This window comes from Calonectris borealis, chromosome 1, assembly GCF_964195595.1.
Source record: "Calonectris borealis chromosome 1, bCalBor7.hap1.2, whole genome shotgun sequence".
Lineage (NCBI taxonomy): Eukaryota > Metazoa > Chordata > Aves > Procellariiformes > Procellariidae > Calonectris > Calonectris borealis.
The window spans coordinates 143,711,203-143,782,305 of record NC_134312.1 but is presented as its reverse complement, the minus strand read 5'-3'; the positions used below and the strand labels follow the sequence as shown (position 1 = coordinate 143,782,305).

The window sequence follows — 71,103 nt, the reverse complement described above, 5'->3', positions numbered from 1 at the left end:
CACTGCAGCAGTTTTGCGGATAAGAATCACATTAGCTGTGTAAAAGCTGCTGACCCTTGTTGGCTAGATTTCTGTCCTTGAAGAGAGAGGCATGGCCCGGCAGGCGGTCTGTCCCATCTCTCTGAAATAGCTGTGCTGGAATAAAATGAAATCTCTTTCTAGAAGTGCCTGTGTCTCCCAAGTTGACAAGATTAACCCAGACACCTAGATTTTAGACCGTTTAATTTACATGAGCTGAACCCCATCCTTTGTGACTTACTCCAGAAAGGCAAGTCTTAACTCATGGGTATTTTAAAGAGTTAAACTCATTACTGCCGTTGCTGAGTATATATTCAGCATGTAGCCTCCCAAAACCAGCCTTGGTACACTCAGTATATGAAACTAAGTTATTTTAGTGAAGTTTAGATGAAACCTGATAACAGATGAGTATAAAAGTGATTTTCTTCCCTCCCCTCCCCCGCCATTTCTCATAAAGAGATATAACTATTTCATTTCTGTGGGTGTACAGGTTAGAATAATTGAAAACATGAGTCCGAGTTAGTGCCGGTTGGTGCAACTGATGCTCTAGCAGATTAAGTTTAAGGTATTGCTAGCTATGCATACAGATCTTTCAAATTAAATGTGGAAGAATTAGAACATGGGACCAGAAAGTGACACAGTATTTTTATTCCTTAACACTTTTACCTGGAGGTCCTACTGCCAGTCTCATGCATCTAGAAATCCTAAATGTGAGAAATACTAAGAGATTGTTTTAAAAATCAGATTATTTCTTAAATACTTGCTTTATGGGTTGTCATTCACTGATACTCATATCTTCAAACCTTTTTATGCAAATATGGGGATGAAAAACTTTCTCTTAAGAGCAAAACAAGGGGAAGAAGAAAGTTCAAATTATAATTAAGAGGAACGATTAATGCAATTAAAAAAGGATCTGAGGTGATCTGGAGTTGAACCTAAACCAGTTCCATTTATCCACAAAAAATTTCCCTCCAGGGAAAAGAGAGAAATCCAGCATCATCAGCCATTTCAAATACGACCAGGTGGAAGAATCCCAGGCAGCTGCACTGACACAGGAGGAGTCACACTGCTGGAGCAAGATGTAGGTGAATCCTTCTCTGGAGGATATTGTTGCAGCTGCAGCATGGAGATATAGGCTGCTAGCTAAATGTTTCCAGATCAACAGTAAAAGCCAAAAGAAAGGCGAGCATTTATTAAATGTAAAATGACATTTTAAAAAGTAGTTTGGAATGTCAAACTTGTGGAAACTAGGAGATAATAGCATGAAAATCACTCTCCCTCTGCACAAACATTATGAGAAAGTTTGCTCTTTAACTACATAACCATATTCCCCCTTTTCCCTTGTGCATCTGCCTCAGTCGGAGGGTGGCTATTGCTAGGTTACCTCGGCTTTACTTGCCTGTATGGATGTAAAGGACTACTAATGCCAATCATGCATGCTATAAAACGAGGTTTTGTTGATACTGCCCATCAAAGCAGGAGCTGGGTTTATGCACTCCCAGCCCCACAATCCCATTTCTTTTGTATCTGCACGTTAGCCTAGCCACAGTTCTGGCTCAGTATTTATAGATAACCAGACTCAAACATTTGCAAGGGGATGAGCCTGGAGTACATTTGACCTCACCTGTGTGCTGTCCTTCTGTAATCCAGAAAAGGGAGGGACACTGGGATAAAGGCTTGGGGACTCAGCTACGCCTGTGCCTGACCATGGGCTGGGGTGTGGGTGCATCTGGGCTCAAGCGCAAGTCCAACTGTAGACAAAATGCAAAAAAACTTGTCCAGCAATTGCCATCACGCATGTAGGATTTGGAAGCTGTAGTGCTGTGTAGCTACCCACCAGGTGGTGCCATGCAAGCACAAGAGTTACCATCACTGGTTTACAGTGGTACCTCCAGCAAGGACCTTGTGCTTCTCCAAACTCTGTAGAAATCCGAGTTATTCCACATATAAGCACACTTTTTTTGTAGTAGTAGAAATCAATCCTAGGAGATAATTATTGCAACTGTGTTGCTACCCTGCTCTTTGGAGCTGTATTCTATTTTTCAAGAAACAATATAAAGTAAACATGAAGTTAAGAACAAGAAAGAAATTATTGATATAATCATACATTTTTTTACACTATCTCCATTGACTTTTCTTTCCCTCAGTGTTGAAGAGCATGTATTCATCCCTAAGATAAAAGTTTCAGCTGATGTTTCAGTGTTGAAAAGATTGTGCTTATCAGCAATGAGGAGGAAAAATAGTGTTATAATAATGAAAAAGTTTTGGGTTTTCGTCAGCAGATATCAAGACTGACAGCACACAGCTTGGGATGGAAATATGTATATCTGCTGTCCTAGAGTGGGAGGTGAGCTCTGACATCCAGTAATACTCTCTCTTTCTTCCACTTGTCCCCACAATTATTCTTACTAGCATGCCCTTTCCCCTAGACATAACTTAACAATATTTTTTAGACAGTAAAAAACTGAAAAGAAGGTTATCTTCAACCCTTGGCCTTCCATCTCCTTCCTGAACTCCCTAAGAAGGACAGTTTACTCATCTATACCGAGCATTTGACTTCCTTTTGTCCCTTTTCCATTTGACTCATTCCTGCCAAGGTATCTACTGTCTGACTTCCCCTTCTGCATAGAGCTCATCCGCAGGGCTGAGGAGCCACAAGCAGCATGAAAATCTGGCACTTTTAGAGGCAGGAGATAAATAATGCAGATGATAGGCGGAAGGTGAGAAGGGATTCTCCATACATCCCATTTTTGGGGGGCTCTTTGGGCTGTTTGATGCTTTGATGCAAGTGAGAGGAAGAGAGTTGGGAAAAAAAATTGCTGAGACCTGATAGCTTTGCTCAGATAGCGCTGAAGTATAATTCAAAGAGCTTAAAGAAAATTATATGAAAAATCTTAAAGTCCAAGAAGCAATGGCCCACAATACAGTTATCAAAGTTCAGTACTGTCCAATGAACAACCTCAAAGTGGGTCAATCCTGTTCACAAACGCTACAAGGAGTTGGAACTCATGCAAGGCATTGAGATAACATGAATATAGCCATTTCAAAGTAGAATCCTAAAATGCCCAGCTGAGGGGTGACGGAGTTTCCAGATGTTGGAAGCAAGACACCTGCACCTGCCTCAGAGCTCCTGGGACACGCTCCCAAGCCTGGGGCTCAGCACAGATGCCTCGGCTTCACGTCAGAGGACATCCTTGGATGGAGGTGCCTGAGACTTGAGGACAGAGGGGCAAGCGCCCTCGTCTCAGACGGAGAGCTGCCTCGGGTTGATAGGGGTCGTAGCAAGAGGGACAGTGCTGAGTCAGTTTTGGATAACCGAGGCAGAGGCAATGGCACCTGCTGAAAACCCCCATTGTTCATTTCCAGGGAATTGCTGCCGAGACAGGGCAGAAAGAACATGTTTAATGCCATGGCTTTGATGTATGACTGAAATGGCAAGTTTCTGACCCCCAAATGGAGGGTTGTAACTGAAAGCTCATTCCCATATTACTGTTCTTGTGACAGTAATAAAGCATCTGAAACACCTCTGAAGAAAGGGACTTTTTTGCTCTGACTCAGACCAGGTGCCAGAATTCTTTTCATCTTAATGCTGTGGCTTCATGCTGATTTGATGCTGAACTTTAACCTCATAAATACAACACAAGGCAAAAAATAACGTTTGTATTTCCTTTTGCTAGGCGTTCCTCACCAGTAAGGACCATGACTGGTTTTTCAGCTGTTTCACAAACAGATTTTGAAAAATGGACTTTGCATCACCTGCACGAGAAGGCAGGAAAAAAGGAAGCACTGAATTGCAAATTATTCATCGTTTTCCTTTTCCCTTCCTTGTGTTTTAGCAATGGGGACCTTGACCTTTACAGCTAGCTCATGGCTCGTCTATAAATTACAGCCAGGACCTTGATTTACTACCAAATCAGTTCAACATCCAACAGTTAAAAACTTCAAGCCAGCCTTTATCTCTGAGCAGCTTCACTGGCACCAGTTTCAAGCCATTTCAAGCAAGGGCACATAACAATTTGACTAGCTCAACGTTCAATCAATTTAAGGCAGGACTTATTTCCTACCATGTACATAGAAAAGGTAGTTTCCACCGCACATACATACATGAGGCAATAGAAAGCCAAGTCTACTGGCTTTCATTTTATGGCATGGCTGGGTCACATTCTCAATCCATAAATGAAACTGCACTTACACTGTCAACAAAGCTCTGTTTTCTCCCCGTAGGATCTCACCAGAAACCAGACACTGTTAATTTTTATTTTGTTGTGCCTATCTGAAGCTAAACCCATCTTCCTGTGAGGAATTGCCAAAAGTAAAAGCCATTTAAAGGGAGTCAGCCAGACTATATAGACCAGCTCCTTGACCCCTTAAAGACATTTATATTGAGATGGTTTTGGCGAGGCAGCTGTACAGAAGCTTTAGTCCCTACACTTGCCTGTGAATGGTGAGGTAGTGATAAATAAATAAAAAAGCTCCTGTGATGAGAAGTGGAAAAGCTCTACATTGTTCAGATTAAATCTTTTACCTGTGTGTAACTTGAGCCACATCACTGCCTGGAAAGACACTTTAATATCTAAAACAAGTGATATGAAGCTCATTTGCATGCTTATGTCAGTAATATCCTTAGCAATATTTTTAGTGCACTGAAGTATCAAGCAGCACATTGAAACTTCATATTGAAATACAAATAAGCCCCATTGTTATCAACTAACGTTTCTGTTATGGTCTAACCACTGCCTGTAGAGAGATATTTCAAAATTGTCTGCCTTTATCCCCTCCTGAGAGCAGTAAGTCCATACAACACTACAAAAAGTTATTACCTTTGTGGTTGTATGAAGTAAATGCAAACAAGGGTGATGTTCTCAACGTTCGAGGCTTTTACCTGCTCCAATCTATCCTGCCTCATTAAAGCTGTAGACTCCTCTCTCCTCTACTGTGAAAGTCTTTTTTTTACATTCTGTTCTGAAAAGTTCAGCCACAGCCACAAGAGAACAATGTGCTTCCTGAAAAAGACTTGTGCAGAAATCAACTTTTTTTGTTCTAAGGAACAAAATGGTGAGCGGCAGAGACAGCCTCCTTCCAGAGATGATCAGAAAGAGTTCTGAGGTTCCTGGGAAGTTTGGGCGCTTTCAAGATTTGGGTTTGGTCTGAGTCAGAACAAAACTATACACACACAGACTTTTTTTGGTTTTTTTAAATTTCTCACAAACCAAAGATTCCAAGAAATTATGATGTTTCCTCAGATGAAGCACATCTTGGGTGCTGCTCCTGTTCCAGGAGGTTGATGTTTCTGAAAGTTTCATGTTTATTTGGTGCAGCAAACCCTCAAGGATTTTACTGAGCTACTGAGTATGCCCATTGCCTGCTGCACAAGCAAATACATTGAAGCCTCCGCTCCCAGCATGGGCTCCTCAGGCCCCTGCCAGACCTTAAAGCTCTTTCACGCTGCTGGCCCCATGCTCCAGGACCCTGAGAGCCCCGGTTGGGACCCAGCAACTTTGTTGATAATGCAATATGTTTCCAGAAAACACTTTAGGTAAAACAGCAGCATTTCTCAGTGATACTCTGCTGTCGAGCCCCCGTTCTCCAAGGCCCCGAGTGCATCCCCCGGCCCTGCCGCCCTTCCCCGCTCCTCGGGGCCGGGCTGCCCCTGCTCAGGCCCGCCCTGCTGCAGCCCGGCCGGGTAACCTGGGCTCACACCGCTGGGAAAGAGCCGGGGCGGAAAGAGCTGGGAGTTTCACTGGGGCAGCTTCACATCTCCCATTTTCTTGGGAACTGCATTTGTGACCCGATCCTCAGCCTTGGGCCTCGCCTGAGCTGCACTGCAGCCTGTGCCCACCCTCGTACCTGCTGACCATCACCTCCTGCGCCCCGCTGGACTTCGCACCTGCCCCACCACTGCGGCCTTGCCGGGCGGTGGCGGGGCTCTGGGCTGGCACCGGTCACCGTCCCCATCCCATCCCTGCTCCCTCGCTGGGTGCTGCTGGATGGACCCCGGTAGGGGAGGGCAGGGCCCTGCTGGCCTCACGGCCACCCTTGGCTCCTGGCTCGCACCCGAGGGGCAGCCCGCCCTCACAGCCCCTGTGACATCCTTACGGGACAGTGAAAGCAAAAAGGGGGCTCTTCTGCTCACTTCTCAGCTGCTCTAATTTGTGTACATACTTGGTTTTACAGGCTTCAGTAATTTGCTAAATAAAAGTCAGGGCACAAAACTGAGAAAAAAATCAGAATACAGCTACTATGTATGTGTGCGTGAAGATGCAAGCGCTTGATCAAAAGAGCACAACTGAACAGAAAAGGAAGTATTTTGGAGATTTCTCATTAAGAGTTATCCTTTCAGTAGAGAGGTACAGGCATCAGGCTATGACATTAAACTCCCTGGCTATGGCATCATATCAAACAGAAATGGAGAGGACAAGCTATAAGACTTCAGGCTCTGCTTTAATCTTTTAATGGGACTTTCTACAGAAGATATCAATTCCTTTACATAACATGTCATCCTTCTCAACAAAGTCATACAGAAACTGGTGAAAACCACTGTACTTTTCCAGTGGCTCCCTGTGGTTTATCCTAAGCAGTCAAGTAATTGCCCTATGAGGAAAACAGTGGAGGGAAGACAGAAACCAGACTTTTTCACACTAACTGTTCCACAGGAAAAAAAAAACACCAAACAAACCACTTCTGTAATAATAGCCTTTCTCTGTGGAAAGAACCTTTTGACTCACTATAATTGATTGGCTTTACCTGAAATACTTGAAAAGCTCTATATATTGCCAACCTGAGCATTCATAAGCTCTGAACACAGTAAGGGAGCATGAATTCGATGACATCTTTGCCAGCCTGGCACAAATGTGCAGACACGCACAGTGTCTAAAGTCACCGATGTCTGTCCAGGACAGTGAAAGCTTTCTGCAGAAAAGTCCATTTTCTCCCCATGTTTACCAGCTGGCCACGGTGCATCAACACCAGGTCACCTTCCTCTGCTCCACTGTCCCTCCAGCGTCCACATCTCACCCACCTTCCTTCACTCTCACCACACCAGTTTCACTTCCCCTCTTGGCACTCGTTGAATGCACGTGCATGCAGACGGACAAGAACAGTCCCTCTCCCTGCAGCAAACCCACGAAACACAAGTCAAATAAACTGAGCAGCTATCTGACTTTCGTTTTTTGTTGTTACGCAGTCCCCATCCTACTCACTTCTGCTGTTGGGGGCACCTCACCCGCATTTTGCACTAGCAAGTTTTTGGAAAGGGATGCCGAGTAAAATGTTTCTTATGAGGCCTAATGACTTCAGAAAGCAAAATCTGACTTGGGCTCTTAAATTACGTAAGCAGTTCTGAAAACTTCAGTCTTTTCCTGAGATGGATATGTGTATGTAAAGTACTTGGCATCATAAAACATGAGTGGAAATACACAACTGAGCAAGAGCTAAATACATAGTTAGCTAAAGAAATTAACTAGATCAGGAGTTATAACACTGAAACCCTGTTTTCAGAAAAGAACTGTTGCCTTAAACAGGGAAGTTTTTCACACCTTTATTTAACCATGGTCAGGCCTGAATTCCATACAGATATTTTCAATAAAATGTGACTTGTTATAGTACTCAGTTCAACAGAGTTTTACATAATTATACGATTAATATAGCAAAATAAAATCACATCACTTATAATCCACGGGACTTTGGGGAATTTATAAATTAAATATTCGTCTGGGGGGTTTTACTCTTCTGGAATTTGTCTCACTGACAGAGAATGTAAAGATAGACCAAAACCTGGATTTAGTCTTATGTAACTCAAAATACAATATAAGAAATAGCAATTACAGTTTCACAAAACAAATAGGGCTGGACGGGGTCTTATTTCTTCATATCCTTTCCCTATGGCAGAATCAGTTCAATTTCTGACATAAAATGTTTATCTAACATTGTCTTAGAAAGAATGATGGGGAGTATAATTTCCTCAGGCAATTTGTTCAAGTGCCACCTTTAAATTAGAAAAAAGAAAAAATCTTCCAGATGTGACTCTTCTTTACTCAGTCTGGAGCCTGGGACTCCTGTTTTACCCACCCTGAACACAGAGAATGAGCTCCTTCCTAAATAAGCCCTCCAAACAGTCTCCTTCTCCAGGCTAAACAAACTCAATCTCTTCAAACTACACAGACTGAACAAATATTACCACAAATCAAACACTCCTGTCAGTCAAACCATGAAGAGAGTTACTTCTGCTCCTAATGACTTTATAAATTCTTAATAAATAAATTATTTTCTTACCTGATTTTTTAACACACATTGACTTTCTTCAGTCTTTTCTCACTGAATGCATTTCTGCTGTAGGCTGCCAATAAAAACATGTGTTATACTGTAACACCTACTTCCTTTTTTCATTTCTTTTAATCACTGACAAAGCTATTTTAGAATATTTGCTAAAAGGACACATGTTTTTTCCCCAATTCAAAAATCTATTCTTGGAAGATGCACTCATTACTCATGGAGCACTGTATGTCTGTTTCACTCACCTTGCATCACAAATGCTGGAGTCACCGCCAGAGGTATTTTTCCAGAACGGACTTACGGTTTTGCAGCACTGACATTCCAATGTATATCCACCTTCTCTTTAAAGCAAGGAAAGCTGCAAAGAATTTCTTAAAATATTAAGTGGAATCCAAGTAGAAGATGAACACAGGTATGAGGGAAGCAATGTGTTTGTCTCCATGTTACCAGCCTGATCTGTCTCTGTCATTCACCCATAAGATTAATTTTCCATAGTGGAAAGAATAGGTAACCTGTTTTAATAGTGCTACTTATTTGAGATTAGCCACATGAGGATGTCCTAAACTGTACTGAGACTCATGCTCTGCAGCTGGTCAGACAGATGTCCAGTGCAAGGTGGCTCCAATATGACACAGAGTAGTGGTCTCCAAACTTCTTTGATTATGCACCCCTAACCGTAAAAAAATTTTTAAGCACACACGCCCCATATATGTATGTTTATTTATAAATAAGTTATAAACATGTACTACTGTATTAATATATTATGTACATTATAAAACCTACAAAAAATAGAAATTAAAAAGGATGAGATAAAGTTGAAATAAACACTATTTAAAAAACACATATTTTTATTTCATTTATTAATGGTACAAAAATATTTTCTTTCTGCACCCCAGTGGATTGTCTTGCACACTCCTTGGGGTGTGTGCACCCTGCTTTGGAGAAAACTGACATAGACATCGTATTAGGTAATGCCAATAGTGGCTACAGGATCCTTAGCAGACCTCTGTTGTCCCTGTAAAATCCATGCCTATGCTAAGGCTTCTTCCTAAAAAACAGCTTTTCCATTTTTTTTCCTCTTTCGTTAAACCAGAGAACTTGTCTGCCTTAACAGTAGTGCCCCATGCTAATCACATCAGTTAAGAATCACTCCTGACTGGTGCAAACATCTGAGATTGGGAACAGGATGTCCTCTTCAAGGTCTAGCTGGGATGCTGAAAGAAATTACTACCTCAGCTATCCATTTGCTCCTTAGCAGACTGATCATTTAACATGAACTCCTCTAAGAGAATATATATTAAGCAGTAGAAGATAGCATCAAAATAGATTGGGGTAGTAACATACATAGCAGCTTTCACAGCATTAGTAAAAACGAAAAAAATTACGTACGTCCAGCTTGGCTTTGTTCATGCTAATAGGAAATACAACAACCTGAAAGCATCAGAGGTGAGAAGGTTCAGAAGTGAGAAGTAAGCTGGGGCTTTCCAAGAAGTAGAAGTCAGAAAATGTGATGATTAAAACCAGTAGATATTCAGAGTTCTTTATATAGAATAAAAAGCTCTATGTTAGTTTTAGGTGTATTACTCCTGGTAACAGTTAGGAATACTTGGTAAAAATAGTGGTAATAATAATAATTTGCCCTAATTAATACAATTCTGATTTAGTAAAAGAGGTGCTTTGCTTGGAGATATGCCCCTCTTTTTCTTTGGGCTGGTGCCTATGCTACAGTGCCCATGTGTCGTGGTTTAACCCCAGTCGGCAACCAAGCACCACACAGCTGCTCGCTCACCTGTCCCCCCGCCCCAGTGGGATGGGGGAGAGAATCTGAAGAGCAAAAGTAAGAAAACTCACAGGTTGAGATAAGAACAGCTTAATAACTGAAATAAAACAAAATAAAATAAAATAAAATAAAATAAAATAAAATAATAATAAAAAATTGTAATGAAAAGGAAAACAACAAAAGAGAGTAACAAAACCCAGGAAAAACAAGTGATGCAACCGCTCACCACCCGCCGACCAATGCCCAACAAGTCCCCCAGCAGCAATCGCTGTCCCCTGACTGACTCCCACCAGCTTATATACTGAGCATGACATCATATAATATGGAATATCGCTGTCCCCCGACTGACTCCCACCAGCTTATATACTGAGCATGACATCATATAATATGGAATATCGCTGTCCCCCGACTGACTCCCACCAGCTTATATACTGAGCATGACATCATATAATATGGAATATCCCGTTGCCAGTTTGAGTCAGCTGTCCTGGCTGTACCCCCTCCCAGCTTCTTGAGCACCTGGCAGAGCATGGGAAGCTGAAAAGTTCTTGACTTAGTGTAAGCACTACTTAGCAACAACTAAAGCATCAGTGTTATCAACATTATCCTCACACTAAATCCAAAACACAGCACTATACCAGCTACTAGGAAGAAAATTAACTCTATCCCAGCCAAAACCAGGACAGTATCCACCCCTTATACACCATCTACGTCATGCCCAGGTCCTACACTGTCCAATACATTCCAATTAATCACCACCACTTTTCCTGTCTTTTGAGATATACACACAGATATCATTCCCTTAGGCTATGGGCCATCCCTCTAAAATGTCCATTGAGTTCATTTAGTCCATGACTTTGGGCTCCATCTGTCATAACAGTCCTTCAGGTCAGGAGAGATGGTGTGTGGTGTTGGATTGTTGCATGCTGAAGGCAGTTCTGGTTCCAATACTGCTGCACTTTGTTCAGTTTCATCAAAGTTCATTCTTCACTAATCTCGGTGGTTCTTACTGTAATACCATTGATACGGCATATAGCAACCATAGAAGTGATGACACACAGTATTATATAGCAATTAACATCATACAATTCAGTTCATTGGCTGTTTTCACCCAAAATCAAATCCCCTTGAGGTACACATCAGACTTCCCCATCCTTTTGCATTACCCACCAAGTGCACCCAGATCCTTGAGCAAAAGCAATCCCACATCTGGATTTTCCTTTGCCTGAGGCAGGAGTGACCCAGACTGTCTTCCCCAGCATATTTTTTATGTGCACTACAGGGACTTTATCCCCCTCTACAGTACATAAAGTTTTGACTGGGGAGGGACAGCTTGATTGGCAGATCCCCTAGTGTTGACTAACCGGGTAGCCTTTGCTAAATGTATATATCAACACTTGAACGTCCCACCACCCATTGCTCTCAGTGTAGTCTTTAGCTGTCCAGAGGCTGGTGCATGGTAGGGGATGTGATATAGCCACTCAATGCCATGCTCTTTGGCCCAGGTGTCTATAAGGGTGTTTCGGAAATGAGTCCCGTTGTCTGACTCAATTCTTTCTGGAGTGCCATGTCACCATAAGTCTTGCTTTTCAAGGCCCAGGATGGTGTTCTGGGCAGTGGCATGGGACATGGGATCTGTTTCCAGCCATCCTGTGGTTGCTTCCACCATGGCGAGCACATAGCGCTTGCCGTGGTGGGTTTGTGGGAGTGTGATATAATCAATCCGCCAAGCCTCCCCATATTTATATTACAACCATCATCCTCCGTACCAGAGAGGCTTTAACCGCTGGCTTGTTTGACTGCTGCGCATGTTTCACATTCATGGGTAACCTGTGCAATAGCGTCCATGGTCAAGTCCACCCCTCGATCATGAGCCCATCTATATGTTGCATCTCTTCCTTGATGGCCTGAGGTGTCACGGGCCCACCGAGCTATAAATTATTCATCCTTATGTTGCCAGTCCAGATCCACCTGAGCCACTTCAATCTTAGCAGCCTGATCCACCTGCTGGTTGTTTTGATGTTCTTCAGTGGCCCGATTCTTGGGTACGTGAGCATCTACGTGATGTGCTTTTACAACCAGGTTCTCTAGCCGGGCAGCAATTCTTGCCACGATGCGGCAGCCCGGATGGGTTTACCTCTGCGCTGCCAGTTGTTCTGCTTCCACTGCTGCAACCACCCCCACAGGGCATTTGCCACCATCCCTGAGTCAGTATAAAGATAAAGCACTGGCCACTTTTCTCAGCCAGCAATGTCTAAAGCCAGCTGGATGGCCTTTACTTCAGCAAATTGGCTCGAATCACCTTCTCCTTCTGCAGTTTCTACAACTTGTCATATAGGACTCCATACAGCTTTCCATGTCTGATGCTTTCCCACAAGGCGACAGGACCCATCAGTGAACAGGGCATATTGCTTCTCATTTTGGTTCTCTGAGGAGAAAAGGTAAAGAGTGTCATTATTAATAATTTCCGAGAGATGGCGCCCGAGGTACAGAGATGACAAATACAAATACCAAATTAGTAGCAAATTTTTACCAGTAATATTATTGTATCATAAGCCGATGTTACACAGTACAGCAAAATTATAATCCTGACCCATCTCCCAGAAGTGATAAACAGCAGTGCAGGGAATGCATACTGCAAGTAAGGATTTACGTAATACAACCATGCAAACAAATAAAACAATATTGTGACCAGTGACTATTAGACTAATACAATGAATGCTTATAACAAATTTATTTTAACATGCTCTGGTCAGATCTGTCATTATCTCAACTCTTCGAGCCCCAACTTGGGTGTTAAAAAGGACTGTCATGGTTTAACCCCAGTCAGCAACTAAGCACCACGCAGCTGCTCGCTCACCCTCCCCTCACTCCAGTGGGATGGGAGAGAGAATCTGAAGAGCAAAAGTAAGAAAACTCATGGGTTGAGATAAGAACAGCTTAATAATTGAAATAAAATATAATAATAATAATAATAATAATTGTAATGAAAAGGAAAACAACAAGAGAGAGAGGAACAAAACCCAGGAAAAACAAGTGATGCAACCACTCACCACCTGCTGACCAACGCCCAGTGAGTCGCCGAGCAGCGATCACTGTCCCCCGACCAACTCCCCCCAGCTTATATACTGAGCATGATGTCATACAGTATGGAATACCCCTCTGGCCAGTTTGGGTCAGCTGTCCTGGCTGTGCCCCCTCCCAGCTTCTTGTGCACCTGGCAGAGCATGGGAAGCTGAAAAGTCCTTGACTATTGTAAGCACTGCTTAGCAACAACTAAAACATCAGTGTGTTATCAACATTATTCTCACACTAAATCCAAAACACAGCACTATACCAGCTATTAGGAAGAAAATCCCAGCCACAACCAGGACACCATGCCTAGCACTCCTCAAGACCCTCTTTGAAGTTTAGTCTCTTCAGTTTAAGTTACATTTGATTTTTCCTCTATTAGGCTGTTCTCCTGTTAGTGATCTTTAAGGTGAAACTTCAGTTTTGAATATTAATATTTGCTTTCTTGCTTGGTCATTATCTATATAAGCTAAATTTTATACCATTGTTATCTATGAATTCTTTGTGTATTGCCTGTATTTCATTACTCTTCACTTTCTTGTTTTATCATAAGTCACACACAGCTCTTTTCACCTGTTGCTGTGAAAGCCTAGTTACTCTGGGGCACACTGCTTGAACTCTTGTGGGTTTTAGATTACAAATGGAGGTCAAGAAAGAGAACAATACACTCTATGTACAGAAGCCTTCCTAAAAGACACTGCTCTATATGAGCAATTTTCTTTGCTTTGGTGCAACATCAAAATTTGCAGCCAGTTTCCTGCACAGAGAAGTGGTGAGAGGGAGATGGAGGAAGAGCAGGTAAGTTTTGTCTTTCTGCTGTTTCTCAGATCTACTTTAAACTAGTGTGCAATTTAAAGTGATTCTGAATCTGGCAGCAGTGCAGAACCCAAAGTCACGTACAGAAGCATTGACCTCAATTGCTCCATATATAGTTTAGTGCACTTCTTGTGTCAAGAGTTACAAATGACCTCTTGCAGTGCTGGTTGCAGCAGACTAAAATATGGCATTTGCCCCCAGCTCCTGTGTAGTTAAATAAGTTGGGCTGTGCATGAGGGCAGCGGAGGTGTAAACAAATACTGATTTTTCCTGCCTCTGCTTGAGGTATTTAATCTCCAGCAGAGGAGCCAAACAGATAAGTGCCGCTGATAACACCTTAAACTGAGGTACCGACTTCTGCTTGACTCTGGCTGGGGAATTAGTTACCATCTGCCCACTGCCAGCCAGCAGCTAGAGGGAAGGAGAAGGCATGGGGCAAGACTCCCCATTACCACAGATAAAATCAATTGGGTCAGCTAGGCTGGAGCTGGCTGACTGGCATTTGCCTTCTGCATGGGAGAGCACTCATAGGAACTGCTTCACTGACAGATCAGCAGTTGTCTTTGACCAGCATCACTGAATTCAGCAGAGGATGCCTGCACACAGTCTAAAATAAAATACCTGAAAAAGAGATTAAGCCGATGTGAAAATAATTGAAAAACACTGTGTATGCAAATGAAAATTTCCCCAAGTACTTCTTACAAGTAGCGTCACATGGACTTAGGCCTCGGCATCACACAGGCTGTAGAATATCACCCACTGATTCATGCATTGAGGTCAGTAACTGCTGGCTGAGCAACAGACCTTTGAGAAAGGCACTCACAAGAAATTTTGCATACTGGGCAATTTAGGTGCTAAAACCAATTTCCCTTATCTTTTAAACTCATCACTGAGTAAACACTACCACATTTCTGGTGCCCAGAGCCTCGACTGAAAGGTAGAGCTTGCTAGAAACCAAACATTTCAGGTTCATAACTGTGAACAGTTGCTTCTATGTTAAGAATATTCTGTTTTAAATACGTTGTAAAAAATGCGCCCTGACAATTTTGGTTGTGGGCTTGTTTCCCTTCCGGCTGAGATGGGAAATGAGCTTGGGCTGAGATGGGAAATGAGCTTAGGCTTCCCACCTCACCCAAGGGAGCCTATGAATTGTGAGGGTCCTGTGATCCTCCCACCGGAAGGATCCTGAAGATAAAAGCAACTGATTGATCCTTGGGAGAGAGAGCTTCAGCACTTGCCTCCTGCAGAGAGCTGAGATGAAGACCCAAAATCCATACCTGAGTTCAGTTTTGACTAATTTAGGCTCCTTCCAACTGGCTTTTTAGAACCTCATCTAAGGTGTTTGACTCCCTCCATGCACTGTATGCAGGTGTGCCTATATGGAGCAACGGCTTCACACTTGAAATATAAGCATCACTGTGCTTAATTCCTTTAGCTGGAAAGGCTTTATACAGAAGTTTTGACAGGGAGGGAAATTCGATTTCAGTCTCTTGGACAAGCATTTCAACTATCAAATTGCTTTCTTTTGTGTACTGTGGAGAGTTACGATCAGCTGTCATGCACTTGGACTTGGCAGGCCTCGAGAGTTTATTCTTACAAGGATGCTGCTTTACTCTCAAACTGATGTGCCATATCTCTAAACTCCCTGTTTTAGTAAGAACATGCAAGAATGTCAGTGAAAGACAAGCAGAGCACAAAAAGGGAGTGCTGAGCTGAGAGTCAGGGCAACTGCAAACGTTTGCCTAAAACTTTATACTTTCCCACAAGCTTGTGATCAGCAGAACTTGCTTAAAAAGAGTCATGGTCCCTGATAAATTGATTGAGATTACAGGAACAACATGCATCTTTGTAAAGAAAAATGGGGTAGCCCAGCTCTGTAGGGAAGAATGATAAAGTTGTAGATAATCACCGATGTAGAATTTAAATTCTTCAAGTCCTCTTACAGTACCATAATGCACAACATACAATGAGCCATGTATGTGTAAAATATTTAAACACATAAAAAGAAGGAAAGAAACATGAAAAAATCCAGCCCTTAGCTCAATAATCAAAGGCTTTCTAAAAGAGGTAACTAGTGCTCTGGAACACTAGCAAGCTTGTGAAGCCAGAGAAATATCACTAAAATCCAGTGGAGATACCAATTTATTATACCACCTATGTTTACCAGCAAAGGGTACAGTGGGCAATTGAAGCTACAGACAAAAAGTTCTTAGGCTTTGCAGCTTTGCCCAGACAGATTTATTTCCTACAGTGTCTTTTAAACAAAACAATCTGGCTGTTATCATGACTTCCCCTTTTTATAGGTCAAAGGATCTTGCAATCATGACATTTTCCCTTTCTAAATCATGTCCTGTTGTGCTGGTTTTGGTTGGGGTAGAGTTAATTTTCTTCACAGTAGCTAGTATGGGGCTATGTTTTGGATTTGTGCTGGAAACAGTGTTGATAACACAGGGATGTTTTCGTCACTGCTGAGCAGTGCTTACACAGAGCCAAGGCCTTTTCTGCCTCTCACCCCACCCCACCAGCGAGGAGGCTGGGGGTGCACAAGGAGTTGGGAGGGGACACAGCCAGGACAGCTGACCCCAACTGACCAAAGGGATATTCCATACCATATGACGTCATGCTCAGCATACAAACTAGGGGGAAAGCTGGCCAGGGGGAAAGCTGGCTAGGGGACCACTGCTTGGGGACAGGTTGGCCATCGGTCGGTGGGTCGTGAGCAATTGTTTTCATTTGCATCACTTGTCTTTCTTGGGTTTTATTTTTCTCTTTTTGTTATTTTCTTTTTCATTACAATTTTTATTATATTATTATTATTATTATTATTAATTATTTTATTAAATTATTGAACTGTTCTTATCTCAACCCACGAGTTTTCTCACTTTTACTCTTCTGATTCTCTCCCCCATCCCACCGGGGATGGGGGGAGTGAGCAAGCAGATGGGTAGTGTTTAGTTGCTGGCTGGGATTAAACCACACCACCTATGACTCATAATTAGGTCCCCTTGTGCTAACTTACATAACTTTTCTCTTCCTTTGGTGCCAAGCTTGCTTCATGTGGTTATTTCATACCAAGTTAGAAGAGAGACAACAATTAGACTGTAGCATATGTAGATGAAAATACACTGTTAAGTTAGAATTCATTACTTATTTTATAATTAAAATTACTTGATAAGAATCCTTTTATTCTCTCCCCACTTGCAGAACACTGTCACTTTATCCTTCAAACGGGACTGTCATTATATCAGAGATTATTACTGCCCAAAGATACAAAATATAAGGCAACCTATAATAACTTCCTTCTCCTTCTGGCTCCTCTTCCCATCATGACAATAATATTACTGCAAACAGAATAAGAAAGTGCAGGTTAAATAGAAAACTAATGAAAAAAGTTTTATTCCATTCAGTCGTTGTAGAATCACAAGTTAGGAAAAATAGCTCACCCACAGTGATGCTGTGGGTCTTGCAGCCAGAATACTGGAAACTCCCAGGATTTATGTGACTATCTAGACATTGGCAGAACAAGTAAATCCTAAACAGAGATGTTGTGTCAGATTTTCCTGTGGTACAGGTCAAGACAAACTACACTATACCTGAAGCTGATGTCACTAGAACAGAGTTATTAGCCTTATTTCTCCTTACTTTCACATTTTCTGCCACTTCCTGATAACACATAATTTCTTACTCAAGTTAGTTTTTACAGCACTCACATCTTTCTTCATAGTTCTGTCCCAGAATAAAGATGGCTAGCAATTAATGATTGATAGGCTTCAATATATTACTGACTACTGCAGGAATTGTTGCTTGGGCATGCAACGGCTGATTTCTCATGCTCTATCATACAAATCTTGCAGAAATGCCTTCATTTATTTGTCACAGGGATCAGGATTTTTTTAAAATGTTAGATACCCATTTTATTCTTCATTTTCATTACACACTTCAAAGTAAGCTGCAAAATGAAAATACATGCCTCTGCCTAGCATCTTTCAGGTCTGCTCTTGGTTGATAAAGTAAGAAACAGTGCTCAGATAGGCAAGTATTTTGCCCAAAGTCACGTGAGAATCAATTGCAAAACAAGGAACAGAATCAAAGCTGCTGCTTTAACCATAGAAATGAGCAATTTAGAAAAACCCAAACTACAGTTTCTGTGTTGTTTGGACTTGTTACAGAAAGCCCTAAGTGAAACTGATTTGAATCAGCAACAGTAGTGCAGAAGAAATTGAAAGGAAGAGCCTTTAAAAGATCTCCACAAAGAAACAACTTGTACTATGGGTACTAAGGACCACTGTACTTATATGCTACATAGCCTACAATATGCTTTTTAAGCATATCAGTGATGGCTTTTACACTAGGTTTGGAATACGAGTCTTCACTGAACATTGGCCACAGAAAGAACGAAAGAAATTTGAAAACATGGAAAGGTAGGCTTTTCTTCTTGCAGAAAATTATGTTGCCTGATGTTACAGAAGGAATACTACAACTGTTAAAAATCAAACAAACAAAAAAAAACCAACCCAAGAAACAGATTATAACTACTAACTATATTTTAGCCATTGGGATTTAGTAGCATGGCTAAGAACTATTTTACATACAGAGGTTTGGTAGAATAGTATCTATACCTTGCAGAATCATTTGCCATTTTCTGTAAATGTCCTTCCATGATGCATGGGTGCCAGTGTCTTACTTTGAAATCGTTCAAAAACGCCACAAACTGACTTAGAATGAAGAGCCTGCAGTTCTTTCCTTTTGCAGTTGAGGTGGCCAATGTTAACTCAGACCTCACAGACACGCAGAGCCCTCACTGTCCTGTAGCACTTGAGCAGGGCCAGGTTGGGGACAGGTTCCAACCGTTGAGTGATCATCAGACAAGACAAAGTGACAAACCAAATCTGAGATAAATCCACAAAGTCCTCTCTCCATCCGTCTGTTTATCTCTGGGTGTTACAAAGTAGTTTTGCACTGGGTGGAGGCCCATGACATCCTTCTAAAATGTGGCTGTGAACTGCTCTGCAAGAGGCCACAGCATCAGATAAAAGTGTTGTAGGAAGAATCAGACAGTTCACAGTAACTTCTTGGGGGGGGTGGGGAGGGTGAAGTGACCCACCTTGGTGAAATAGGATGACTCCCTGCAAGAGGTACAGATCTGCTATGGAATCCATCGACACACAAGCTACCGAGGACAGCTGGGACTGGGGAGGGGCTGCAAGAAACACTGTGGTGTTTGAGGAGGCTGTTTGGTACAAGCACTGAGTCACAGGCCCAGATGAACTTGGCCACATCTGTCCATACTATGGGCCACCAGCAAGTCTGGCTAATTAGGTGCTGTGTCTTCCAGCAGCTCCCATGTCCAGCTGCAAGTTGATCACAGTATCATTGTTCGCAGAGGTCCCATGGGGATGTTCTTCCAGGCTGATGGAGGCTGTGCCAGGTGCAGGTTACTCAACAGTCTGGTGAACTGTTACAGTGAGCTCATCCTCTGCTGTAAATGCAGTCAAGCATCCCAGAAAAGAGAGAAGGGTTGCACATAGGAGGTGTGCCTCTGAATCCAGGTCCTCCTTCATGACAAGGCATCTACCTTGCCTTTCTGTATGTGAAAGTGAAGGGGAAGTGTGAAAAAGAGAAAGCCCAGCAGGCAAGGTGGAGGCAGGGAGAGGCACTTCACCCTTTCCCAGCATTCCAGGTTCTGGCAGATGGTCAGCACCACTATGAATCCTTCTCCTTCTTTGAGAAGATGCCACCACTCCTCATCAGCAGCTTTGACCACCAGATAGTTACACTGGCACTTTAGAAAACTGCCGAATCCTGTTTTAACTTACCTCTTATGTGGAATCACCTATATGTGGGAAATATACCAAAGATCCTAATGAGAGCTGAAGAGAAAGTAGTCTATGAATTTGTTATCACAAATAAGCATTTAGCAGAGTCATTGCTTCATGCTGTTATCAATAAACAGAAGGCTCAGAAGACATCTTCAGCTCCCAATTTTCATCCAGTTCTCTGTAAAGCTTAAATAGAAGATTACCAGCAGTTGTGAAAATCACCAAACTGTCCACCTTTTCTGTCTCAGCTTATTTTGAGAACACTTTCCATAATCTTTATTTATCTCAAATGCAAGGCTTGAGCCAGCTGTCAGGGAACAGCAAGACTGGGGTTTCTCCATGACGCAGGTGTCTGCAGCACTGATGGGACAGCACCATCACCACTCAGGGCACTGTCCCACAGCACCCAAGCAGGGCCAGGCTGGTGAGAGGGACAGGCTCCTCACATGACTGCCTGGTGATCAGCATACAGGGCGAGGTGCCAAGTCCAGTCCAAGGTCAATCCAGGAATCCAGTCAGCGAGTCAGAACTACCTACACCGTGGCTCAGATGGGGCCCTTGGGCAGAGGATCCACCAGTGGAGGACCCAGGTGATGCTGGTCAGGGCAGTTAAGGCCTGCTGGCACACTCCAGGCCCTTGAAAAAGACATCTGAATTTCGAAAATTCCTGTGTAAGGTTTTTTGTTTGATAGCCAAAGCTGTATCACATTTCTTTAGAGTCTTCACAGCAGCCTTTTATATAGACAGCATTGCTGATGGTTTCTCATGAGAAAATACAACTATTACACAGACCAAAAAATGTAGAAGCAGCTTTGCCCTAAATTGAATCTCCCAGTTCTCCTATAACTCTTGATTGAGTTTATCCTAACCCCTGTAAATTGCTTACAAAGAGACAACTTGCACAGAGACTGGCACTTCTACGTATTGTCACTCACAAATCCCGATTCCCCTCCCGCAAAACAGGTGGGAACGTGCCTTCCCCAAAACTCTGTCTGCTCTCAGTGTATGTAGCCTCAGTTATCACTTATTTCTTCCCCTGATTCAATGGGAAGACCTGGAACAGGGAGGTGCATGAGGATCTTATATCTTCTCATATCTTGGTGGCAGATTGAACTCTCATGCTACTTTGAGCATGGTCCAGTGTAGATCCACACTTCCAGCATCACATTTACCAGCCTGATCTGGCAGTTGCTAAAATCAAGGGAAGTGGAGATAGGAAACTGTATCACAGGATAAATGTCCTGAATTAACCCACAATTAGAAGACTGCTGCTGAAATGTGTGGTCTTAACTCGTTCCAGGAGCATGATGGAGGCTTTTCAGGTGTAGGCAATTTAGGCTGCCTGATATCCACTGAGATGTGTTCAAGCAACAGTACCTGAGTATCTGCTGCGTTTGCGGTTGTTCAACAACCTAATCTTTTAGGGAGTTCTTAGTCTCCGGCTCGAAGTTGATTAGCCATATGTGGTACCTACATAACTTAAGAGTTTTGTTCTGACTACCAAGGCTTTTTTCATATCTAAACGCTTCAGAAGTGGTCTCTCCACCCCCTGACATATCTGGGGAGAAAAGGGAGGAGAGTATTTACAAATTTGTCCTAGGGCAGCTTGTCATCCCTTAGCACAGAATCACCAGAACACCGGAGGGCTTTCCCTACACAAACTTGTGTGTCTCTGCTGGCTGCAGAGGGAGCTCAGGGGGCAATCAGTTTGCATAGTATAGTTTGTATACATACATGTATGTGTGTGTATATATAGATAGATGTATAGAGATAGCTATAGAGGTATATACATATTATGGGCCAGAAACAAACTTTGATAAAACTTTGTCAGTGGTTTGAGCCACCTGATGATTATTTCAGCTGTCTTAATCTGCATCTTAGTATAAACCCACTACCTGGTCAATGATTTTTTAAGATGTAAAGCTTACAATGAATGAGCCCTGGCAGTACATTCTGAAACATATTGACACTATCTGTCAGTATGAAAAGAGCAGTGTTATGAACAAATCAAATATGATCTGGCTTGGTCATCTTCTGTTTGTTTAGCTTTTCAGATTTCACAATCAGACCCTAGAAAATGAGGAAGAAGGATTGCTAGGAGCAAAAAGCAATGATAACAAAAACTCAGCACAGCATTCTTCCACTGATTCTCCTGACCTTCCCGATGTGTGTGTTGGGAAGCAAGACTGGGCTACAGGCATTGCTGCTGAAACATAAAATTGATGCCATAGTCACTTATACTTACGCCAGATCTACCAAAATATCTCTGGTCTTTCTGGATCAGGTGAAACATAAGTGGGGAGGGCAGGCTGAACCTACAGAGGGGATCTTGTCTGCTTAAAAGTGCTTCAGAAATTCATAGTTCTACAATTGTGATAATGCAGTTTCACCTCTCTTAAAAAAAGTCTTTGGGGTGTCAACAGTTGCACTAGTACTGAATCTTGTGGAATTCTTCCCTTTGTCAGAAGAGAAATATACTGCTGAGGAAGGTTACCCATATTAACCCGTTGCTCTTCTCTGCTTCGGAAATAGATGAAGAGATAGGCCAACAGCTCTTGCATTTGACTCCATAAATTGCTAAGAAAAATTTGGGATTTAAAAAGTGAACATAAAAACATGAGATGCTTTTATGATTGGTATCAATCTGTAACATGTAACATTGTGAAGGAAATACTTAATTTTCAAATGTTAATTTGAATCACGTTCAAATATTTCCCCCTAAACAGTTAATGGAAAAAAAGTAGAAAAAACTCACGATCTTTTAAGATTTGGACTTATTTTAATTAATAGCTATTGAAATCTGTCAGTATATGAAAGCATCTCACGGGTGCCTGTATAAAAACAATAATCAGTAATGCACCTGACAGCATGGTACTACAACTATTGAAAACATACATCTTGCTAGCGAGCATAGTACAATGTGTCTTGGCAACTTAAATCTAATTTTTATGTTTTATAGGTTACAGCACACTATGGTTTGACCAGACAGTTCATAAACCAGTACCACTACAGATGCTAATTCCTTCTCGGTGAAAGCAAAAAGCAGAAATTTTGCCATTTATGTTTAGTGTAAGACAGATGGCAGTGGGCACCGTGCACTGAGATAAATTAGCAGAAAGGGCCTGCTCTGTGTTGCGTGCTCCTAATCTGTGCTGAGAAGACCAATTCACTGCCATAAGGATGAGTTAGGGAGAGTGAAACTGTCTCTGTACATTACCATATTCTACTGCTTTAAACAGAATACAACTATTAGGCCTGCGGAGAACCAGCCACAGGAAGTGATGATTAATTCCAGTTAATTGAAATTGCCCCGCATCAGCACGGGTATTACTTCTAATGTTATGTATTCTTTCCAAGGCAGACAATCCGTCACACCCCCCCACTTCACTGACACACAGCATTCAGTTAGATAAAAAAAAAATAATTGAGTAGAGCTAATGAAAGGAAATTGAACGGTTTGTAGAGCTGTTTCTTACCATGGGAAATAAAACAATATATTCCAGGTTCATTCCTCTGTTCCTACCCACTTCAGGGATTAATTTTGCTTTGTGGGGAGAGGCTATTTAGAGTCTGAAAACAACATTGTAATGGCTCTTCAACAGTTAGGCAATCTCTTCATCCGAGAGATTCTTCTGTGCTGCTGCCTTCACCTCCAAACACCATTCATAAACTGTTCAACTGCACAGTGAATCATTTTGTTTTCCCTCAGTGTGAGAGAGGATAAAGACATGTCCCCTGTTCAGTGACAACAGAAAAGTGAAATCACATTGAAAGTAACCACAGGGTGCCACGTACTCTAACTGTTTCTAAAAATATATGTGCTAGGAGTATTTCTGGATATTATATGGTAGAAAAGATTTAGATGAGCACCAGAGATAAATCATTCTCTAACAGATACAGCTAAGTTTTAAACTAAAAAGCGGTTTTCTTTTTCTGTGGTGTGTTTTGGAGAGGAAGGAAGATGGAAGGAAAGGAAATGGAATTATACTGGGTTGTTGTTTTATTTTATGTAAACATCCACATAATATCTTGCATGCATTATCGCAAATGATCATTAAGGTCAAGAAAATGGTGCATTTCAGGAAGAGCAGAAGTACACAGGTAAGACCATGTGCAGTTGGGAGAATTATATCCTCTTCCAAGACAGGAAGAATGGTCTGTATTCTGGCATGAATACAAGACCTAGTATCTGCTGTTTATAGCCTATTTTAATTGTGTTTATGAATAGGTCTACTATATATATGTAAATAATAAGCGCTCCCTCTAGCGAAATTTTGTGGGATTCAGCGTTGTAACCAGTGAAGGTACAGATGAGAAAGTTTATAGGCAGAAGTGATATCTTCTATTAGACTATCTGTTGAAGTCAGAAAAAAGGTACAAGCTTTTAGACACGCTAGATGGTTTTTAAGGTCGGTAGCACAATGTATTTGTCAGAGTTGGGGAGAGACAATGTTGTACAGTAAAAACCAGATTTACACACACTGTTGCACTTGGATACTGTCCCTCACTGATATTTACTTTGCCTGTTCATCCTTCCTCTTCCTGGTAGGTGTGATACCCTTGCTTTACTGACCTTCACTTCAGACTCTGAAACCTGAAGGGAGATGTTTCATTTACCCATTTAGGTATCTCACTACAGTGAAAAAATAATAATAAAAATGACACATCTGCCCAACGCAGAGGACTGCCTTTGAGCGGAGACACTGTTTACCCTTGCCGCACTGCAGTATTGATGCTTGATTACATCTTTCAACAGTTACCTATGTTATCACTACTTCTTCTTTCCCGTGTGTTTAACAATATTATAAAATGTAATGCTTGTAACAGTTCTTTCGAGTGTATCGGAAAAATAGTCTATGAAAGCTGTCATGGTTGTGGCTGATGTCATGGCATGGGTAACCTCAATTCTGGCGTTTTGTAACTTTCATAGCATTGATTTACTCTTTTAATTTAAAATACAGACTATTTAATTCTGGTACAATCTCAGGGGGTGGGGCTATCATTAGGCACAGGATTCAAAATCTTTGCCATACACAGTGTCTCACTATGCTGCTACTGAAACTCTCTGGAACGTAACTAGACCTGCTTTGTGCGCTCCCAAGTGCAAGTTTGTAGGAGAAGGTGTGACATACTCTGCAAGGGCTCTCGGACCATAAAGCACGAACTATTCCAAACTGTTGTAGGTAGCAGTAGTTCCCGATCCTGCCTTTACACTAGAACTTAACTAAACCATAGAAGAAACAGAGTAGGACCAGCAGTTACCAGCATCTGCGATGTGCAATAGCACCTCTGCGCAACAGCTGTGGTCTCGCTGCAGCTGCTGGGTTGATGGTGACCTCCTGCACTGAGTGCTTTCATTGATGCTTCAAAGTCATTATTTCCACACAGTGGTTCGCACCAGCCTGCTGCTGAAGGTTACTGCAGTCCCGGTTTCTCAAGTGGTGGGAGTTTATCCGAGGTGGGACCTGGTGCCTGTTTTAAAAGGCTGGAGCAGGGGAGGAAGGTGCTGTAGTGGGTGAGTCACTGGATGAAGGCAGGAGGTTGGCAGCAGCAGGAGGAGCAGCTCGTGAGCTAGGGATGAGCAGCAGGAAATTGAGAGGTAGGCGAGGGTGTGCAACTACAGTCCCAGTGCTGAAACTGGGGTTCTCTGAGAATGTGGGAGCACGTATCTGGAGGGTGGTGGCACAGGGAAGGGAGGCAGGCCTTCCCCTGCGCGTATGTGGCAACTTCTGCATCCTTCACTTGCGGCCATCCCAAGCAGGAGGAATCCACCGATGGTAAAGATACAGTGAGAAGCTCTGGTGTGTTATCTGCAAAATAGTATAAGATCATTTAAGAACTGTGTTTGAGGATCTGCTGGCCTATCAAATACTTTGCCTCATTTGTACCATGGACAAAGCAAACATAAAAAGCCAATAAGCACAAAATGGACAACTCCTGCCTCCTGGGCCCACTACTGCAACTTAAACCCCTTTTTTTCACTGCTATAAACTGAGGAGCAGTGCAGGATGAGAGCATATTCGAGAGATGTGCTTTGGTATGCCTTAAATACTTATTGGTGAACAATTATGTAAAGACATATCAATACTTTCCATATTTCCGTTTCTTCTCCCCATGCAGATATCTTACAGCATCTGAGATAGCACTAGTCACTCCTGTTTACGCAACTAAATTATGTCTTGTTGATTTGTGCCATTCTTTCATAACTACAGAGTTTGGGTTTGTTTTCAAAAAAAGCACAAACTCTTGGAAAAGTGTGGTAAGCAGGACATTGGAGACTATCTTCCTCGGCCGTTGGTGACCTCGGAGGCCCCGGCTCTGATCTCCGCTGGGCCGGGTGGCTTTGGGCAGGGTTTCTGTGCCCTGGTGCCCCAGGCTGTCAGGAGGAAATGGTGGAAATTACCTTATTGGGGAACACACCTGTTCATACAGACTGAGTGTATGCGCACTACCCAGTGGACGTCTTTGGGGGGAAGCGAGAAACACGGGCCTGTGCGGCACAGAAAGATAGTGGCAGCCATTTTGCTTTTAAGCCTCCACTCGCCCCACTCTCCCGCCCAGCCGCCAGGCGCCGCTCTCACCCCGCTGCCATAGAGAGGGCTTCCATAGAGAGCGCGCCCGCCCCCTTACCGGCCGGGCAGCGTTCCGCCACGCGGAAGCGGAAGTGGCCCCGGCGGCGCGCGGAGGAGTAGGGTCCGACACGGGCCGGGGGCGGCGGTGGCGCGCGCGGGGCCGGCGGCCGTTGCCTGTGGGGCGAACCCAGCCCGCCGGCTGCGGGTGAGGCGGCGCCGGGAGGATCCCTTCGGGAGCGGGGGGGAGGCTGGCGGGGCGCCACTGGGCTCTGGCGGCCGCGGAACGCGTAGGGGAGCCGGCGGCGGAAGGTGCGGGTGACCCTGCTCGGCCCGGCCCGCTGGGGTCGGGGCGGGGGGCCCTTCCCCGCTGGCATCTCGCCCCGCCGCCCGGGCTCCTTTCGTCGGGGGCAGCTGCCGGCCTTCCCGCGGGCGGGTTGCGCGGCCGGTGGTGGTCGCTGGCTCCGGTGTGGCTCACGGCGCTGCTCGCCTTGTAGTGCTGAGCGCTGCTCGGAGGGAGGGCGGTGGGGCTTCAGGCTTGTTAAATAAAAGGGACGTTGTTCTGTCGTTGCAGACACCTCCACATCTTTCTGCTGGAGAACGTGGGATCCGCCTCGGCGCTAGCCTGCTGGGGTTGTTAAGTAGACTTCAAAGTTGTATGACATTGCTCCGCCAGTCCCTTCCTTCCTGAGAAAGGGTAGCTGCTTTCTGAGCCATCGCATACCAACTTCACGTATTCCTAAGATTGTCATCAGCTTCTTGGTTTTTTTTTCTGAGGCCTTACTGAGATTTAATTACTTATAGGCTCTAGTGGTTATAAAGTAATTTAAGATGTCTGTACTACTCAGTTTTAACTCTCTAATTGACTCATGTATTAAGAGACATAATTTTAACTTGGGAACGGTTAAATGGCCAAAGAATTCAATTATTTACGGATAAGGGCTATTTTATTTGACTACTGTTGGTCTGCAACTTAAACTTGCGTCTTTATTTTTTTTATCCTATGCTTTTTCTGTGTTATGGCTGCTGCAACAATAGTTCATGATACATCAGAAGCTGTAGAGCTCTGTGCTCCCTGTGGGTTATACCTTAAACCCATTACAAAAATGACCATCAGTGTGGCACTTCCTCAGCTGAAACAACCGGGAAAATCCATTTCGAACTGGGAAGTGATGGAAAGATTGAAAGGGATGGTGCAAACTCATCAGTTTTCCACTCTGCGGATTTCTAAAAGCACAATGGATTTCATCCGGTTTGAAGGAGAGGTTGAAAACAAAAGTTTGGTTAAATCTTTTCTGGCATGCCTTGATGGCAAAACAATAAAGCTGAGTGGCTTCTCTGACATTTTAAAAGTCCGTGCTGCGGAATATAAGATTGACTTTCCTACCAGACATGACTGGGACTCGTTTTTCCGTGATGCGAAAGATATGAATGAAACTTTGCCGGGGGAAAGGCCAGATACTATTCACTTAGAGGGCTTACCTTGTAAGTGGTTTGCAGCAAAGGACTCTGGCTCGGAAAAGCCGAGTGAAGAAGTCCTTATAAAAGTTTTCAAGAAATTTGGAGAAATACGTAATGTGGACATACCCATGCTGGACCCTTACAGAGAAGAAATGACTGGCAGAAATTTTCACACTTTCAGTTTTGGAGGCCACTTAAATTTTGAAGCTTATGTTCAATATCGAGAGTACGCAGGTTTCATTAAGGCCATGAACGCCCTGCGAGGGATGAAGCTGATGTATAAAGGTGATGATGGCAAAGCAGTGGCTTGCAATATAAAGGTGAGAAACTGCAGGCTTTTTTATGGGAACCCATGTGAAAGACCAAGTACAACTAAATGTTATATCTGTAGTGATTAAAACCTACATCTATATTCTGTCATGATGACAACAGGTGACATTAATAGCACTAATGTAGTTTTATGCAACAGCCATAATAGAATTTTTAAAGGAAAATAATGGAAGAAAAATGTGGTGTTAGACTACGTGAACAAAGTGGATGGGGTTTTGCTTATTTTTTTTTTAACAAGACAGTTCCAGAAATGAGAACCGCTTGATGGAAGGACCAGGTATAAGAACATGACCTGCTAAATAGTTTTTAGAAAGTAATATGTATTTATAAATCTTGTCATATCACTTAAAATTCTAATTCTGAACAAGTTCAGACATATTTCACCAAAAGGCTGACTTTGAAGTGCATTGTTCTCTCTTGTGTTCACTAGAAATAGAAATTTTGGGGGAGAATTCCACAGCCTATGTATTTGGTCCCTGCATTGATAATGAGGTCTACCAGACAGGTGTCAGAACTGTGAAGTTTAATAGCATGTGGCCTGTACGACCTGGAGAATACACAGTTAATCATTAGTGTACTTCACATACAGAAAGGCCCCATAAAAATTTAAATAACAAAGTTAATCTGTAGCAGTTTCCTGTGAATGCAGTATGCTTAATTAATAATATTTACATACTGAGTTTTCCAGATCTTTTTTTCTGTAACCTTATTGTCTTAGAAAATACAACTATGACAGGAAAGAGCAAGACACTGTTCAGATGTAGTATCTGTGAAAGCATGGCCTGAAGAAAACTTGTTCTGATGTGTTTGGAGGTGGTCTGTGCATTTACATATCAGTTGAGCGAAATGTTTGCAGATGTATTTCAGTATGCTCAATAGTCAATCATCAAATCAGAAAGCGTATTTCAGGAGAAAGCTTGAGTATTCCTTTGTGTAATGTGGGAACAGGCAAATATTTATTCAAGTTGTAGTTTAGTCAGTATAAGTAAAATACTGTAATCTTTTATCTTGTTATCAAAGTTTGTCAGTTGGAGCATAGAAACTGTTTGACCCTCAAGGGTCAAAGGGGATGTGAAATTCAAACTGTCACTTACATGTAGGGGATCAGGGTTCCCAAATTTAGTTTGGCCATGCAAGAGGAAGCATGCCTTCCTGGCAGCTGCCCTGGACATTGATAGGAAAGAGAGAGGGCTGTGTTCGCGACTGTGCTGTCAGGACAGATCTGTTTCATACAAGGTCAGAACACCTTGTCTGTTTCTACCTGTCTGTCCTTTTAGCCTGTTAGTGAAACATCATTTTACATAGAGCCTGGGTGAATTAAACTGCAGAATATGTGCTCCTTGTTCTCTGCCCCATGGTTCGTGATTATGGGCCTGCGGGAATGTATTACAGACCCCTGACTGCCCGTACGCGGGTGGTATCTAGAATGGGAGATTAGGACACCAGGGGTGTGATGTCTGCTGGTGTCCTGTTCCAGGACACAGCTGGACACGGCCAAGGTGTGCTCATATGTCCTGGAAGCTGAGCGTTTTCCCAGGTCTCATTGTTCAGATATGCGTAACTTCCTTTTCTCTTGTGTTCCCAGTCTCAAACTTGGAGCTTCAGCCCAGCGTACCTCAATTTGGGAATCTTGGTGTTAGACTTGGTGGGGAGGCACTTGCTTAAACCAGGTGCTGAATGTTGTAGAACTGTTTCTTCTGCTGAACTTAAAAGTCACAGTTTTAGACAGAAAGGGAGGCCTTTATTTAGGCCCATTTCTAGTGCTGTACATTGCCTAATAGCATGCATGAGTTGTAAGAGTTCTGTATGTTCCTGTTCTGACAGGTTGAAAACATTGAACAGCCAGGGCCTAAACCACACTAGGGTTTACTTTTGGATGTCAGGCACAAATAAAAGTGTAAACTGGTACCTGATTGTGCTAGGGTGCAGGCATTTAGCAGTTATCTGGTTATAGTACTCTGGTGCTTGCTTTAGGCACATAGAGAAGTTCCCTTTGTTTTGAAAAAAGTTTTATATTTCTGATTGTACTTACACTGTGGTTTGGATGCCTTTGTCCTAGGTTAAAATTGCTGGGGACTGTATAGGTTGTTGGGTGTTTGGGGTTTTTTTTGTCTACTTAAAACTGTTTTCAATTGTATCCTGTAAAGGTTTCTTTTGATTCAACAAAACACCTCAGTGATGCATCAATTAAGAAGCGTCAGCTTGAAAGGCAAAAGCTTCAAGAGCTTGAAAAACAGAGAGAAGAACAAAAACGTAAAGAGAAAGAAGCCGAGGAAAAACAAAAAGAGGAAGAAAGGTATTTATCGCTTATTATTCAGTTGTATTTTTAACAATCAGGCATAGTTGCTCCTTCATAGCAGCATCAATAAATAAAAAATAACTAAACACAAGTTTCCTTTCAAAGTTCTACTCCTGTAGCTAAAGTGAAGCACTTAAAACTAAGTGAGAATATTGTCCTTTTGAGGAAATAGGGTTCAGGGATTATGAGATTTGGAGAAGAGTGTTTTACACCTTTTTTTTTTTTTTTTTTTCTCCTTGAACTGTAATTCCAAGAGCTGGGAACTTACATGATGTGTAGTCAATCTGATGGAAAAATGCAAATGGAGAATAGAAAATAATGCACTAGTTCTACTACTAAGTAACTTTGATATTATAAAGCTCATTTGTTCTTAACATCAGTATTTTTCCAGGAAAGGGATGGGTTACAAGCATATCTTAACAGTGATATTTTAAGAAAATGTATAGGGATGCAAACGTCATAAGACAGGTATTCAGAATATAAACACAAATGGAACAAATTGTTTCAGAGGTTGTATGGTGTCCATTTGCCTTGATGTGTATAAATTCTCATTGCTTAATGTTTCTGAAACTGTAAAGTTATTTAGGTTATCACTAATGCTTATGTTCAGTTCAAAATATTAAATCTGCAAAATACTCAATTTCCTAAAAATCATGCCATTAGACACCTGATCTCAAAAACCCTCAGCCTTTTACATAAGCTACCATTTTGTCCTAATGACTGAAATAAAAACCACTAACCCCTGCACACATTAATTGGCTTGGTAATTTTCTTCTCACTATGATGATTCACTGCCCAGCTGCCTGATGCATTGTTATTGTCTCTGGTCAAATTGGTTTAAAAAAAAAAAATTTTTTGTGGTAGCCATGTTTTATGTTTGGATTCCAACTTGTTTTTAAATATTGACAGGCTGATGATTGTTTGCTGTCACAACTAATGGTTAAAATGTTCACTGTTTTCTACTTCTGTTTTTCAGTAATTAACAAGACTTACTTAGAAACAAATTTACTGAAAGTACAAAATACATTTTTACATAGAGTAAGAGTCTAAAATTGTACCTGCCCTAGATAAGTTAAAAATATTAATCTCTTTTTAGGAAGCAGAGAGAGCTTGAAGAATATGAGAGAGAGAGAAAAAGAGAAGAAAAGTTGCGCAAGAGAGAACAGAAACAGAAAGATCGTGAAGTTCGACGAAACAAAAAGCAACTTGAAAAGCTTCAAGCTGAAGAACAGAAAAAACTGCAAGAGAAGATAAAGTTAGAAGAAAGGAGACTCCTGTTAGCTCAGAGAAATCTTCAATCCATTAGACTAATTGCAGAACTGCTAAGCAGGGCAAAGGTAACTTCAATATTTATTTCAGAAACTAATGAAGAACGCAGCAGAACAAAGCCTTTTACTGACTTGAGAGGGAGTGGGGAGTGCTGTTCATTAAACAACAGATTTAGTACCTCTGCAGCTGCTATTTCTTAGACCAAAAATTCAAAAAAGTGGAATGAAACAGTATTTCGTCCTTAGTAAAATATGCACATAGAAGTAAATGGAAGAGTGAACTTGAACCTGTAGTCCTGAATAGCATTTTTTACCGGTAAACTAATTGGCAGACTTGCTCTTAAGTCTGGTAAAAGAATGTGTAAGCATGATAAAGTGAACTAAACACAGAGGATAAGATACAAGACTCCTTATTTCCAATTCCAGTTTTCATGCTGTTTCCCATCTGGCTTTCAGCAGTTCCGTTAACTATTCTTTGCACTTTCAGAGAATGAGCTTTCATTATTTGATGTTTGAAAATGTGCAGAATGATTTTTCTGTAGGAAAAGTACTGTCAACTAAGGTTTTGAATGTTAGATCCCGTCTCTCTTAACAGTGTTATTTTTCACTGAAACAGGATGTCATTTGCTTAAGACTTGGATAAAGTCGTGTTAGGGTGTAATGTAATGTATGTTAAGTATTTTCTGTAGAAATGAAAAACTGTGTGGCAAAGCACAGGTCTTTTTTTTCCTTGATGCCAGTGTACCTCAGGGGTGTTTTTGAACTCCTACAGTGTATGTGGTCAGTTATATGCTAGGAGAAGGGAGAAATATTTCTTGCAGGCTGTGTAACTTTGCAGCTGTGAAATAGACAGGTTGTCTGTAAAATAGAGTGTGTTTCTTTCACTCCCAGAATTTTGAGGTTTACACTAAGCCATTTGTCTGGGTCAGAATAAAAAAAAAGTTTGAAGCTTCTTTTTCAGTACCACGAGTTTCTAAAGTGGTTGACAAAATGAGAATCAGTTTCTACATAATATATGTGTGTTTAATTATTTGCTGGTTTTTATGGACTCATTGTAAAGTCATGTATGAACCACAGATTGTAATCATCTAAGAGAAATTCATGTTTTAAATTTGACTGAAACCTTCAAGTGTTGACCCTGATAAATGTATACTTCAGATTTCACATGTTGTTCTAGCTTGTGTGTTACTCTCGTCATATTAAGGATCCATAAAGACCAAGCTTTGTTTTTTGCCTTGTGAAACAGTTAGGAGAAATTAACACTCAAAAGAGTTTGTGGACCAATACTAATGTTTCACCTTACAACAGTTGTGTGTTAGTGGGTTTTTTCTTTGGTTGGTTTTGGTTTTTCTCCCTTCAAGAGGGAAACAACCGTTTTATTTTGGGATGGTTAAGTTCTGTTTGTTAGGTTTTATTTTCTTGCCATATTGCTGCTTTTGTGTTATGGTATAACTTGGAAGCATGAGCAGGTCTATAAATATTTTTTTTGTTGCTCTTACCTTCCCTTTGACTATCTTTCAGACAGTAAAGCTTTTGGAGCAAGAACATAATGAAGAAAAGATTCGTCTTCAGCAGCTAGAGGAGAGACGAAGGCTTCAGGAGGCTGAGCTCAAACGTGTGGAAGAGGAAAAAGAGAGAGCACTGGGGTTGCAGAGAAAAGAAAAGGAACTGAGGGAGAAACTACTGAACAATCTTCTGAGCAAGAAAATGGATGCAGTTAATCAAAACAAAGAAGAAACCGAAGCATCTCAGTCCGACATACCGAAAACCCCTAGTGGTGTTCCACACACTGTGTCATCCAGCTGCATCACTTCTACCTCAGGACAGGCTGTCACAGGCAAATCGGCTCCTGGCTCTCAAAGAGAAGTAGCATCCCCTGAGAATCTAAACACTCAATGCAAGTACTTGAATGGCAACATTCATGACAAAGTTCATGTCAAAGAAGGTCAGAAACTTCATACCACAAACTCTGAGAGGTGTTCTGAGAAAAGAAGTTCAGGGGTACTTTCATGTGTTCCCGCCAATAACCAGCAGCAGAATACTTGCAGGAAGGACACACACTGTGAGCAGGGCAAACGTAGCACAGAGCCAAGGAGAAGAAAGAGCCGATCATGTAGCAGCATAAACACTGATGAGAGTAAGGGTCAACGAGAGAGGAGCAGACACAGAAGAGATGCGAGTTATCAGGATGAAAAGCGCAGGAAAGAAAGGAGGTATTATAGACACTCTAGCAGAAGTTACAGTCCTCGACGAAGCCATAGTCCTCGTCGAAGAAGTGTAAGCCCCAGACGTTCACGTTACAGAAGAACTCGCAGTAGCGAACGTAAACGAGACAGAAGGGAAAGAAGTCATAGTCGCAGAAGCGTGAGCAGGAGACGAAGGCACCGGAGGAGATCACTGAGTAAGCAAAGGAGTACTTGGAGTGGGTAGTGGAGGCCTTGGCTCCTTGGAAAGGCTGTGGTTGGACAAAAGGGCCAGAAAGTTGTAAACGAGACCTCATCGGTGTGACTGCTATAGAAAGCACGTTTGTTTCAATCAATGCTTAACTTGCATCTAGTCCCTGAAATCAAGAAAATAGATGCCTGATTTTTTTGACGTTCCTTCGTGCTTTCTTGTCTCTTTCTAGGTTTCTACCACAATGTAGGTATAACCACCTGTGCTTGTGCTCGAGTTCCTACAGTGCTAAAAGCCAACCTGGTTTCCTGATTTTCAGTTTTCTAAACCTTAATTTTAATCAATTTAGTTTTTATCTCTGTATCACCTAATTTGGCTTGAGAAGTACATGGATGCCAGTTATAGGAACTCCAGATGTGACAAGCTATTACATACAGATTTGATATAAAATGCTTTCTGGTGCATTCAGTGAAATTTAACAAAGTAGAGTTTTTGCTGATTGAGATGGATAGCAGGACTTTCATATAGCTCTTAAAACTGACTATAAAGATATGCAGGATATCTTTTAAACTGCTATGATTCCTTCATATGTCTGTATGGTGCCAAGCTTTGTGGCCCGAATTATTCTGGCATGTAATGTCGTTTGTATAATAATACTTTCCATGTAGGAGAGGCACACTGATGTAGGAAGTAAGAAGCAGTGGTAAAATGGTTGAAAAGTTGTTCTGTTATTTTGTTGACACGTTTGGCTTTGTAATTACTTCGGGTGGCATAGAGCCTCTTGAAGCATTTTTTCAGGTACATAAAGAGCTAGCCATTGTCTTTTGAAAAAGGGGCCTTCTTGCTAAATTATTTTTACTTGTGGTGTTGGAAAGTAAGGCTGCAGTGTCTCTTGTTAAATCCATTTAAGAATACTTTTGCTTCTAAAATGCAGCTCAGGAATATTAAAAGCTATAACATTACATTAAAGAGTTTATTTTGCCTTTTTATGGTAAAATTAAAAAGAAAACTGTTTCCAGTGAACTGAAGTTGCTGTTTTCATATGTCCGTATATTAAAATCGGCAGAAGTGTTGTATGAGAACCCATTTGTTGAAAAAATCACTCGACGCATTTGAGTAATGAAGCTCAGCCACTCTTCTTGATGGTCCTGTTATGTACAGCTGTGTCAACTGTTAATTCAGCAGGACGTGTGCTCTTTATCTACAGCTTTCAGATGCCATTTTCCTCAAATGCATCAAATCAAAGTGCATTCCTTTCCTGGAGTGCCTGAGGAGCACGTTGGTGCTGCAGCTCAGCTGGATCCCTGGCTGGCTGAGTTTGTCTGCGTTGCTTTCAGTGAATCCATGCGGGGTTTGTTTCTTACCAGACCATGCTGCTGAAATCCTTGTAGTTACTAGCTGTGGAAAGAAAAGATAGACTTTCTTTTATCTTCCTGGCAATTCATGTTTTCAAAGATCTCCAATTAATTATGTTACTTCTCAAGTTTTGTGACTCCTCTTGTGAGTTTCACCACTGTCTTGGGGACTGAGAACTAGACTGATTTATCTAATCATCTCGCCACCAACAATCTCTTGAATTCTGAGCAGTTGCTTTCTGCGGAGAGTTCATTTTTCTACTATTTTTGTAAGTGTTAAAAGCCTATCTACCTGAAGATAAGTTCATCTTTAGTAATGATTTAGCTAAAATCCTATCTAACGTTGGTTGCAAGTTTTTGATAAGGCTGGTGGGATGCCTGTTTGTAAATGCATGCAATTCTGCTTAGCCTGTTCTTAAATACTGACACGCTGTCCATGGTAACACCACTTTTTTAAAAAAAGTCTGTTCTGTCTGCAGTTATGTGAGAAGTTTGCGTAATGGCTAATGGTCAGTACTAATGTCTTTGAGCTCGGGATTAGATTCTTACTAGTATTTCTGCAGTATATTTCTACTGTGGATTTCCACTGGGATTGATGTGTTGGGTGGGGGTCTTGATGATGTATTACGTAAGTAATCAGGGAGGTGCTAGTTTATAATGCTGCTTTCAGGAAGTCATCAAGCTATGAATGCAGTGTCATTGCCAACTGTGGAAGTAGTTAAAGCAGCGACAGTCATGAAAAAGTGTTGGAGTCATACTAGAAGAATCCAACAGATACTGTTAGTTGATAGAAAAAGGACTGTGCTTGACAGGTTTTTTTCCTTCAGAGAAGATGCCAAGAGCAAGTTTCATATCCCACCCCAAAATGATTAAATTCCATAAGCTCCCCTGATGTTTAGGGCCATTTCTGAGGCCAGAGAAGATGATTGTGGGGAGGATGTTCAGCTGTCAGGCTTTGATGATCATTCAGCTTAACACACCATATCCACCACTGGCTTCATACAATGTCCTAAAAGTGCAGTAATGTAAAGTAACTCAGTTGTTTATAGTGCTTGTATTGTTTCTTCTTTTCACAGCAGCTTCAGGAAGAAAAGCCTGAAAGTGCTTTGAAGCTACTTGCAAATGCTTACTTTCCAAAATGCAGAGGGAACGTGGATGAAGTCCTCTTTCAGTCGGCCAGCTGAACCCAATCAAAATCTCTTAAAACTCCTAGTACCTAAAGTTGCCCAGTAACTGCTCAATGCAGAGTCTTATCTAGTCTAACACTTAGCAGTATTGTTGCTTCAGGTATGTGTTTTGCATCAAAGTTCTCCAAAATCTTTTCAGTGCTGAATCCTCTGAAATGGATATTGCGTCATGTGTCCTTGTATTGGGTCTGGCTGTGATGGAGTTAACTTTCTTCATAGCTGCTGGTACGGTGCCATGTTTTGGATTTGTGACAAACAGTGTTGATAACACACCAATGCTTTACCTATTGCACAGTGTCAAGGCCGCCTCCGTTTCCCATTTTGTGCACGCCCCCCCGAACGAGGCTGAGGTTGCGGGGGGACACAGCTGGGAGAGCTGACCCCAATTGACCAAAGGGATATCCTGTGCCATATAACATCACGCTCAACAATAAAAGCGGGGGCTTTTGTCTTTCCAAGGTAGCCATTGCTCCAAGACTGGCTGGGCATCAGTTTGCTTGTGGTCTTCATTGATGATGGGCTTTGAACTGCAAGGAAACTTGAAAAGAGTTGAAACTGTAATCTTTTAATAAGGTCACAAATATAAATTATGCCATGCCCAGTATCGTTTATTCAGGTTTTTATTATGGCTGAGATATGTGCTTGTACTACTGCAAAAACCTCGCTGATGCAATAACTTAAAGAATATAATTTTTGATAGTAAGCAATTGCTCTTTGTTCTGTATTGATTGTAAGTCAGTGCATTTCTACCAGGTATCTTCTAGGGGGTCTTAGTGTTTCAAATAAAAGAACCTAGGGTACTAGCAGGCTTTATAATGGCTTCTAGAAGCTGAAGTACCAAAGTTACTGATATTTTTCCCTACTCTGGAAGAATGTTGTGATGCTGATTGGTTAAATCTTACCTGATGGCTTGGATTTGCAAGACTGACTTTCAGGAGCTGTCTAAAAGCAGATAAAATTAGTTGGTCTTTTTTCGTCCATTTCAGTGTATGTCTGTTGAGTGACCTTGAGTTCATATGAAAAGATAAGCATTTAATGTCTATCCTTTGCTGTTTTAGCTGCTTTAAAGCAATGTCCTTTTGAAATGGACTTCAAGCTTTGATCAACTAACTTTGGTCTAATTAATGAAGGAGTTCCAATAATTCCACACTACTGTTCTTGTTTAATTATTAAATTTACAGTGCTTAAATCACACCACAGTCACAGGCTCTGATATAAATGTTAAGGAAACTGAAGAGTATAGGATTTGGCAACTAATACTTATCAAAGATATATCAAACTAATAAATACTTCTGAAACATTGAATTTATGTTGGTATGGTTGAGTATTGGATAGAGTCTGACTTAGCTACTATGCTACCTCTACTTTCAGACCCTTAGCTGCTAGAAATCCAATCCAATGAGAATGTCTGTGAAGATATTTGCCTAGTTACTTCTGAAACTGGTCAGTGAGGGTTATGTATCAGTAGTAACCTGACTCTCTTTGCCTAGGCTTGTCATGAGTTGCATATTACTTACGTCCCATTGCATCCAAGTTACATATCTTAGTCCATTTGTCTGTCAAAATTCAGTGTTTGGTTTTGCTTTGGTGGCTTTGTTCCCCTGGGTTGTAAGCAGGAATATAGATTTATTCACCGTTTTTGCCAGAACATCAAGGATCTGGGTGAGCAAGACTGTAAGTCTTTGTTTCTTCTCCGTTAGACTACCATTTGAAAAGTTGGAGCCTGGATGTCAGCTTTCATCTTGACTGAACACATGGCAGCCCCAGGGGTATAGGGTGGAGATGGGGAAAGAAAGCCTTGAAGATGATGGAAGACTTCAGTACAAGTCATTCCTCCAGAAGTGTTAAGCTTATGCATTTGGCTTCATTTTTTTGTCCTGCTTTCAAACTCTGGAGCTCTTCTCATGCCATTGCAAAGCGAAGAACTCAAATGGTTCCCAACTTCTTGGTCTGTGTCAGGCAGCCATACCTGTCAATTTTAAGCTTACTTTAAGATCAGCCTTTCCTGCTGGGGAAAGCTCAGGTTCACTCTTTACTGGTATGCTTTTTTTCTTTCAGTAGTGGAAAAACTTCCTCAGTGAGCAGGACTGGTGTGGTATAAATGCAGGGTGTAAATCCCATTAAATGATGTATCAAGCAATCCACAGTACAACACTGTGTTCATGCCTGCTGGAAAGCCTTGGCAGCAGCGAAAGAGACATCTGAGCCCTATTCCGCTTACCGAGTCCCAAGAAATGCGCAGGGTTTCTTCCGATGTTCTGCCTCCGTTCTTGAGTCTTAAGACAGGAAGAGAGTTTTCTCAGTTGTGAGGATGCACCTCTCTGCTTGCACTCAGCTCCAGGAGAGATTTCACATCTGTCACCACAGAACACAATGTCTCCCTCTTGTCCTCATAGAGGTGCCAGGAGGATAGGATCGAGCCAGCGGGAACCCATCTTGCTCTTGAGGATGTGCAGGGTTCAGAAGTGTATTAATCATCTAATGATATAAGGCAGCGTGTGACCTCTTCACGTTTGAGGATGAGGACCCTGCTCATCACAGACCGCTTGCAGCAAGGTCTGAGCTGAAGGGGGTGGGAAGGTTGTGGGCCAAAGCTCCTGAACCTCTCTGTGCTATGCAGGAGCTGGTGTGTGCTGTTGCCGCACCGTGGCTGTTGGCGCTGGCAACCAGGAGTGGTTTTCCTGCAGCCCTTGTTAAGAAAAGAAGAACATGAGCCTCAGAAGAGTAAGAAATCCAAGTTCCTGTTGCTATAGACAGTGTTACCACATAGACCTATTCTGATCCTTAAAGAAGAATGTCTCCTCCTGTTTCTATCTGAGAGCTGCACTTACCAGCCTTTTGGCCTGCAATTTTCTTTTTATCTCCTGATCTCAGCCTGCACTAGATGACTCAGGAAGCAGCTTATTCAACTACAGCTTCTGTAAGAAACTACAGCTTCTCCACAAGGACAAGGCCAAGCCCTTCAATATGATTGTTGTGCTTTCCATCTGCTTACTGCTTGCTGTGGTAAAGTAATTTTGATACTGTAGGAGTCATATTGCCAAAAGTAATTGATATTAGTAAGAAGTGGTTACCAAAGCTGTAACCATATCCATGTTTTTTTCTAATTGACTCTACCTTTGTAGAGTAATCTATTCAATGACCTAGAATAAGGGCATATGCATGATTAGGTATGCATATAAAAAACATTTATGTTATCTGGAAGCATCATCTTGAAAGCTGTTAGAGAAAACGGGAATTTTTGCAGTGGCTCCCAAAATTGTGAGCGCAGGACTGTACCAGTGACCGCAAGGCTATAAATGCAAACCAATGAGAGTTGATCACTGATCAGTGCTACCTGGACATCGCGCTAGTGTCAGCTTTAGGGCAGTTCTTGAACATGCATTGGATCGTGTAACAGACTATTGCGGCTGCTCATGTTTGATAGCAGAGGTAGAGATGTTGTTAGATTCTATGTAAGACAGCAATTAAACCAACTGGTTTGGCAGATGCCTTAATTCATAAATGGATGAGCAAAATTGACGGCTAATGTCTTGTATTGCTATACAAGTTAAGGGTTTTTTTAATTATAATTAAAAGGAAATACATGTATTGCCTGTATTTTGATCTGGTATCCTGCCTTTGAGGTTTGGTTATAATCTGGATACAACACCCATTTCATTAAGCTTATGTGGCATTCTGTTGATCTGGCCCTTCCCCAGCCCAATGAATGTGTTATTTGCAGAATGTGTCTTTTGCTGCCTCACAATAAATTTGCAGAGTTGTCTCTAGTGTTTGTATAAAGCAGCAATCTAGTTGCAGTTGATCCTTCAGAATTGGGTGTGCAGAATGGATCCTTCTAGTGTCTTACATTCCTACATGTGTAAGTATTATTGTTGTTAAAAGAACATGTACCTCTATTTTTTTGTACTTAATCTGATACCGGGCTCTTGAGGCTTGTTTGAAATGGTGTGCACCACCATCCTTTCTTCTTTAATCACAGCAGAGAAAATGAATTTGATCTGGTTCCCCCTCACATGCTGCATCCCCTGAATACCTCTCCTGCTGCCTCACAAAAAAAATTCATAGATTAGCTCAAACAAGTGCTTTGCTATAGTAATAGGTTATAAAACTTTCGAAGGGCTAAGGCTGATTGGAATTGTTTTCTAATTGATACCTAATCTAGTCGCATGTGCACTCTGGTACCTGCGAAGTGACCTCTACCTGCTCTGGATGGGATGCCCAGCAGCGCTGTCCTTGAAAGTGGACTATTTGTAGGACAACAAGGGATAACGGTGTGGTGGCACCACAGTCACTCCCAGACAGCAGTCTCAACCTGCCGACAAAGTTGTCTGAACAGGAATTGATCACCTTCAGACCACGTCTTCCCTGCAATTCTGCATATGATCCTGGAGATGTGCCTGTAAGTGCTCTGAGAAATTGTCTAGTGATATCTGTTACTTTCTACCTTAATTGGAAAAGGGAAGGGTTGGCAAAGTCCTTCTCTTCTGCTCACGGCACATGACATGGCTTGCTGTCGTGGTTTAACCCCAGCTAGCAACTAAGCCCCACTCAGCCGCTTGCTTACTCCCCCCCGGTGGGATAGGGGAGAGAATCAGAAGGATAAAAGTGAGAAAACTCGTGGGTTGAGATAAAGACAGTTTAATAGGTAAAGCAAAAGCCGTGCACGCAAGCAAAGGAAAACAAGGAATTCATTCACTACTTCCCATGGGCAGGCAGGTGTTCAGCCATCTCCAGGAAAGCGGGGCTGCATCACGGGAAGACAAACGCCATCATTCCGAACATCCCCCCCTTCCTTCTCCTTCCCCCAGCTTTAAATGCTGAGCATGACATCATATGGTATGGAATATCCCTTTGGTCAGTTGGGGTCAGCTGTCCTGGCTGTGTCCCCTTCCAGCTTTTTGTGCACCCCCAGCCTCCTCGCTGATGGGGTGGGGTGGGGTGAGAGGCAGCAAAGGCCTTGACTCTGTGTAAGCACTGCTCAGCAGTAACGAAAACATCCCTGTGTTATCAACGCTGTTTCTAGCACAAATCCAAAACATAGCCCCATACTAGCTACTATGAAGAAAATTAACTCCATCCCAGCCAAAACCAGCACACTTGCAAACAGCATAGGCTGCAAAAAACACTTGAGGTGAGCCACCAGGTAAAAGGACTTCAGGGGTGCTTGCCCGTGCCGAGCCACAGGAAGACTTCTTTCTTTTTGCATCCCTTAAAGTTTTGGCCTCTACCATTTTTAGCTAGTGAACCTGTCTGTCCTCAGGGAGGCTATGCCTCTTATCTGTTGAGACCTTCCTCTGACAGAGATCTCAATGACTATTTGCTTGAATTATTTGTTGACAGGTTATTTGCAGGCCAGGAAGTTAAACCAAGAACAACTGTGTTTTGCTTGTGATGGACTTTAAAAGACATTCTTAGTCAGAGTTTTTACTATAAGGAAAACTGAGGAGAAGGAAGGGTTTGCTTAGAGAATGAGCTGGATATACAGGTTTTCCTGCCCACTCCAAATGTCTGCCAGTAGTATATGTGATATCAACAGGAAAAAAATAAAATTAGCTGGTGTCAAAAACGGACAGAAGCAATAGTCATGTTATTAGGGAAATGCATCTATTGTAAAACATGAGAAGAATTAGAAGTTATAAAGAAGAAAATAAGTATTTTGTTAAAAGTGGATGTTCTATTTAAAAGAAAAAGTATGACACTGTTTTTTAGGATTCTTTAAAAAAAAAAAAAAAAGGGCACAAACTGTATTATCTTAGTGGACTTCCAGGCCACCTCATATAAGCTGGGCATACTTAGAGGCTTAATAATAATAGCGAGGCACAGTTGTTTCCATACTGGCATTACTGAAACTCATTATCGTACTCATGTCCCTGAGATTTGTACTTGTTTCTTATAAGGAAGGTTGCATGTGTGAAAATAGTGTCATCTGCCATTTCTCACTGGCAGACACATTAGTTTTACTAGATCTGCTTTGTTCATAGATCATTTCTTACTTTCAAATGTTATGCAAAAATGATGTAATTATTTTTTGTGTAGTATTTGTATGTAGTGAGTCAATTAGGCAAAGAAAAATTCATCACCAAAATACTTTACCTCCACAGTTCTAGCCACTTTAGCCTGTGCATGGTCAAAGCACTATGACAAAAACCTTCATGGGGTTTCCAGAGAGAACAAGCCATTGCAATTTCATCTTCATGAATGCATTTGTAGCTTAAAAGGAGCTTAGACTTTAAGCCTCACTAACAGTTTACTTGGAAACAGCAACACACAGTGTGCGGCTTTGCATCAATCTGGTGTGGATTATCTGCAGCCCTCCTCCCCTACATCTTGCTACTGGTAGTAATCCCATTAGACGATTACATCTGGTGTCTTCAACAGACAGATTTAGTCATAACTGAAAAAGTACTTCAAGTGGGTTTAATTAACTGTGTGGTCATTTTATTTCCAGAGCCTCTTGTACCCTATAACTTTGCCTTAATTGAAGTGAATGTATGGCCCATTAGGACATGCTAGTCTACAGTTGTGCACATAACTGTCTGTTATTTAGTCAAAACTACAAGAATCAAGGGTTGAGCATTTTCATACTCATGAATCTTTAATGCAGCTGTACTAAATGTCACTGTAATATCCAATTACCAATCTGTGGCTGAGTTGTTTGAGGAAAGTGGTCTGTAAGCTGGTGAGCAGCAGCTAGTTCTTCCTAGAGTTGTTTTGTTTAGCTTAACGGAAGAAAATGTGTGCTTCAGTGTGGCGAGCATTTGCTTTCAGTGTGGCTGATGGCCTGGATCTGAATAGCTGTTATGATCCCGGGGATGGGAAATCTTTATGCTTGGGCAAAATTGCACCAATTTGTTTCTCAGTAGCAGGCAGGCAGAACTGGCCTTTAGCAGAGAAATATTTTTAGTTTCCTACACCTTTCTAATCTTTTGGCTAACTAGATTTATCTTTGACTAGTGATATTTATATATGTACAGTTTATTTTCCTATTTTAATTAGAGGAGAAGGAAAGCTATTGAGGGAAAGAAGTTGACCTGGTTATCTGTATGGATGGAGACTTAGCAAGAAGTTTTTGAGCTTTCTTTTCCCATAGAACTGTCTTTGGAATGGATCTGAGGAACCAAAAAAGCTGTAGCCTGTTCACTAAGAGTGGGTCTAGATTTGTGCAGGTGAATGAACTCTGCAGACTCGCACTTAGTGCATGTGCAAACGGGAGTTCCTAGATAGAAACTGAGCTCGTGCGCTCTCCTTGAGGTGGGGATAGCAGGGGAAGATGTCCATTATGAATGTAGCTGTGTTCTTGAAACCTGCTGTCCAGGCTTTTCCTTCAGAGAAATGGTGTCTTGTTAAATGCAAGCTACACAGATTCACAGTCACTCTGGCAGAGAGGTGTGTTGTGACCTCCAGCCTCCACAGTACATAGTAAACAGAATGTTAGTGTCTAACCTGTACTGAACAGTGAAGTCTGGTGCACTAGCAAGACAATAGCACTATATTTACAGGCTATGTTGGCCAGATGAGGAGGTCTAAGTGTTTCTACTGTTTGGTGCTTGCTGTAACCTTTGCATGTTCGGACCTGGTGTTCTGGTAACACAGGAGACCTCATGATGTTAGAACCTGAGGAACAGGTAACTGTTTCTGAGCTGTGTACAGAGAGGGAAAAGGCTGCTAACTGTGACATCTGCTTAGCTAGCTTTAACAACTAACTCTTAAAGTAGGTTGCTATTTCACTAGTGGCTAAAAAAAATACAACATCTTTTGTCTGAAATGTAAGGATCTGAGTGGAAAATACAGATTCACAGAAGGATTATACAACTTTCAGTTGAGAAAGTTTCACTGCATCCACAAAATAGTCAGAAAGAACGTGTGGAGAACTTTATACTGGCCTGTTTTTTCTAAAATGAGGCAGGTTCAAAAGAGAAGCACAGAACTAACCTTCAGCAGCAGCGTATAAATACAACCCTACTTCCTAGGAAAGGAAAAGAACATTAAAATATTGTGTTGGGACCAAGTTGTAAAGTGCAGTCTTTAAACATACACCACACTAATGTACACAAAATACTGAGCTGCGTGTTGATCACTGTATTGCTCAAGTTTTGCCCATTAACTTAATCATTGAAGCATGGAGAAAACTGAAAAAATGCTATTTTGTAAAGTTTTGCCATCACTGTATTACCTAAGTCAGGTCTCATTTAATGTTGTTGCCTGAAAGGTCACTAAATGTATGATATAAAAACTGTGAGTCTTTCCTTGATGGAAAGGGACTTTTCTCACCTGAGAGTTGCAGCATTTGCCCGAAAAGGCATGATGGGCAAGATGGCAGGCATTTACAAGCTGGAGCAGTGGACAGTGGGGCAGAGAGGTTTCAGGAAAGTTATCTAGGGTTTTAATTTTCAGATGAAATACCTATGAGGTATGTTCTGTATGAAGTTGAAATCCATGCCACATCTGGCACTTGGCAGTCATTTCATTGTTTCTTCCCAAGGACTTTCTGCACGGCCCTGGTTAGTTTTGCAGAGAAGGGGAGGAAGACTGCAGCAGCCAGCTGGAAAACGTAGAACGTTTTGTCATCCCTCAGCACTCTGCTTCTACCAAAACATGGCAAAGCACAAGTAGGATACCCCTTCTGTGGTGCTGCTATCAAACAGGCATTGCTCTCTAAGCCAGTATATTGGGGGACCTGCAAAATGCGGAAAAGGAACAAGGGTAGATTTAATTCCTTGTAGACTTCACCTGAGTAACCATAGTCAGAGCAAACTAGTCACTGTGACAAAGCAGCACAACAAACAGACTCTTACAGCTTCTCTTCGGACTGGCTGCCTCTGCACTTAGGGATGGCGTGTACCCTACTGCCAGCCCCAGGGTCACCTGGACCTGTGCCCATCACAGCAAGTTTCAGCTCCCCTCTGGCTACATGTTTCTTTTCTCCTTTCCATGGGCATGGCTTGCAAACCAGGCCAGGGAAGCACACCCAGGTTTTCCACACCTCAGTGGAAATTATTCCAGGCACAGTCTGTGGTGGGATGCTTTCTTCTCCTTCAGCTCCTCAGATTATTTCCTCGGCAGCTCTTGCCTGCTATGTAGTAGTTATGCCAGTCATTTTCCTTGCATGGGTAAGGTCTGAGATCCTGGATACATGACCCAGAGCCTGAAGCTGAACAAGTCTCTGTTTCAGCATGGTGAAGGTAAGTGCTGTGCATACCTACCTACCTACCATGGAATTAGGGCCGTGGGAGATGCCAGGCTTGGCCAGGAGTATGCCGTAACCGCTTTGAGCTGAGCTGATATTCCTTCACTCTTAAACCCCTGGGAATGTCCACATTTCACTTGAAGAATTGTGTTGCCAAACTGTCGTCTTTCTTCTGGGGTCACATCATTGGGCTCACTGACGTATGTAAGGACTTCTATTCTTGGGAAGTCTTCCAACATCAAAATGCCAGCCTGATGGAGTACAGCTGCTTTTGAACAAGCCCCGAGTAAGACTCTGCTTTGGTTTATGAACTCCTGGTGCATCGCACAGGTTCTTGATGCTGCTCTGTAATGATATCTATTTTGCTTGTTACAAGCTTTCAAGCGCTTCTGAAGTACCAGCGTGTTAACCGACTGCTGAACTGACAATAGAAGTTTTAATCCGCACTGCTGCTTTAGCCTTGTGTGGAGAAGAATTAAGAGGTGGCCTAATGAGTACCAGCTGATTCAAGAACAGAAACAGGTGAAGGGAATTGTGAGCAGACATGTGATTGTTGCTGGAAGGAAGATATAAGAGAGGCAACGGAGAGAGACAGGGGAGAGAGGTGCAATAGAGAGAGAGATGGTAGGGCTGCCCTGTTATGATAAAGGCTGTGCACGTATGCTGCAACAATTGGTGCCCAAACAGGGACTGAAAGAGATAAACCTGAAGAAAGAAGGTCTTGGAGAAAGTAAATAGAAATATCCGGTGGTGAGCCCCGCTGAACTGCAAAAGCTGTTGAAAAGAAACAGGAAAAAAGCCGTTGAAAGGAAACGGGGTAGAAGCTGTTGAAACAGAATAAAAGCCGTTGAAAGGAAACGGGATAAAAGAAAAAAAGCCGTTGAAAGGAAACGGGATAAAAGAAAAAAAGCCGTTGAAAGGAAACGGGATAAAAGAAAAAAAGCTGTTGAAAGGAAACGGGATAAAAGAAAAAAAGCCGTTGAAAGGAAACGGGATAAAAGAAAAAAAGCCGTTGAAAGGAAACGGGATAAAAGAAAAAAGCTGTTGAAAGGAAACGGATACAGAGGTGAGCAGCCACGGGGAAGTTATATGAACTTTATACATTGGTCATGGGGCAGTCGGCATCTCAGTAGAAGAACTGCAGAAGAGGAAAACTTTGCAATTAGAAGTTCTAGAAGGAATATTGTGTGTATGCAGCTTTGCAGAAGTTGTGTCCTGCAGAGCAGGTGTTGCAAAGCGTGACTGATTCAGCAGTTCTGGAGGGAAAATCAAAAGATAAGAAAGATTCATTTGAACTTGCGCCAACGGTGGATGAAGCTTTACAGAGACAGAGGCTAAAGATGAACTTGTTCTAGCGAACGTAATGGCAGCAATTCTGGAGGGAAAATCAAAAGATAAGAAAGGTTCATTTGAACTTGCGCCAACGGCGGATGAAGTTTTGCAGTGATAGAGGCTAAAGCACCATTTGTTTCCACCCTCCCCCCCCCCCAAGAAGATCTGCTGCCGGGATTTGTACCCACACACACACATATCAGTGATGTTCTAGAGGAAAGTGAACTGTGTGATGGAGAATAAGAAAAAGAATTAGAAATGTTAAGTCTGTGTAAGGAGGGATGCAAATCAATAAAAGAATATGGGTTAAAAAGAATTAGATTAAGGAGAATAGGAAAAAGAATTATGGAGAATAGGAAAAAGAATTAGATTAAGGAGGTACACAAATCAATAGAAGAATATGGGTTATGGAGAATAGGAAAAAGAATTAGAAATGTTAAGTTCGTCTACCATATGAGGTGATTAAGGAGGTATGCAAATCAATAAAAGAATATGGGTCACAGGTTTCACTTGAATATGAACTTGTTCTAGTGAACATAATGAACAATTTGGCAATTGAGAACAAAAAAGGGGGTGATGTGGAGAAGAATTCTGGAATCGGGAGTTTCGGATAGGACTTTGGCAATGCTACAAAACCATAAACAAAAAAGGGGGACATGTGGAGAAGAATTAAGAGGTGGCCTAATGAGTACCAGCTGATTCAAGAACAGAAACAGGTGAAGGGAATTGTGAGCAGACATGTGATTGTTGCCGGAAGGAAGATGTAAGAGAGGCAACGGAGAGAGACAGGGGAGAGAGGTGCAATAGAGAGAGAGATGGTAGGGCTGCCATGTTGTGATAAAGGCTGTGCATGTATGCTACAACAGCCTTGTACCTGATGATGGAAGAGCCAAAGAAACAGCTGAACCTGGTAGAAAGACCCATTGAAGCCAAATAACTTAACTAACATGTTTTGTAACCAATGTGTTTCTCAGAAGCAATAAGATTAAGTGGATCAGCTGGTATGCTCTGTGCCTGGTGGAAAGCAGCTTATTTAAATTAAGAGGACCAGAGAATCTGTGCCTCAGTCCAGAAATAAAAATGAGTTCCACAGAAGACCTTGACTATCCTCAAGTCATCTTGCAATACAGCAGTGGATTTTTAGTCTCAAAGGTAAGAAATATAACTCAGTCTTGGATAGATGTCCAAGAGTACGCAGACAGAAATATTCAAGAATCTCACTTTAGGTCCTGGATGTAAGTCTTTGGAATGAAAACCATCTCATATGAAAGCATCCTGTCTGCTCATCTAGGCAGGAAGGAAATTTGAAAAGAAAAAGGGTTTGAAAGCGACCTGACCCTTCAGGATAGACTTAGCATTTATTGAGACCTCTCTGGCCTTTGGGGGCTTGGATGAGCAGACCTTGTCTCTGCATGAGACTTTATAAAAAACACCGGGGTTTATAGCTGAGGGCTTGCTGTCTGACTGTGCCTCAAACGTGGAAGGTTCCTTCAGTGGTGGGATTTCTTCCCACTTTTCATTTTTGGAGTTTGAGAAACAGAGATCTGACTTGAATTGCCTTTTTCTCTCCCTGTTAAAACATGCAAAGGATAAGATTTTTCAAATATCTTCTTAAAGAATTTCCTTCCCTCTCCCATGGTTTGTCTGTATGTATTATGCAGAAGGCTGAGCTTGAGAACTTCTGTGTGTTGCCCCTTTTCAAGTGAAAGAAAGAGTCTGGTATAATGACTGTTTTTTCCAAACAGCATTTGATTAAGGCACAAAGGTAGAACTAGTAGTTCCACTTTCTTTATTGTTTACTGATGTTATTTGCCTTTCTGTGTGTGTAAGGACATGGGCATAAAATTATAATATCCAGTGCAGTGGAGATTTTTTTTCCTCATTTACTGTTTAGTTACCTTTCATCTTGTCCCTTGCTGCACCTCTGGCCAACATGGTAACGGAAGGAATGCTCTTTGGGTTGTGCAAATACTGCTGCATCATAAGGCTCCTGAAAGGCAGAGCTGACATTAAAGAGAGGAAAAATGGATAATGAAAAATCCTTTTGCTGGTGGGAAAGAGGAGTGTCCAATGCTTTCCAAATTAACACTGGGTTTTGAGAAACAATCTCAACTTTGGTTAAACCATGTTCTTACTGAGGGTAAAAGGAGCTTCCCATGGACTTTATCAAATCATTGTACATACAGGCAGTCAACTGAGTTGATGCTTTTGTTACTGTTTTAGGAGTGTTTGTGTGGCTAGAGAAGTAGGCTAATACTTGTAAATTTGACTGTGTACAGCTAAAGAAGGATGTTTTTTCTTATGTATGGTTACATATGTCTGTCTGAAGGTTGAGGGTTGTTCCTGGAGATGTTACATAGCTTCCTTCTCTATGAAAAGACAGGGCAATTCTGCTGGCCCGAATGAGGCACTCCTTTTGGCTGAGAGGAACCTCCCTGCCTCAGAGACACCACTGTAGTCATGCACATCAGTCCCTGAAAATAGGGTCCATAGGGTGGGATATTGCCCCCTGCTGCAAGCCACAGGAGAGTCTCCAGGGTTCACTGGAGCATCTTTAGTTAAAGAACAGAAACAGCAACAGGAAAACCCACCACCACAGTCTTGCCTTTCTCCAGGCAAAATGCAAGAGAGACTGTGAGAATGTGCTCTGAAACTAAGGAAGAGGCAGGAATGTTCACACCCGAAACCTGGTCTGTAAATGTGAACCTTTGTGAGCCAAAAACATTGTCTGGCTTCGCCAGAAAAGGAAAAGAAGTGAAAAAAGGTGCACTACAAGCACTGTATGGTATTACCGGTGTTCAGAGAAACTTCAGTTTAATCATTAGACTTGATTATATGAAATATGATTTTACACGAAAAAAATATTATTGTGTGTGTATTTTCTCCAACAAAGCAGCTCTAGAAATGCAATAGGCTTTGATGCTTTCACCTGATCCCTCGCTCCCACCTTTCCTTACCCCAGGTTATGTTCACTGCCTGTGAGTTGGGGGTGTTTGATCTTCTGCTGGAGTCAGGAGAGCCTCTGTCTTCAGATGCCATTGCTGCGCACTTGGGTACCAGCACCACGGGGATGGAAAGACTGCTGGATGCCTGTGTGGGATTGAAGCTCTTGGCAGTAGAGCTGACACAAGAAGGAGGTAATAAAGGCAGAAGAAGGGGAAGAAACTAAAAGTCTTAAACCTCTGATGTTTTTGAAACTGAGGTGAGATCTGTGGGGAGAGGTGATATCTAGTGTTAGGCCAGTTACTGTAGCTGGAAGGACGAGAGAATTGCTTGAGAACGCCATCCCCTCTTCAGCTGAAAGAGAAGCAGCAAATGTCAGCATGATTAAAGGTGTAAAGTAAAACCCAGGTGAGGGGCTCTATATCCCTAAACTTCATTGTGCAAGAGCCTCAGGTGACCTTGGAGAAGATATTCAGAGTCTCTGCAGAGCTGGTCTCAAGAAAACTCTGAGGTATATGATTTTAAACCTTAAAACAAAATGCCAGGGTGGATGGGCAACAACATGATTTAAAAACACATCTTGATTTTTTTTTTTTTTTTTTTTGTGGTTTTACCACTGTGTGAAGTATTTTGTTAGGTTGCTGATCTGAGAGTAAGTTTGCCCTTGGATCAGAGATGTTGAGTCCACGTGGTCAGAAGGGATCTGTGTCCATCAGGCAGCTGGTCAGGACTAGCCAGAGTCATACAAGTTGTGTCTCCTGCTCTGGCTTGTGTTGCCTTGCCCTGTTTTAGGGCTTACAGTATTTGCCCAATGAGTTTAGGGAGAGCAGGATCTATCTTTTATATTCCTTTTATATGCCAGTCCTGTGGATGAGTGATGCCACTGCAGATGCATTGGAGGAAGCAGGGGGGGATTTCTGTGAGTCCTTTGGGCATTCATCTGTCTGCAGTAGGTCCTGCCCTAGTGAACTGAGAGAGGGTAGTTATGGTTGGCATGATGTTTTGGGGACTTGTCTCCCGCTTGCTGACCTTGTTGATTGGGGAAAAAAAGACTTGTCTGCAAGGGCTTCTCGTTTAAATAGAGCATACCAAAAGCTTCCTCTGATAGAAGCCTATAGGTAAATGAAACTCGTAAGGCATTCCTGCTGTTCTTGAAAGAAATGTTTGTTGCTGGAGTAAGTGTAGGTAGGTAGTGTTTACTCACATTGAATGGGGCAACACACATTTCAGCAGCCCTCACCCACTGCTCATTGCAGTGGAAGAATTGATTGTAGAAGCAATGTGTTGTGTCTTTGGTCATATAGACATCTTCTGGTGATAAGTACCATGCTGTATGATAGGCTTGGTGAGGTGGCATATCATACATGTTAGTAAATGTATTTATTTCACCCTTTAGCCCTTTACAGAAACACAGAAATTTCCAACATCTACCTTACAAAATCAAGTCCCAAGTCTCAGTATCATATTATGATGTATTACTCCAATACAGTCTACTTGTGCTGGCACTACCTGGCCGATGCTGTGAGGTAAGGAGGAGTGTTGTGTGCTGTCTGTTGCAGACTGCCTTGCGACATCTGTGTGGCTGCTCTGAGAGTGGTGTTTCTGGGGAAGGGCACAATGAAGACGCTGGCTGGCTTTCTCAGAAAGAAAATCCAACAGATCATTTTGGCTGTTAGCCCAGCTAATATGTGTTCTTGTTTTTTCTTGTTTTCCATTTGTGTGTGTTCTTGTTTTCCTTTTCCTTCTGATGGTAGAGATGATCTAGGAATAAGATTTCTGTTTGTTTGACCTTCAGGAAAGCACTTGATCATTACAGTGGCTCTTACTTGAGGAAGCATCAACAAAGTAAATGATGAGTAATGATGGCCTTGCAACACTTCTGTTGCAAAGGTGTATAGCAATAGTTTAATATGGGACTGGAGTCTCCCTTGTTCCAGTCCTTGCAACTGATGATCAAACATGGTGTGTGTGATGGTGATGATTGCACCAGTCTCGCACCTTTACCTGAGATGTGTTCCCATAAATCATAGAATCATAGAATGGTTTGGGTTGTAAGGGACATTAAAAGTCATCTAGTCCAAGCCCCCTGCCATGGGCAGACATACCTTCTGCTAGATCAGGTTGCTCAAAGCCCCATCCAACCTGGCCTTGAACAGAACCAGTAATTCTTGTGAAAGGTTGAGAAATATATCAGTGTATTTTGGGGTGGCAAGTGAGGGTGCCTTTACAGCCATTACAAACAGGCTGGCATATATTCTGTGCAGAGTTGAGCACCTTCCACAGTGATGAACTAGCCAAAACTACAGCCCCGAGGTTTGTTTGGGTGAAAGAAAAAGAAATCCGCACTCATATGCTTTTTTTGGTTGCTATTTTAGGGAAGGAAGAAACCAATATGAAAGAGCTTTTGGCATTTCATCTAAAGACCCTTTTGGAGCAATGTACAGGTAATCATTAGTATATTTATAGAAATTTTATTCTTCTTATTGTAGATAAAATTAATGTTTTTAATTATGGCTCAGGACAATTAAAAATGATGATGTGAGAATCCCAGTCATCAGAACCATCATGCAATGTTTTCCTTTCTCAATAATATCCATTACTGGGACACTGATATTTTGAATAGAAGTATATAATTTCCTATTCTGAAAAACATATCACAGGTCTCATGCACAGAGGCAATGGTAGATGAAGGCAAAAAATCCCTTGGAAACCTGAGAATTAGCAGCATGATACACTGTTGGACTTTGCTACTCTTAATTCCCTATTTAAATGTATGAATGCATAGCTGTACCCTTCTGCTACAGTAAGACTCAAGGTAGGTTTATATGCAAAGAGAATGTATTCAGTGGCAATAAAAACAGAGTTTAGTGTTTAAGCTAAAACTTTTAATAACAGTTATATGATACGAATCACCAAGAGTATTATAAGTTACTTTTTCTACGTGCTGTGTCTGTTTGCATTACTAGATCAGAAGAAGAAATGCTGAAATTCATGGCTGGCCAGAACTCAGTATGGAGTATATGTGGCAGAGATGTTCTTGCTGCATTTGACCTTTCCCCTTTCACGCAGATCTATGACCTGGGAGGTGAGCATCAGCAGATCTTCTTTAACAAGCCTCTGAACTGTCTTCATTTACAAGCTCTGAAAAGAAGAATAACTCCTATGTTATATGATGGACAAAGCAATGGAAAGCAGGACATATCTCAGAATCTTGTCAGCAGTAAAGGGAGTGTTTTACTGATTTGGTTGGGCTAAAAAGAGAAACGTGAGAGTGGTGAGAGCATTAGGACGCTGAATGCTTTTTTCTACAGGGTCTCATTTGTTTGAGTAGTGGCCCATCCCCTTGTGAAATGGCAGGTTTGGCATTTTTTTTCTTGTTTGTTTGATACATTCTTCCAGTGCCAGACTCTTTCCCTCCTCCCCTTCAGTCAGTGTCGTTGAGATATTGTCTGCAGCCTTTTACCCTGCAGCGCCCCGCTGTCCCAGCACCGCTGAGCATTGCCAGGACTCATGGACGGGTCAGGTTCCCTCGCGGGCTCCATCACTGCTTCCCCAGTGCCTGGTTTAGTGGCTCTCTTTTCCATTTCCCACCTTCCAACATCCACAGCTGGGTCTGGCTGAGGGGATGCCTAAGAGCTGTAAGGGCTGGGTCTGACCCCATAGGCCTGGGTGCTGGGGGCCCGGGGGCTTCCTACAGAGCATATGGAGACGGTGGCCTCTCCTGCCCCTCCTCTTGCCTTTCAGCAACACGTGGGGAGCAAATGTACCTTGGCAGCTGCCATAAGCCTGAATGCACCATTGCCTGCATCGCTTCATGGGGGTGTTGCTGAACAGGTTGGTTTTGTGTCAGCGCTGACCTTCTTTTGCTCTCCCCAAAGGAGGTGGAGGGGCTTTGGCCCGGGAGTGTGTTTCTTTGTACCCGAATTCCACGGTCACAATTTATGACCTTCCGAAAGTTGTGCAAGTGGCCAAAGAGCAATTTATTCCCCCTGAGGAGCGTCGGATCGCTTTTCATGAAGGTAGGTGCAGACAGCAGTGTAGTGTTGTCACAGCTGTTGCTCCTGAGCCCCTTGTCCCTGCTCAGAGGTACCATACTGGATGCTCAGGTCTCCAGCTGCCCCTTACGTGGCCAGAGCATCCCAGATTGCAGCTTCCCCAGCCCAGGTCTGCAATTCATTGCTACTGCAGGGCTGTCCCAGTTGTGCACCTGCAGCTACCATCTCTCAGAGACACGACTCGGTTATTCAGCAACTCAGAAGCTCTTTACTCCTGAACAGAACTATTTGATTTCTTCAGAACAAGGGTACTTTAACAAAAAAAAAGTCATAGAATCATACAGGTTGGAAAAGACCTCTAAGATCATCATGTCCAACCGTCAACCCAACACACCATGTCCACTAAACCATGTCCCTAAGGGCCTCATCTACACGTCTTTTAAATACTTCCAGGGATAGTGACTCCACCACTTCTCTGGGCAGCCTGGTCCAAGGCCTGACCACTCTTTCAGTAAGGAAATTTCTCCTAATGTCCAATCTAAACCTCCCTTGGCCCAACTCGAGGCTATTTCCTCTTGTCCTATCGCTTGTTACTTGGGAGAAGAGACCAACACCCACCTCGCTACAACCTCCTTTCAGGTAGTTGTAGAGCACGATGAGGTCTCCTCTCAGCCTCCTCTTCTCCAGACTAAACAGTCCCAGTTCCCTCAGTCGCTCCTCGTAAGACTTGTGCTCCAGGCCCTTCACCAGCTTCATTGCCCTTCTCTGGACACGCTCCAGCACCTCCATGTCCTTCTTGTAGTGAGGGGCCCAAAACTGAACACAGTATTCAAGGTGCGGCCTCACCAGTGCTGAATACAGGGGCACGATCACCTCCGTGCTCCTGCTGGCCACACTATTCCTGATACAGGCCAGGATGCCATTGGCCTTCTTGGCCACCTGGGCACACTGCCGGCTCATGTTCAGCCGGCTGTCAATCAGCACCCCCAGGTCCTTTTCCTCCAGGCAGCTTTCCAGCCACTCTTCCCCAAGCCTGTAGCGTTGCCTGGGGTTGTTGTGGCCGAAGTGCAGGACCCGGCACTTGGCCTTGTTGAACCTCATACAGTTGGCCTCGGCCCTGCAATTTTGAAAAAGTCCTGCAATTTTGAAAAACTGCCATGCCATGTTATAAATCTTCCTAACACTCCCTTTTACCCTGTGCAGGCCTCCTGGCAGATGTGCGGAATGCCAGGCCTGCTCTGAGCAAGGGATTTTCCTTCTCTGGTCACGATTGATTGACTTTCAAGTCCTAACATATTTCAGGCTTTGAATGTGGGTGAGCTTGCCCATATTCCTCTGGCCCAGTCCATAGACCTTGCATGGTCTTTGCACCATCTATGATGAAAATGAGTGTCAGGAGATCTAATTTTTAATGTTTACAAAAGCCTTCAAAGCGTTGGAATGACTTAATATTGCTTGAAGCTCAGAGAGAGGAAAGAAGCCTTGAGGAAGGAAGGGAGTACATAAAAACAAAGATGGAGAAACACAGGAAATGTTACGTGTGCCAGTGGAAATGACAAAGTAAGATGCAGAGATAAAAATCTGAATGCAGTACACCAGGTGCTGAACAAAAGGCATGATGTTGAAGCTAGTGCTAGGAGGCGAGATGTGGTTTTTTTCCTTATGGATTTATGATGTAGCTCTGTGGTTACTGCTGGTCTTTGAAACTTAAACTCAAATGCTTTCCTGTGCATCAAAGGCTGTTTCAGATGAGCTTTTGCTTTTAAACATTTCAGACCTTCTTGAGACTGAACAAGAACAAAATTCCCTATGCAGTGCCACAGAGGACTTTTGCCTGGTAACTCTGGTGCTCTCTGATGTGGGTGATGGACATGGCAAGCCCAGAGTCTTTAGAACTGGACAGAACTGAAAATATTTGCTTAAGTCAGCACTCTGTGTTTTGGGAGTTTTGTGTAATACACGTGTTCTTGCTTTACAGGAGACTTCTTTAGCGATTCAATTCCAGAAGCTGAACTGTATATTTTATCCAAGATACTGCATGATTGGGATGACGACAGATGTAGGCAGCTGCTGGCAAAAGTCCACAAGGCTTGCAAACCGGGTAGGTGTGAGTTCTTGAAGAGCAGGGAGACTCTTGCCCTTCAGTTATGTGAAGCACACCAGTCTCGATGTGCACTTTGGGTGGCAGAGTTTCAGTGCAGGGGTTTCTTGGTTTAGTATTTTGCTTTCCTAAGCCAGCTGCGTGCAGCTGAGCCAAATAGTGCCTGGTGTAAGTTCTCATTGTCTGGCTTCCAGTTCTAGTTGCCTCCTCCACAGGGACTCCTCTTTCAAGATATTTAGGTATAAGGACTGGGGATTTGGGGAATTGTTTAAGCAGACGCGTGTATACGTCATAGTAAAAATCCCATTAAGCATCACATTGAACCCTTAACTTTGAAAATACTGCCTATAGAGCCAAGTTTTCAGCAGAATCAGTAAAACCCAGTAAACCCTGTGGGTTTCAGCTTGGGGAAACGGGAATTTCTAACCTAGCTGTAGCACCCCCTTCAACCCCAGTACATCAGTACCTCAGTAGCCAGGCAGAGACACTCTCCGATTCTTTTGCTAGTTCATTGTCTTCTGTGATGCTGAAATATGACTTAACATAGAGGCTTCTTCTTCCTGAAACTAAAGGTTAGGATCTAATAACTCAACTGAAAAATATCTCGTCTTCTCAAAGCTCAGCATGTCTTTTATTTCTCTTTCCCCAACCAGGCGGTGGAGTGCTGCTGGTTGAATCGCTTCTGAATGAAGATAAAAGTGGGCCTTTAGAAACCCAACTGTATTCGATGAATATGTTGGTGCAGACGGAAGGAAAAGAGCGAACAGCAGCAGAGTACAGCAAGCTCCTTGAGGCAGCTGGCTTCGGAGAGGTTCAAGTCAAGAGGACTGGAAAACTCTATGATGCTGTTTTAGGAAGAAAATAATAGTATCTCCATTATGTACCTAACAAGATAGAATAAGTGGAAAAATGTGATATTCTCTTCTTAGAAGACAATCATCAACTTAGCTTTTAGTTAAGGCAGCCAACTTTTTTGTAAGCTGATACATTGTCGGGAGAATCACTGATGATACACCTTGTGTGTGAATGGATTGTAAACCTAGCAGCCTGATTAGGGCTTGCCTTTGGCTCTGGTAGGGAGAGAAAGAAATCAACACCTGTTCCAACAAGAAATAACACACGAAAGAAATGTGCAGTGTGTCTGCTTCAGATTTTTTCATTCTTTCCAATTTTAACACTGTATCTGACAAAAGCAAATCTGAATTTGTACTTGGATTCCTGCAAAATAAAACTGATCACTGTACTAAGCTCTGTTACCTGCATTGAGGCACTTGGGGACATGGTGTAGTGGGCATGGTGGTGTTGGGTTGACGGTTGGACTCGATGATCTTAGAGGTCTTTTCCAACCTTAATGATTCTATGATTCTATCATTTTTATTCCTGGGGAATTGATATAGTATAAACAGACTAAATTGTCTCCTTGTGGCTAGTCTTTTCAGAGTTGCAGGAGAAATCCTGTCTGAGCCTTGAGGAGTTTGGCATGAAAAAGGATATTAATTTTTTATTTCCTCTAAATTTTGATTTTAAGTTACGTGAAATAATTTTGTAGCTTGATGACTGGCTGGAGCCCAGTGATGCTCTTTACAGGGCAGGCCCTGAGATGACAACTGAGAGGGAGAATGATGCAGCCAAGTCATTCAGTTACACATTGGGGAAGTTCTTATTGCATGCCTCCTGCTAGTTCTTGAAATCATTTGGTCAAGCACAGCCTGCCCTAACCCACCCAGTTCTTGGAAGCAGAATTACAGATTACTGGAGTGAGAAACATTTGGAGAAGGCACCAGAAAGTCACTTTCTGCAGTTGCGGCTTGAACACTAATTGCATTTGCACATTAAGCTGGACACTAGAGAAGCCTGAGGTAGTCTTCTCAGTAGCCATCTACAGCAGCCTCCTGCTCCTTTGATTGTAGGCGGAGCATAGGGAGAAGGTAGCCTCAGTAGGGAAAAATTGGCCTTTTGTCATGTTTTGTGATATCAAAATCGAATCACAAGGCTGTAATGGTCCTTCTCATCCTTAAAAGCAACGGGGCATTGTTCATAAGCTACTGTGCAGGGTTTATGCCCAAGTAGGCTCTCGCCCTGTAGATATCGACAGGGTATTGCAGGAGTTGGGGCAAGTGGTTTTGGAGAGTTCCCTCGCAAGCTGCAGTCACCGTGCAGTGTTCCCTACCTGCGAGTTACATGGCATGAAGGTGACTTTGCCAGGAGCTGCAGCGTGTGAGTAATGTGTTCTGAGTGCTTGCTCGCTTTTCAGACAAAGCGAGGTGTTACATCCTGCAGCAGCTGGGCACGGACTCAAATAATGAAATGAGGCTGACCAGGTCTTTGTTGATTCCCCCACACCCTAAAAAAACAAATGTTCAGAGAAATTGTTTTGCTGCTTTGACTGTACCAAGCAGCCAATGAAGTATACGGAGGGAAAAAAACAAAACTCCTGTTTGGACTTCCTCTGATACACTTTTTCCCAAAAAAAGTTGCATGCCTATGGACTGGTGGTTGCTCACATGTCTGCACTGTTTCCTGAGCCAGTGGACAGGCCAGTCATGGTCAGCATGCTGCAGTTGCGTGTCTAAACTGACACATCATATACACATCACACACCTTGATGAATCAGAGAATTCCTGTCTCGGCTGGTGTCCGTGTTAATTCTGCTCTTGACTTGAAAAAAAACATGAGCAGGCTGTTTTGGTTTGTCAACAAATTCTGCAATGAGTTGATTCATGGTATGCTCTGCATGTCATTAATTTACCAGTGAGTGGCTTGGGCACGACTTGAATAGGCAAGATGCACGCCTGTTCTGACATGCCTTTTAGCTGTATCAAGGTTCAAAGATGCTGGGTCTTTAAAGAACAGGATTGACCCATCATTACCTGCAATACAGGTGGAAGTGAATGAAGTACAGAATGGTGATTGCAGAATTTGAAGACCATTGGTATTTAAATGATTTTTAAGGATCAGATGTGATGCCATATCAGAGCAGCTAAACACCAACACATGATCACAGTCTGCTTTCATTGCCTGCGTGAAGCAGAACCTCCAGCTGGCTGTAGCTTGGGCTGCTATTTGGCATTTGAGTATCCAGCTTCTGGGGGAATGCTAAAACATTCTTGGCTACTCTCTTATGCTAGATGACCAAGGAAATATTGGAGTATGCAGAAGGAAGATACTAAAATTCTATATTCACCTTCAGAGACCAGACCTTTGAAACCACAAAATAATGTAATAAGAGGACTTGTGCTGTTTCCATTAGACTATATTTATTTATCTACTCAGTTCTGATTTTCCTATTCTTCTTCTTCACCCTCCTGCCCTTTCCTCCACAGTGTGTTTAACCTCTTCCTTCAGAGCCTCTCTTTTCTCCCATGACCCAAAGAGAGCAGGTTGCTCTATGAGCACAGAGCAAGTCGGTGCCACAGTAAGAAAGTAAGCCCAGAGTGCTCTGAGCTTAAGACCGGCCTTGACAAAGCAGAGGCATAGCTGGTCTCATCAGAGCCTCTTTTTTTTCTTTTGCTGTTTTTTTCTTTTCCTTTTTTTCTTTTTTTTTTTCCCTAAATGACAAACACTGTGAAGAAGACCTGAAACAAGTGCTTTGCTGTATGCAGGCAAATTAAAACCCTGTTTCCCCTATGGTTTCTATGCTCCAACAGGCATTTTTGATGACACCTTGTTATATATGGGGTCTTTCAGCTGTGTTTTTTGCTTATCATATTTTGCTTGTTTTAATGTTAAAAAAAAGATTGTATAGAAACAAAACCATAAGGTGGAGGTTTCCAAGTTACTTGTGTTTTGGGTAATGAAAGCAGTTCCCAAGTTCAGCCCCTTCATGGTGCTGGGATGGGAGGTTTTCTGTTTGATGCAGATGGCTCTTACCAACAGAGTTCTTTCCCCTGTCATGGAGCTTTTAGCCATATAGGCTGAGATAAATTTTCTAGCTCCCAATATGACTTAGGAGTAACGAATGAAACCTGCCCATAGCTGAGGTGAATCAGCCAAGAGCAGAAGAAGAGAGGTTTGAATGCACCAGGCAGGAAACGTATTTTGTGAGCTGAGACTGGTCATGCCCAGCTGGGCTGGGCGAGCGCAGCTGCCCCCAAGGCTGCTCTGTCTGGTAGGACAGAAGCTTCCAACATGGCCTTGGCCTGGTGGCCTGGGAATTACATGAAAGAGCAGAGGGCAGGAGAGGCCAGGGAATTTGCCTTGTTAACATGCTGACTGGAAGCTGAAGGCTGCTACTTGTCAAAGGGATGCCTCTCCACCCTCCAGGTCCCTTTGAGAAGTTTCCTTCCATGTACCTGCAAAGGAGCCAAGTCCAAGATGCTCTATAATGTCTCCTGAGGTGCACATAGCCTTGCTCTCAGTACCCACGAGCACGTATGCATTCATGGGTCCCTTGAATACAACTGTGGCCTTCAGTTCCATCTGATCTCTGTCCCTCACCAGGTCAGCAACTCTCACCTCTGCTCTTTCCAGATCAGGTGGTTCTTCCACTCAGCCAACAACACCTCTGTCCAAGGCCCCATCATCTGCTAGCGCGTCCAGGTGCTTGGGCCAGTCATAGCCTTACGGAATCTGTTTATAACAATATTAAATGTATCGTTACTTTTGTTGGTTTAATTTTTTTTTGTCTGTGACAGCAGTCTTTTCTTTTTTAGTGGTAATTAAGTCTGGACTAACAATAATTCAATTCTCAAGACTTCATTAGACAGGGTGAGGTGGGTTCCTGGCTCTGCAAAGGAGAGGTGTTACTTTTGCCCATAAGAGTGATTCCTGATGTCTCAGTGAGACGAGGACTGCCTTTGCTGGTGAGGGGCCACCGGTCTTACACTAACTTTGCCTGATGTTGACTTCACAGGGCTCCAGCTCTGGCCTATGGGGCTTGTTATCTGGCTGTTTTGAGAAACTACCGTGTGAAGCAGAGCTTGATAGCAAGTGTCTCTTGCTGTTTGTTATCCCACACTTAGATTTCCCCATTGTAACAAAGGCCTTGAAAGCATGGGTGCAGGCGGAAGACAGGTGCCCCAGCATCGTCAAGAACTTGCTGACAGTCATTGGTCATTGAAGAAGTACAACACTGAGCACTGGGAAAACTGCTTCAAATATAACAAACAAAAGAAACAATAACTAGGCAAGAAAAAAACAGTGGAGGAGCAGAGCAAGGAACTGCTGCCTGGAAAAACAACAGCCCGGTATGCAGCTGGGTCAGGTGGAGGCTGGGGGCTGAGTGCTGCCTAGAAACACCTTGCCAAAGGAGACCTCACACAGAAAGGAGAGGGGTGGGAAATTGTCACCATAGGAGCTGTGGTCGCAGAAGCACCCCGGGACGGTGGGAACCAGGCACATGCCCCCAGGGTCCCCGCAGGCTCCAGGGTCCAGTTCTCCCTCCCTCCACCTGCCTGCTCCTAGAGCCCCGTCGAGGGACCTGGGACCTGCCCACCAGTTGTCCTGGACTGTGTGTGCTGCTATAAGTGCGTGTGTGTTTTTCCCCACAAATTCTGCACATTTCTCCCCTCTAATGCTCTAGCACCTCAAAAAAACCTTATTGCAAACCAACTTTGTTTTGGGCAAGAGCAACATTTTGAATGAAGCTCCAGCAGGGTTATGGAGAATGTTCTACACTGGGGGCAAGGGGGTGAGGTGAGAGAGAGACGGTGGGGGGTGCTTTCTGAATCTCAGTCAGGAAGGCCCGAAACAAATGGCTTAATAAGATAACTGTTTTAATAAGACAGAATAAGAAGAGGAATATAGATAGCAAGTAAATCTTACGTCCCTTCAGATGCCAGGCACCCATGTTTGTGCAGCATTGGATGGAGCCCAGTTGGATTTTCCCACAGTGCATTGTCCAGATCCTGTCCATGGAGGGAAGCGCCTCATTTTGGGTCATTTGAGTTATTATACAATTTTCTTACAAGAAAAAGGGTGTTCTCGCGAGAACTTGTTGCTGCACAGTTAGATAAAGGCAAGGCCACGCGGGTGGTGTAATCGCTGGCAGCGAGTGGGGGCTGCCTGCAGGCTCCCCTGTTACGGTGAGCTGGCTGCGCTCATCCTGCACCGAGGGATGTCAGCGGCACAGCACGGGCCTGAAGACCACCCTGGACTTGCAGCACGGTGCAGCATGGGCTTGCACCTGCTCAGCTTAGCTGTGGTGTGGGTCACTACCTCCTAAATGTGCAACGGGCTCCCGGTCAGCATCAATACATTCCACCCCTTGATCCACATACAGTTCACCTTTCCCAAAGATATTACAAGTTACAGATTACATTAATAGCATACAGGCTTCTCAAGCTCTAAGTGCGAGGCCCAGTAGAGCAGACATGGCCTGCCCAAGACCACTGACTCCTTGGGCACAATGCCTTCTGCAAGGCTGCCAGCAGAGTGGCTTCGAGAAGGTCAGCGTGTTTCTGAAGAACTGGATGTTGTCACACCTTGCAGCCTCTGAAAGGGTTCAGTATCTGTGTCCAGGCTTGCCAAAAGCAATTTGATTGCAACAGGATAAAACAGATTTCTTAAAATAGAAAATACGTCTGTGTGTTACGTATTAGTGCAATCCGACTGTCAGGAGCTGACTAAAACCACATAAAACTCACTATTTCTTTCCAACATCTCAGGGTGAGTTTTGAGAATGACTTAAGGTTCATGTTGTTAGAAAGGTACATATTTAGTCTTTTTCCTGTGCCATATCTTGTAGCTTTTAAACAGGTAATGGTTTTTGAAATGGAATACAGTCTTCAGTCAATAAAACTTTGGTGTGACAAATGAAGCAGTGCCAGTAGCACACGTTGCTGATTTCTTCTTTCAGCATTCATAGTACTAAAGGAAAACTGCAGTTCCAGGCTGTGATATGAATGCTAAGGATGCCAAAGTGCGACAAAATTGTTCACCTCTTAATGCTGATTAAAAACATTTTTTTAAAAAATTAAAAACCTCATATGGAAACACTGAAATGTTGGTAGGATTTAATTTTTAGTTGGAGACTAGATAATCTAATGCTACTATACAAACATTTTTTTCAGGCCTTTAGCTGTCAGAAGTGACATTCAACAGCCTTGGACTGCAAAGGAGGCTAAAAAGGCAATAAAAGTGATAGTGCTAATATGTGTAGGAGTAAATATTAAGGCCCCAGTGTTACAGCTGCTGAGGGCAAGGATGTCTAATTGGCAAGAAGGAGTATTTTGTGTGCAGGGGGAGTGCAAAGAGGATGGAGCCAGATTCCTTTCAGTGGTGCCCAGTGACAGGACCAGAGGCAGAAACGTGATCATAGTGTTTCTGTTCTGGAAAAATGTCTGCAGCTATCCACGGCTCTGATGCAAAAGGTACCTTGTCATTGTGGAAAAAACAATGTATTTTGTGTACTGTATCTTGTGACATTTTAATAATAAGGCCACACTAACTTGAAAACCACACTTTACCAGAAATGATTGGGTGTTCTGCATACCTAGCCTGTACATTTTGTTCCTCCCAGGTAGCCTGGCACTTGAAAAGCTGGAGTCATCATTAGTCCTGACATGTCCTGGCATGGCAGCCCCAGGGGTACAGGATAGACATGTGTAAAAAAATCCTTGAAAGTGCAGGAAATCCTCAAGTGCAAGTAATTCCTCCAGAAGTATTACACTTGTCCCATGAATCTGAATTCATACCAGGTAACTTAGAAAACAGCTTTTTTTTTCCTGAGATAGCAACGCCAACCCCTAAAATGTGAGGTCTGTGGATATCTTCCATTGCAGTAAAGCAATTTTGATGATGTGCGAGTCATAATGCCTCAATTAATCAATATTGGTGGAAAGTGATTACCAAAAATTTAACTCTGCATCTGTCCATCCACCTGTCTGCTGGACCGTTATTTTTGGTGTGTAAACTATTCAACAGCTGTAGAACAGAGGTGAATGCTTGACTAGTTTTGCTAATGAAACATTAGTTATCAGGAAGTCACATCCTGAGTGCTGCTGAATGCTGCCCCTCCAATTTTGTCAAAGGCCCCTGAAGTACAAGTACATTACAGGATAATACCAGAGGGCCCAGGGTATAAACTGAAATCATGGATGATCAGTTACAGACAAATGCAACTTCAACAGGTGGGTAGAAATGATTTTACAGCAGAATTTGAAAACGTGTAGACTTGCATAACAGACTAGTGCAGGTGCCCATGGATGATCACATTGCAGAGATGTCTGTAGGGAGAATACCAAGCAGCACTGAACACAAACTACTCACTACTTACACTTGTTCAGAACTGGGTGTGCAGAATGGATCCCTCTGGTGCTTGTATTCTTGCATGTGTAAGTATTTACTGAGCAGCCTCACGTTCACAAGCCCTGGTTCTCACGGGGTTTGAGGCCCGGGTTTGAGACATTACTAGGTACAGCCCTCCGATTACTACCCACTGTTGGTTATACAGGCTGGCAGTGAGGAGGTTGTGGAGAGAAGTCCCAAAACGATCAAAAGGTGACTTCAGGGCGCTGGGGCGATTGGTTGAAGGATCAGGAGCACAGGTGGTGTTTTCCTCAATCCCTTCAGTGACAGGGAGGAATACTGAAGGGAACAGGAAAACACACCTGATTAACACGTGGCTCAGGGGCTGGTGCCATCAGCGGAATTTTGGCTTTTTTGATCATGGGGAGGTTTACACGGCACCGGGCCTGCTGGCGACGGACGGAGTTCAGCTGTCTCACAGGGGAAAAGGATTCTCGTTCACGAGTTGGCGGGGCTCATCAAGAGGGCTTTAAACTAGGTTCGAAGGGGGAAAGGGATAAAACCAGGTTCACTAGAGATGAGCCTAGGGGTGGCACGCCAATGTTGGGGTTGAAAACGATAGCCCAGCTCAAGTGCATCTACACCAATGCACGCAGCATGGGCGGCAAGCAGGAGGAGCTGGAAGCCATTGTGCAGCAGGATGGCTATGACTTAGTCGCCATCATGGAAACATGGTGGGATGAGTCTCATGATTGGAGTGCTGCAATGGATGGCTATAAGCTCTTCAGAAGGGACAGGCAAGGAAGGAGAGGCGGTGGGGTGGCTCTGTATGTTAGGGAGTGCTTCAACTGTCTAGATCTCACAATTGTGATGGTAAAGTCGAGTGCTTGTGGGTAAGGATGAGAGGGAAGGCCAACAAGGCAGATATCCTGCTGGGAGTCTGTTACAGACCATCTAACCAGGATGAGGAGGCAGACGAAATATTCTACAAGAGGCTTGGAGAAGTCTCACAATCGCTAGCCCTCGTTCTCATGGGGGACTTCAACCTACCGGACATATGCTGGAAATACCACACGGCAGAGAGGAAACAGTCGAGGAGGTTCCTGGAGTGTGTGGAGGATAACTTCCTGACGCAGCTGGTAAGCGAGCCCACCAGGGGAGATGCCTCGCTTGACCTGCTGTTCACAAACAGAGAAGGACTGGTGGGGGATGTGGTGGTCGGAGGCCGGCTTGGGCTTAGCGACCATGAAATGGTAGAATTCTCAATACTTGGTGAAGTAAGGAGGGGGGCCAGCAAAACCGCTACCATGGACTTCCGGAGGGCGGACTTTGGCCTGCTCAGGACACTGGTTGTGAGAGTCCCTTGGGAGACAGTCCTGAAGGGCAAAGGGGTCCAGGAAGGCTGGACGTTCTTCAAGAAGGAAGTCTTAAAGGCGCAGGAGCGGGCTGTCCCCATGTGCCGCAAGAAGAACGGGTGGGGAAGGCGACCGGCCTGGCTGAATGGGGAGCTCTGGCTGGGACTCAGGGAAAAAAGGAGAGTTTATCACTTGTGGAAGAAGGGGCAGGCAACTCAAGAAGAGTACAGGGATCTCGTTAGGTCGTGCAGAGAGGAAATTAGAAAGGCAAAAGCCCAGCTAGAACTCAACCTGGCCACTGTCATAAGAGACAACAAAAAATGTTTTTACAAATATATTAATGACAAAAAGAGAACCAAGGAGAATCTCCATCCTTTATTGGATGTGGGGGGGAAGGTTGCCACTGAGGACAAGGAAAAGGCTGAGGTACTTAACGCCTTCTTTGCCTCAGTCTTTAATAGTCAGAGCAGTTACCTCAGGGTACTCAGCCCCCTGAGCTGGAAGGCAGGGGCAGAGAGCAGGATAAACCCCCCATAATTCAAGAGGAAGAAGTTAACAACCTGCTACGCCACCTGGACGCTCACAAGTCTATGGGGCCGGATGGAATCCACCTGAGGGTACTGAGGGAGCTGGCAGAGGAGCTTGCCAAGCCACTCTCCATCATTTACCAGCAGTCCTGGTTAACAGGGGAGGTCCCAGTCGACTGGAGGCTTGCCAATGTGATGCCCGTCTACAAGAAGGGCCGGAAGGAGGATCCAGGGAACTACAGGCCTGTCAGCTTGTCCTTGGTATCGGGAAAGATTATGGAGCGGTTCATCTTGAGGGTGCTCACAAGCCATATGCAGGACAACCAGGGGATCAAGCCCAGCCAGCATGGGTTCATGAAAGGCAGGTCCTGCCTGACCAACTTGAACTCCTTCTATGACCAGGTGACCCGCCTAGTGGATGAAGGAAAGACTGTGGATGTGGTCTACCTGGACTTCAGTAAAGCCTTTGACACTGTCTCCCACAGCATTCTCCTAGAGAAGCTGGCGGCTCACAGCTTAGACAGGTGCACTGTTTGCTGGGTAAAAAACTGGCTGGACGGCCGAGCCCAGAGAGTTGTGGTGAACGGAGTTAAATCCAGTTGGCGGCCGGTCACGAGCGGTGTTCCCCAGGGCTCAGTACTCGGGCCAGTCTTGTTCAATATCTTTATCAATGATCTGGATGAGGGGATCGAGTGCTCCCTCAGTAAGTTTGCAGACGACACCAAGTTGGGCGGGAGTGTTGATCTGCTGGAGGGTAGGAAGGCTCTGCAGAGGGACCTGGACAGGCTGGATCCATGGGCCGAGGCCAACTGTATGAGATTCAACAAGGCCATGTGCTGGGTCCTGCACTTGGGCCACAACAACCCCATGCAACACAACAGGCTAGGGGAAGAGTGGCTCGAAAGCTGCCTGGAGGAAAAGGACCTGGGGGTGCTGGTTGACAGCCGGCTGAACATGAGCCAGCAGTGTGCCCAGGTGGCCAAGAAGGCCAACAGCATCCTGGCCTGTATCAGAAATAGTGTGGCCAGCAGGAGCAGGGAGGTGATCGTGCCCCTGTACTCGGCACTGGTGAGGCCGCACCTTGAATCCTGTGTTCAGTTTTGGACCCCTCACTACAAGAAGGTGCTGAAGTGTGTCCAGAGAAGGACAACGAAGCTGGTGAAGGGTCTGGAGCACAAGTTTTATGAGGAGTGGCTGAGGGAACTGGGACTATTTATTCTGGAGAAGAGGAGACTCAGGGGAGACCTTATCGCTCTCTACAACTACCTGAAAGGAGGTTGTAGCGAGGTGGGTGTTGGTCTCTTCTGCCAAGTAACTAGTGATAGGATGAGAGGAAATGGCCTCAACTTGTGCCAAGGGAGGTTTAGATTTAGATTAGGAAAAATATCTTTACTGAAAGAGTGGTTAAACATTGGACCAGGCTGCCCAGAGAAGTGTTAGTCACCATCCCTGGAGGCATTTAAAAGACTTGTAGATGAGGTGCTTAGGGGCATGGTTTAGTGGTCATGGTGGTGTTGGGTTGATGGTTGGACTTGATGATCTTAGAGGTCTTTTCCAACCTTAATGATTCTATGATTCTATAATTTTATGAGATTCATCCATGGGTCCCGAGGGAACTGGCAGATGAAGTTGCTAAGCCACTATCCATCATATTTGAGAAGTCGTGGCAGTCCAGTGAAGTTCCCACTGCCTGGAAAAGGGGAAACATAACCCCCATTTTTAGAAAGGGAAAAAAGGAAGACCCAGGGAACTACAGGCCAGTCAGACTCACCTATGTGTCTGGGAAGATCATGGAACAGATCCTCCTGGAAGCTATGCTAAGGCACATGGAGGACAGGGAGATGATTCGAGATAGCTAGCATGGCTTCACCAAGAGCAAGTTCTGCCTGACCAACCTAGTGGCCTTCTATGATGGAGTGACTGCATCAGTGGACATGGGAAGACCTACAGATGTCTTCTGTCTGGACATCTGTAAGGCCTTTGATGCAGTCCCCACAGCATCCTTCTCTCTAAACTGGAGAGTTATGGATTTGATGGGTGGACTGTCCAGTGGGTGAGGAATTGGTTGGGTGGTTGCACCCAGAGGGTAGTGGTCAACAACTCAATGTCCAGATGGAGATTGGTGACAAGAGGTGTCCCGCAGGGGTCTGTATTGGGACCAGTACTGTTTAATATCTTCATCAATGACATAGACAGTGGGATCGAGTGCACCCTCAGCAAGTTTGCAGATGACACCAAGCTGCATGGTGTGGTTGACACGACTGAGAGACAGGATGCCATCCAGAGGGACCTGGACAAGCTCGAGTAGTGGGCCCATGTGAACCTCATAAGGTTCAACAAGGTCAAGTGCAGGGTCCTGCATCTGGATCGGGGCAACCCACAGTATCAGTACAGGCTGGGGGATGAAGGGATTGAGAGCAGCCCTGCCGAGAAGGACTTGGGGGTACTGGTGGATGAAAAGCTGGACATGAGCCAGCAATGTGCACTCACAGCCCAGAAAGCCAACCATATCCTCGGCTGCATCAAAAGCAGCGTGGCCAGCAGGTCAAGGGAGGTGATTCTGCCTCTCTGCTCTGGTGAGACCCCATCTGGAGTACTGCATCCAGCTCTGGAACCCTCAGGACAAGAAAGACCTGGACCTGCTGAGCAAGTTCAAAGGAGGGCCACAAAAATGATCAGAGGGCTGGAACATCTCTTCTCTGAAGAAAGGCTGAGAGAGTTGGGGTTGTTCAGCCTGGAAAAGAGAAGGCTTTGGGGAGACCTTATTGCGGCCTTTCAGTACTTAAAGGGGGCTTATAAGAAAGATGGGGACAAACTTTTTAGCAGGGCCTGTTGTGACAGGACAAGGGGGAATGGTTTTAAACTAAAAGAGGCTAGATTTAGACTAGTATAAGGAAGAAATTTTTTACAATGGGGGTGGTGAAACAGTGGAACAAGTTGCCCAGAATGGTGGTAGATGCCCCATCCCTGGAAACATTCAAGGTCAGGTTGGAGGGGGCTCTGAGCAACCTGACCTAGTTGAAGATGTCCCTGCCCATGGCAGGGCGGTTGGACTAGATGACCTGTAAAGGTCCCTTCCAGCCCAAACTATTCTATGATTCTATTTTTTATTATTTTTAAAAGGAAGTGCATCTCTATTTTTTGTACTTTGTCTGGTACTGTGCTTTTTTGAAATTGTATGCACCGTTCTATCTTTAATCACAGCGCAGAAAGTCCATTTGATCTGGTATCCCCCCACATGCCTTATCCTCTATGCATCTCCTGCTGCCTCACAATGATTTTGTAGAATAGCTCAACCAAATGCTTTGCCGTAGGTGTAGGTTAAAACTTTTGCAGGACTAACGCTGCCTGGTTGGAACTCTGTTTTTATTGTTAGCTAAGCTAGTCACGTATGTCTTGTGGCAGCTGCAAAGTGACGTCTACCTGCTCTGGATGGGAGGCTCAGGAGTGCTGTCCTTGAAACTAGGCTATTTGTAGTACAACATGAAGGGATAATGGTATGGTAGCACCAGTTACCATTGCCAGCAATCTCCACCTGCCGGCCAAATGCCTAATCAAGGATTTGTCACCCTCAGACCAGTCTTCCCTGCAATTCTGGGGATGACTCTTGTCACGTAAAAGCTAGTGGCCCAAGGAATTGCCTGGTAAAAGAAATTGCTAGTAAGGTCCATTGCTTTCTACTTTAACTGGCAAAAGACAGACTCAGTGAAATGTTTTCGAGCTTTCTTTTCCCATAGAACTGTCTTTGGAATGGATCTGAGGAACCAAAAAAGCTGTAGCCTGTTCACTAAGAGTGGGTCTAGATTTGTGCAGGTGAATGAACTCTGCAGACTCGCACTTAGTGCATGTGCGAACGGGAGTTCCTAGATAGAAACTGAGCTCGTGCGCTCTCCTTGAGTTGGGGATAGCAGGGGAAGATGTCCATTATGAATGTAGCTGTGTTCTTGAAACCTGCTGTCCAGGCTTTTCCTTCAGAGAAATGGTGTCTTGTTAAATGCAAGCTGCACAGATTCCAGGCTATGTTGTCCAGTATGAGAAGTTCTGTGTGTTTCTACAGTTTGAGATTTGCTCTAACTTTTATACGTTCAGACCTAGTACATTGGTAACACAGGAGACCCTGTGGTGTTAGAACCTGGGAAACAGGTACTGTTTCTGTATATATTAGGATATTTTGAATGTTAAGTATATGTAGATACTCATAATGTAAGGATACGTGAGTTTTGAGGTAGGTGGTTTAGGGCTATTCAGCCTAACAGACAAAAGCAAGAGACAGAAGCAGCAAGAAGCCACAGCTAAGTACACAAATGCTAGCAAACAGGCATTGAGGAGAGCAGTGCCAAACATCAGAACTCCTTGGCCACTCAGTGGGGGACCACTGGAGGATGCCCTCAAAGCCATGAAGAAGTTCAACCAGATCTTTGTAACTGAGAAGAAGGGCAGAAACAAATTATCAGGGGACTTACAAGAGAAAGCAAACATCACAGGAAATTAGAGTGGACTTGTGGGAATTACTGTGGGAATCTTACTGTGGGGTTCATGGGAAACTTACTGTGTTTAGAGAAAGGGCCAAAGTCAGGAAAAGCGAGGAATCAAGGTGGGTAGGGGAAGAACAAGCCTGGGGAAATGGAAAGGATGTGAGATAAAATGTATTGGTCATGTTTTGAAAGCTGCTGTCAGAACGCCTGCGTCAGAACGTTCTGGCCGAGCTGTGCGTCTGATCAATACAGATTGTCTTTTCTTCTTACTAAACTCTATCCCCTGCTATCTTCTCTTTCTTTTTGGGAAGTCTTCCAGCATCAAAAAGCCCAACAGAGTAGAGCTGCTTTTGAAAAAG

At 43.3% G+C, this 71,103-nt stretch overlaps 2 protein-coding genes across 8 annotated transcripts; both read left to right on the top strand.

The window, feature by feature from the left end:
* Nucleotides 1-26,892: 26,892 nt before the first annotated feature.
* AKAP17A (A-kinase anchoring protein 17A) lies at nucleotides 26,893-50,210 on the top strand. Of its 4 annotated transcripts, none has more exons than XM_075134024.1 (5): nucleotides 26,893-28,126; nucleotides 30,284-30,432; nucleotides 31,532-31,772; nucleotides 33,225-34,104; nucleotides 50,124-50,210. In XM_075134024.1, the coding sequence occupies exons 1-5, from the start codon at nucleotides 27,365-27,367 to the stop codon at nucleotides 50,141-50,143; spliced, it is 2,052 nt and encodes a 683-aa protein (XP_074990125.1). In that variant the 5' UTR covers nucleotides 26,893-27,364; the 3' UTR covers nucleotides 50,144-50,210. The 4 variants fall into 4 exon arrangements, with proteins under 4 accessions (XP_074990125.1, XP_074990097.1, XP_074990115.1 ...); XM_075133996.1 differs by lacking the exon at nucleotides 50,124-50,210 and adding an exon at nucleotides 38,340-40,787; XM_075134014.1 differs by lacking the exon at nucleotides 50,124-50,210 and adding an exon at nucleotides 36,532-36,673.
* ASMT (acetylserotonin O-methyltransferase) lies at nucleotides 36,666-58,806 on the top strand. Of its 4 annotated transcripts, none has more exons than XM_075134052.1 (8): nucleotides 36,666-36,739; nucleotides 50,124-50,298; nucleotides 51,501-51,630; nucleotides 52,480-52,548; nucleotides 53,071-53,189; nucleotides 53,983-54,123; nucleotides 56,078-56,200; nucleotides 56,854-58,806. In XM_075134052.1, exons 2-8 carry the CDS (start codon nucleotides 50,127-50,129, stop codon nucleotides 57,063-57,065), a joined length of 966 nt encoding a protein of 321 aa, XP_074990153.1. In that variant the 5' UTR covers nucleotides 36,666-36,739; nucleotides 50,124-50,126; the 3' UTR covers nucleotides 57,066-58,806. The 4 variants fall into 4 exon arrangements, with proteins under 4 accessions (XP_074990153.1, XP_074990146.1, XP_074990138.1 ...); XM_075134045.1 differs by lacking the exon at nucleotides 36,666-36,739 and adding an exon at nucleotides 40,909-41,041; XM_075134037.1 differs by lacking the exon at nucleotides 36,666-36,739 and adding an exon at nucleotides 48,022-48,313.
* Nucleotides 58,807-71,103: the final 12,297 nt, after the last annotated feature.

Excerpts from the sequence above, each read along its gene's own strand:
- ASMT (XM_075134037.1), top strand. The coding sequence starts at position 48,242 with ATGAGTTCCACAGAAGACCTTGACTATCCTCAAGTCATCTTGCAATAC. Across the intron at positions 50,299-51,500 it reads AGAGCTGACACAAGAAGGAG|CCCTTTACAGAAACACAGAA; the intron begins GTAATAAAGGCA and ends TTCACCCTTTAG. Across the intron at positions 52,549-53,070 it reads CCTTTTGGAGCAATGTACAG|ATCAGAAGAAGAAATGCTGA; the intron begins GTAATCATTAGT and ends TTGCATTACTAG.
- AKAP17A (XM_075133996.1), top strand. The coding sequence starts at position 27,365 with ATGGCTGCTGCAACAATAGTTCATGATACATCAGAAGCTGTAGAGCTC. Across the intron at positions 28,127-30,283 it reads CAGTGGCTTGCAATATAAAG|GTTTCTTTTGATTCAACAAA; the intron begins GTGAGAAACTGC and ends TATCCTGTAAAG. Across the intron at positions 30,433-31,531 it reads AAACAAAAAGAGGAAGAAAG|GAAGCAGAGAGAGCTTGAAG; the intron begins GTATTTATCGCT and ends ATCTCTTTTTAG.